Genomic DNA, 60,948 nt, shown 5'->3' with positions numbered 1-60,948 from the left:
CCTAAAAAAAGGAAGTCTATCAACCCAAGAAAGGGAATGAACTGAACAGAAGACCAGGTGGTTGTAGCCCCAAGAATGGTAAAATGTACCGCTAGCCAGGTACAATCTTTGCAGTGCTGAACCTGGACACAAGGAGGTGCTCTGGAGAGGAGAGACTTGACGACAAGTGTACTAACAGGAGCATCCTATGTAAGACGTGGTCGTTAATTGTTGCGCTCTACTTTGGCGCAGGTGTGACCTCAGATCATAGAATCATAGAATATCAGGGTTGGAAGGGACCCCAGAAGGTCATCTAGTCCAACCCCCTGCTCAAAGCAGGACCAATTCCCAGTTAAATCATCCCAGCCAGGGCTTTGTCAAGCCTGACCTTAAAAACTTCTAAGGAAGGAGATTCCACCACCTCCCTAGGTAACGCATTCCAGTGTTTCACCACCCTCCTAGTGAAAAAGTTTTTCCTAATATCCAACCTAAATCTCCCCCACTGCCACTTGAGACCATTACTCCTTGTTCTGTCATCTGCTACCACTGAGAACAGTCTAGATCCATCCTCTTTGGAACCCCCTTTCAGGTAGTTGAAAGCAGCTACCAAATCCCTCCTCATTCTTCTCTTCCACAGACTAAACAATCCCAGTTCCCTCAGCCTCTCCTCATAAGTCATGTGTTCCAGTCCCCTAATCATTTTTGTTTCCCTCTGCTGGACTCTTTCCAATTTTTCCACATCCTTCTTGTAGTGTGGGGCCCAAAACTGGAGACAGTACTCCAGATGAGGCCTCACCAATGTCGAATAGAGGGGAATGATCACATCCCTCAATCTGCTGGCAATGCCCCTACCTATACATCCCAAAATGCCATTAGCCTTCTTGGCAACAAGGGCACACTGTTGACTCATATCCAGCTTCTCGTCCACTGTAACCCCTAGGTCCTTTTCTGCAGAACTGCTGCCGAGCCATTCGGTCCCTAGTCTGTAGCGGTGCATGGGATTCTTCCATCCTAAATGCAGGACTCTGCACTTGTCCTTGTTGAACCTCATCAGATTTCTTTTGGCCCAATCCTCTAATTTCTCTAAGTCCCTCTGTATCCTATCCCTACCCTCCAGTGTATCTACCTCTCCTCCCAGTTCAGTGTCATCTGCAAACTTGCTGAGGGTGCAATCCACACCATCCTCAAGATCATTTATGAAGATATTGAACAAAACTGGCCCAAGGACCAACCCTTGGGGCACTCCACTTGATACCGGCTGCCAACTGGACATGAAGCCATTGATCACTACCCATTGAGCCCGACAATCTAGCCAACTTTCTATCCACCTTATCGTCTATTCATCCAGCCCATACTTCTTTAACTTGCTGACAAGAATACTGTGGGAGACCGTGTCAAAAGCTTTGCTAAAGTCAAGGAACAACATGTCCACTGCTTTCCCCTTATCCACGGAGCCAGTTATCTCGTCATAGAAGGCAATTAGATTAGTCAGGCATGACTTGCCCTTGGTGAATCCATGCTGACTGTTCCTGATCACTTTCCTCTCCTCTAAGTGATTCAGAATTGATTTCTTGAGGACCTGCTCCATGATTTTTCCAGGGACTAAGGTGAGGTGAGGGTGGAGTATTGCATCCAATTCTGCGCACGGCATGTTAAAAAAAAGAAGAAGTGGAAATTGGAGAGAGTCCAGAAGAGAGCAACAAAGACAATGGAAGGGTTAAAAAAACCTGACTGATGAGGACGGGTTAAAAAAATGGGGCATTTAGTCTGGAGAAAAGAAGACTGGCGGGTGGGAGAAAAATGGTAAGTCTTCAAATCTAGTAAGGGCTGCTATAAGGATATGGATCACTGGTTCTCATTGGCCACAGAGGACATGCCAAGAAGTAATGGGCTTCATCTGCTGCACGGCACATTGAGGTTAGATGTTCGGAAAAGCACTTTCATTCTAAGGGTGGGTAAGCTCTGGAATAGGCTCCCAGTGGAGGTCATGGATGCCCCATCCTTGTAGGTTTTTCAGAACAGCTTAGACAAACACCAGTGGGTAATGATCTAGGTTTCTTTTGTCCTGAGTCGGTGCATGGGGCTAGATAAGTGACCTCTTGAAGTCCCTTCCAGCACTACCTTTCTAGGATTCTGCCATTCTAAAACCTCCACATGTTGGGGGATTTTCCTTGTCTTTTCCATTATCCCCAGAGACGACCCTGCCTGCTGATTGGGGTTAGAGACGGAGCTGGCCTGGAGGCAGAGAGGGAAAGAGGACAGAACTATGCTGGGGACAGGAGGCACAGGCAGAAGCAGAGCCTCAGCTGGGGCTGGAGCTGCAGCTTGGGGGTGGGGGCACGCTGAAGGCAGGGCCAGAGTGGAGCTGGGGGCAGAGTGGCACCCCCCAAAAAACCTAGGGGGGCACACCCCAGTTTGGGGACCACTGCTCTATCTTCTCAGCTCATTGTGCTTGGAAGAGGGGTGATGCCCTGCCCTGCTGATTATTAATTTCCTGATTATTAATGAAGCTAGCTAATGGACATGACCTTGACAACAGATTTTTTTTAAAAAATGGTTCAAAGCTGCTAACATTGTCTGGATGAATGGGTGGTCTTTTATTTTTGGTTAGCTCCATTTGTTTTGAACCCAACCGTTGCTAGGAATAGCTGTATCTGGGCTGGGCTCTAGTCTTCTTTGAGTTTTACTCAGTGCTTGGATGGACAATTGTTAATCCAGTTGATCACATCTTTTAATTGTGATGCATCATCATAATCAGTCAAATCAGGGAAATCTACTCCATCCCACTTTGGAGGCTTATGCAGAATTTTAGAACGCACCCCATGTCTTTTATGTTTCCATCTGAATTTTAATAGCACATACTTCCATGTTTTCAAGGTCATGGCAGGGATACCAACAAGGGTGCACTGAAACAAAAACAACAACTTTGGAAAGACAATTCCTCTGTACCGAGGCTACCTTACCTAGCCAAGAAAATTCCTGTTTGTTCCATTGTCCTGGGTCTTCTTATTTTATTCCACATTGGAGGGTAATTTGCCTTAGAATGATTTGTATGTTTCTCCACCATATTTATTCATAAACAGTTTAAATATTTCTTTACCCATTTAAATTTATGCAGCTGATGACAGTTTGGTTTTTACATTTGGGGAATATTAATTCCTAACATTTTGGATTCATCATAGTTCATTTTGAAGCCTGATAGCTATCTAAATCCCAAAATCCATTGTTCTATATATATATGAGGCTTCTGGCTCCTCTCACTATAAACAAGACATCATCAGTGTTCAATGCTATTTTGACTTCTAGCCCAGAAGGCATTTTGATGCCCTTTACCAACTGGCTCATTCTCATCTTTTACTGCAGATGGTTCCATTTCCAAAGCAAAGGGGGTGGGGGAAAAGGGGAAAACTGTAAAAAACAGGGCACAAACCGCAAACTGGTTGTGAGTCCTAAACTTATTGCACCAAGTGCAAAGTCCTCAGGCCTATGAACTGCCTCACAGAAAGTCCCCTTGGGTATTCCAGTCTGTCTTGCCACCCTGGTGAGCATCTCTCTGCGATAAACAGCCCCAGAAATGACCCGCGCCTGCTAATAGTGGGGGTCAGAATTAGGGCAGCTGGCTTCAGCAGTGCTACTGAGCATGCTCAGTCTGTGTGAGCATCCTCAGTACAAGCCAAGCAGCAAATCTGGGGGGCGGGCACATGACCCCACATGTTCACCTCGCCCCCCTGCATTTCCTCTGGGTGGCCTCTTACACCAAGAATCACAGCAATATTCAGATTAGCCCTGATCCTAAAGGACCAGTCTCTTATCCCAGGTCAATTACACTTTAGGTCTTATACCAAAGTCAACTCTTGTAGCCATTCCTATAGTAAACTATATGAAGGTTTATTAACTAGGAAAAAGAAGTCAGAGAGTTACCTACAAGGTTGAAGCAAGCAAACACAGATGCACAAATGAGTTACACAGTCTTCGGTTTCTGCCATATTTCTCCTTTAGGACTAACCCAGACTAAGCAACTGGGGATCTCTTACTTATGTCTAGAAACACCTTTCCTCCCTGCCCCCCCAAGAATCCAAGCATCATTGAGATCCATAGTTCCTTTTGTTTGGGGTATTTATCTCCCTCCTGCCATGTGTTCTGAGCTTTAAAGTCAGTTGATGGGATGAGTCCATGCGCAGAACTCATCTTCATGGGGATGAGAATGGAACAAGTCTTTCGTCCTTTCGTTGATGTAGAGTTTCCAGTTGTAAGATCCAACCATAGCCCGTCTGGCAATAGGGGGGCTGGGGAAGGGGGAACAATTTCTGTAGAAGAGCAGCCATTCGCACTAATTAATATCCCCTCCTATATGGCGATACGTACAGTCACAGAGGCTCACACGACACACATTCAACATATTACAACATGGAATTATATTACAACATGGAACATAGATAGAACAACTAAGATTAATGCATGGCATTCAACAGAGTCTAAACATTAAACACTTTCTTAGCAGTCTAATACCTATTTTATCAAAAGTATCCCACAAGACAGATTCTAGTATCTGTTAGTGTCCAGTTCAGACATGGGGGACTTGCCACAAGCTGGCCCCTGGCCTGCCATGCTCACACCTGCCTCATTCCCTATACAAATTCCAAGGAGGGAATTGATGACTATTAACAAAAGCCGACACTCAAGGAGGAATATATAGGGTGGATGAACAACAAATAAAACCGAGAACTCTTAGTACTAATGCTAAATTATATATTACTATAAAAATACTAAACTGTATTAAACAATACAGTGAAGATCAAATCACAAAAATCAAAGCACTAATGCCACTGCATTGGACTCAAGTCATCAATGGAGCCAAATCATCAGATTAATACAGCAGATAATCAACTCTTATAAATGCTAAAACTCGAATCCAAGGAGCTAGCTGAAAATCAGGGGTGAAATATGCTGTGGCTACAGACAACATGGCCTGACCCAGTTGGAATGAGACAGACTTTGGGTTAATGTCAGCTAGGAAAAGTCTCCCTTAACCAAGCAGTTTTCTTATAATATCTATTGTTACAAACCAAATTTTGTGGGAATGTGTGAACCCCAAAGGTATCAAATGTGAAAGGAAAACAAGTTTTGAGGACGTTTCCATAGTCAGGTCTCAGGGTTAATATTCTAAGAGCTGGCCTCAAAAGGAAAAGGGGGTTCAGCACCTGTAAAAATAACTAGTTGCAAAGGTTTTAGCAGAAAAAGTACCCACTGCATCACTACTCTTACAAATAAATGTGGACATCTCATGACAGATGTCACATCCTTTGCAAATAAAAGAAGAGGGGTACTCAGTGACTTTTGCAGTCTAACTGGATAAAAGGTTACATAAGAGAAAAAAATACTTAAAGACAAGTTAACAGAAATTCACTTTGATGTGTATCAAAATAAATTCCATTCAAAATAGAAACAATTGACATCTATACTGGGTCTGTAGTCTCATATAAAGTATTTCTCTTACATATCCACCATCCCAATACTTGGAGTGAGTTTTTACTTCAGAACTCTTTAGTCTGAAGGGGGTAAATTACATTGCATAAACTTTTCAGGATTATCCATCATTTCCTTTATTACTAACAAAACAAATATATATATACAACTCTCAGTTTTCCAATGATCACATAATTAGTCTCTTACTCTTTAACCACCATCTTTGTGGTTAATTTCATTTTCGCTGGTTATAACAACATATTCAAAGCTTACAAAATCTTATCATACATCAGTTTTCTTTTAATTCCCATTTCCACCAAGTGAACTTTTATGTCAAGTTGATGTTTACCCCAACATAGGTTCTTCCACATCTACAGGTTCATTTAACTTTGGGTCTTCTGTCATAAGTTTTGGAGAGAAGAGCCTCACACTATGTAGCGAGATTTGCATCACAAGCAAACACCTGTATGCTATTTCCACACTTTCTAATCTTTCGAAGTAGCAGGAGGTGGAAGAGAAGTGATACAAATGCTTGAGACACAAGAGCAAAACTATGAGACAAAAGAATAGCATCAGGACTCAACATTTATGTATGTTGAAGTCTCAACTTGGAATCTGACAAATTCATTCCCTCACTGTAGCCATCACTTGCACAAAAGGGAAGTCGTTGTTGTCCAACCAGGCAGCCAGATTGTGATCCTTGAGGAAAGAATGTTCTCTGAAGACATCAGCTGTTTCTCTTGTTACCTCATGAAACGTTGGATCCAAATGGAAAAGGACAATTGTCCACGGATCTAAGCATGGCATCCTTTGGCCATCAGTGACACTGAACTAGGAAATGGTGTTCTAAAACAATTTGACTTGTGCACCGTTCACCAGAGCTTTTTGACTTTGTGATGTAAGCTAACAACTGGCTGCATGCCATTTCTACCTGAACTCTTGCCAAATCTTTGGTCTTGGTCAAGGTTAATTTACACCCCAAATCTCAAGAGTGTTAGTGAGGAATGGTCTCTCCCAAGCATGCTCAATTTCTTTCTTTAATCTGGTGGCACAGGTCTAAATTAGGGACTGGACACAAACCTGGATCCCGAATTTCTTTAAGCTAGTAGAGGTAGGATTTCTATTTGAAAACAGTTTTTTTTCCTGCAGCTACATAACATTCAACACTTACTTCATTTTATACACATTTACAGCACGTACAAGGGGTGAGTTCAACAAAAACACCACGTCTATTTCTCTACATCTGCATAGTTAGGGACAGTATTTCCCAAATCACAGGAGTAACCTCCTGTCGGGCCTGGGTCACACGTGCTTGGGGGGGGAAAAATACATGGGGATTTTTGCCCAGTTGAAAGCCACATACTATGACACTGTCTCCCTGGATCATCTGAGATAATATTGACCTAAAGAACTGAATGGCATTGTGATCGCAGGCAATTACTTCAGTTAGTTGCACAGTCTGGGGTCTGCTATTGCTCACCAATTCAGACTGGAGACTTAAAAACACTACTATTGCTTTGCTAGCATGCCAAATAGCTTGGAGTATTCAATCCTGTTGACTGAACTGCACTTGAATTTCCTGTGTGTCATAATGGAGAGGTGGGAGGAAAGCAAAAATATACTAAGAAATGACTATTTTAGCAAATGGTCATTTGTCTCAAAGTCCCCAGTAAATCTGAGCTACGTCCTGTCAAACTAAATTAATATCTGGTTGTGTGACCAAAGGGCCTCCAGGCATGAGAGAAAAACCCACTTCACAGAGAGGTCATGAGACACATTTAGGGTCATGTAACGTGAAATTCCACAGCAGGTTACATCCGATAACTCAGAAGCAGGACCACTGATTCTCCCATCATCTTCTCTGAGTCGTTCAAACCTCCTTCACTCACCACTGTCTCATTAGTGAGTTGTGTTATTTACAAAAGCTTTAGCATCATCAGAATGGGAGGGGGGGGGGGAAGGAGTGCAAAACCAGCCAACTTTCCCATCTGCGAACAATCCCAACTCAGTAGGAAAGAGACCAAAGTGGCTTTGCCAATAGATGAAAACTGGGATTTAAACTCAGTATGATCACACTGTGTTTGGGATCCATTGGAATTCCCCTTCCAGGTCTGTGACACTCATCTCCAGCCCGAATGAGTCTGATTTACGATCAAAGAAATCAAAGCACCATTCCGAAGCACAGAAACCTGAGGCTGCCGCATCACATGACTCTCTAGGATGTGGATGGGTAGAATGTGAAGACAAGACCTTCTATTTTAGCAGTGCAGAGATTAACGCTGCTGGGCTGATGGGGAAGGAGGGGATCCCTCTGACTCTCCCCACCTTCTTCGGGTGTCACAGTGGTGGAAAAGACACTTTTTTCCCACCCATGCTCCTTCTTTTTATTATATTTAAATACATTTTAAATGAGAAAAATGGTAAAAAAAAAGTATATAACTGCTCATCAGCACACCCTAGGGCAATGTGAGAACAGCAGAGAATGAGACAATTTATCCTCAAAGCAGAACTTGATGACTCTCACAACCGCTTTGCAATGGGAGGAACAATTCAAATGTGCTGCTCTGGGCTTTTTTAGACTATGAAAAGCCATAAAAGGTGAGGTCAGCTCATGAGAAAATAGCCTAGCTAACCACACCCATTCCTGCAAGAGTAGCTGTCTTCTTCATTGGGATAGTGAACATGAGCTAGCTAACTGCATGGGAAAAACCTAGCGGAGGTGAGGCCCACATAGACTGTGCTTCAATGTAGCTAATGAAGGTCATCCTTATCTCCCTCGCCTTGGCTGATGGACATTCCCGGCAAGAGAGACTAGCTCTCCCATGACTCATAGGAGTTGATAGAGAGGACCACGGTATTCATCCCAAGGAAGGGCGAGCAGCAAAACACAAAAGTGGACAACTCACGTGGGGAGGTGAGAGACCACAGTAAAAATAATTCTGCCAATATCCTTAAAGATCATTAGGTGGGAATTAACAAAAGCATTAATGCAAAACAAACAAACAAAAAAACCCAACAACTTTTGTCAGGCTTTGAAAAGGTTATTAAAAGGTGGTTCTCTCATGTGTAGTAAGGTGTGAGCTCAGTGTGAAGGTTTTCCCATACAAAGCATTCATAGGGTCTTGCATCTTTGTGGGTTCTCTGATGTGCATTAAGGTTTGATCTCCGCGTGAAGGTCTTCCTGCACTCACAGCACTCGTAGGGTCTCTCTCCGGTGTGGATCCTCTGATGTTTAATAAGGTTTGAGCTCTGGCTGAAGTTTTTCCCGCACTCACAGCACTCATAGGGTCTCTCCCCCGTGTGGATTCTCTGATGCGTGATAAGGTCTGAGCGGTACCGAAAGGTTTTCCCACACTCACAGCATTCGTAGGGTCTCTCTCCGGTGTGCATTCTCTGATGTCTAGTTAGGTGTGAGCTGTGAGTGAAGGTTTTCCCGCACTCTCCGCATTCATAGGGGCGCTCTCCTGTATGGATCCTCTGATGTTTAATAAGGTTTGAACTCAAACTGAAGGTCTTCCCACACTCAGCGCATTTATAGGGTCTCTCTCCCGTTGGGATTCTCTGCTGGGCTGTGCTTTCCTTGAAGTTGTTGTGAGTCTCCTGACAATTAGGGGATTTACCCACTTTCTCCCCTGGTTGACTTTCCAGCTGTCTCTCTGGCCTGTGCTGACTCTCACAGGCTTTTCCCTGCACATGATGCCTGGACACATTCCCTTGATATCCTTGCAATAATCCCCCATGTGCTTCCACTTGCTCAGCATGTTCCTGGTGAGGATTCTGCTCCACATTCTCACTCAGCATCCCACCGCCTGCTGGGATAGAGAAAGAAACCTCAGGACGAGTCTACGCTACAAAATTAAGTCAGCCTAAGTTCAGTCGACGTACACCCTCCACAGTAATTAAATTGCTTTTGCACGTCCATGCTAGGCTCTTTATGTCAGCAGTGCACGTCCTCACCAGGAGCGCTTGCACCAACTTAACAGGCAGCGTGGGGCATTGTGGGACAGCTTCTGAAAGGCAGTAACAGTCCATGCAAGCAACACAGTGTCTACACTGGCACTGCGTCAACATAATTACATCGACTTAAGCACCACACCTCTCACGAAGGGGGAATTATTAGAATGTAAGAATGGCCATACTGGGTCAGACCAATGGTCCATCTAGCCCAGTATCCTGCCTTCCGACAGTGGCCAATGCCAGGTGCCCCAGAGGGAATGAACAGAATAGGGAATCATCAAGTGATTCATCCCCTGTTGCCCATTCCCAGCTTCTGGCAAATAGAGGCAAGGGACCCCAACCCTGCCCATCCTGGCTAATAGCCATTGATGGACCTATCCTCCCTGAGTTTATCTAGTTCTTTTTTGAACCCTGTTATAGCCTTGGCCTCCACAACATGCTCTGGCAAGGAGTTTCCCAGGTTGACTCTGCGTTGTGTGAAGAAATACTTCCTTTGGTTTGTTTTAAACCTGCTGCCAATTAATTTCATTGGGTGACCCCTAGTACGTGTGTTATGAGAAGGGGCAAATAACACTTCCTTCTTTACTTTCTCCACACCCTTCATAATTTTACAGACCTCTCTCATATCCCCCCTTAGTTGTCTCTTTTCCAAGCTGAAAAGTCCCAGTCTTTTTAATCTCTCATCATACGAAAGCCGGTCCATACCCCTCATAATTTTTGTTGCCCTTTTCTGCTCCTTTCCCAATTCCAATATATCTTTTTTGTGATGGGACGACCACATCTGCTCACAGTATTCAAGATGCAGGTGTACCATGGATTTATATAGAGGCAACATGATATTTTCTGTCTTATTATCTATCCCTTTCTTAATGATTCCCAGCATTCTGTTCGCTTTTTTGACGCCACTGCACATTGAGTGGATGTTTTCAGAGAACTATCCACAGTGACTCCAAGATCTCTTTCTTGAGTGGTCACAGCTGATTTAGACTCCATCATTTTATACGTATAGTTGGGATTATTTAAGTCATTTAAGTCAGCGCAGTGGGGTGAGGGCTGCATTTTAGCATAGACACGTTCAGAGTTAGTCAACAAGAGGCAGCTTACATCGACCTAACTCAGGGATGGAAAAGGGGCGAGTTAACCAAAATAACTGGAAAGACAGAAAAAAAAATCAGGAACTGAATTTCCCCAAACTCTTCCCTGTAGGAGAAAGAGAAGGAGGTGAAGTCTGCCTCCATCCTATCCAAACATTCAGGGGAGGGGAGACCAGTGAGGGAGTTCCTGCCAGGTGTGAGTCAGGATGGGTAGGAAGCCATGAGCGATAGCTGCCCTGAGGATCTGACACCCGCTGGGGACAATCCTGAACTCACAAGGCTTTTGTAGGGAATCCTAGCTCTTTCCTTCAGGCACTAACATCTTTTGAGTGGATTTAATTATTCCTCACCAGAACAGGTGGCCATCAGAATCTCTCTTTCCTCCAAGCCCTGGAGAACCGGGGGCCCTGGCTCTTCCATTTGTTTCACCTGGGAGATCACATCGGATTTGAACACAGGAAACCCTGCTCAGGGGAAGAAAAAGAAGCAAGATCAGGTGAATTAATTTAATTTGTTCAGAAAAAAAAAGTTCTATTATTTTAACAGCCCATTGTAATGCAGCTCCCCAAACGCTCAAAGGCGCGGGACACTGTGCTTAGGAGGGGTTTACTATTGCCATCTCTGATGGGAACACACAGCCAGACACTCGTCATGAAAGGATCCCAAAAACACAGAAAAGGTAACTCCATGTCCCAGAAACGGAGGACTCAGAGGGGAGCTCACTGACAGAGATCCAGAGACATAGAGAGAGTCATAGGGAAGACGGGATGGGTGAGCAAGCTGTGACACGGAGGCCCAGTTGTGGCTCACTCCTCCGTGTCCGGAACACCTATAAGGTCTGACAAACTCACTCTGGTTTAATAGAATTTATTCAAAAAGTTTCTTGTAAGGCATCAGATGAAAGCCGGTGAAGAGCAACAAAAATGATTAAAGGTCTAGAAAACATGACTGATGAGGGAAGATTGAAAAAATTGGGTTTGTTTAGTCTGGAAAAGAAGAGTGAGAGGGGACATGATCACAGTTTCCAGGTACATAAAAGGTTGTTACAAGGAGGAGGGAGAAAAACTGTTCTTAACCGCTGAGGATAGGACAAGAAGCAATGGGCTTAAATTGCAGCAAGGGAGGTTTAGGTTGGACATTAGGAAAAACTTCCTACCTGTTAAGCACTGGAATAAACTGCCTAGGGAGGTTGTGGAATCTCCATCATTGGAGATTTTTAAGAGCTGGTGAGACAAACACCTGTCAGGGATGGGTTAGATAATACTTGGTTCTGCCATGAGTGCAGGGGACTGGACTAGGTGACCTCTCGAGGTCCCTTCCAGTCCTATGATTCAGAGAATTGTGAAATGTGTGCACTGATGCTATATGAGGAATAATGTATACCTAGTGATATTATGCTTTAAAACAGTGGTCCCCAAACTTTGAGGGTCACCCCTCCCCCTTTCCCCTGTCCGCCCCTGCACCCTGGGCCAGGAGCAGGTGGGTGGGGACGTGGACAGGGGGCCAAGGCTGGGGGTGGGTCTGAGGCCAAGGCTGGAGCTGCGGCCAGGGACCGAGGCTGAGGATGGGAGCAGAGCCGTGGTGGGGGCTGGCAGCTGGGCTCATGGCCGGGTGCGACTCTGCTCCTCTCCCACTCCCAGCCTTGGCCTTGGGCCAGGAATGGAGCCACAGACAGGGGCCCAGGTGCAGGGCCAGGGGCGGGGCTGGGTGGCACTCCCTCCCTGCCCCCCATGGGGACTGGCTTGGGCCACCGCCCCCCACCCCCGAACGTTCCTCTGAGCCCCACAGTTTGGGGACCTCTGCCTTAATGTCTAACCAAACAAAGGGAGAAACAGGTTTCTTCCAGACAGGAGGGAAGGTCTCTCTTTCCTACATAAGGTCATGTCTACACTAGCACTTATGTCGGCAAAACTTTGGTCGCTCGGGGGTGTGAAAAAAACCACACACCCCGAGCGACGTAAGTTTTGTCGGCATAAGCGCTCGTGTGCACAGCAGGAGACGCCTCCCACCGACACAGCCACTGCTGCTCATTGAGCTGGTTTTATTACGTCGATGGGAACGCGCTCTCCGGTCGGCATAACGGAGCTACACAAGCGTTCTCACCGGGGCACAGCACACCGGAGAAGAAGCAATGGGGGAGAGGTGTCTTAGCTGATAGTCCTCCTCAAAAGGATACATTTCAGAGGTTTACTGGACTATAAAAGGCAGGAAAAAGAATCCCCTTTGTTATCCATTTCACCAAAGAACACCCTTAGCGGAAGTGGATCGTTTGTTAACGTTCTGGATCCTGGTTTGACCGGAAACCAGCAAGCTCTGCAGAAAGGCTTTGAAGACAAGATAAAGCAGTGGACGAGGACTGTATCTTGATAAGTTTAAGTCTTGGTCTCTAGAAAGCACAGTACAGTAGAACCTCCGAGTTTCGAACCCCTCTGGAATGGAGATTGTTCGTAACTCTGAAACATTCGTAAATCTGAACAAAACAGTCTGGTTGTCCTTTCAAAAGTTTACAATGCAACATTGACTGAATACAGCTTTGAAACTTTACTATGCAGAAGAAAAATGCTGTCTTAACTGAAATGAAACAAGCACAGAAACAGTTTCCTGACCTTGTCAGATCTTTTTTTAAACTTTCCTTTTATTTTTTCAGTAATTTTACGTTTAACACAGCACAGTACTGTATTTGCATTTTGTTTTGTTTTTGTCTCTGCTGCTGCCTGATTGCGTACATCCAGTTCCAAATGAGGTGTGTGCTTGACCGGTTAGTTCTTAATTCTGGTGTTCGTAACTCTGAGGTTTTACTGCATGTTAGGATATAGATATTCAGGCCTGTCTGTAAAGGCCTATACTCTAAGAATTTAGGTGTATTCTTATCACTTGGCTAGTTCTAGAGGTATAAAAGAAAGAATCAAAATCACTGTCTGCTGGTGTAAGGGCCTTCTCTTACTGTGACAGTCTGAGGCCCTGTTCTTAGGCTAAGACCTTTGGCTAAGCGACAGAGGCAGCCATAAGCTGGGAAGCGAACGGTCACATCCTCACATTCCAAACTAGTCACATTGAAATAAGGTGCTATTGGGCTGTTAGGCACTATCAGGACAGGATTGTATTCCTATCACCTCCAGAGAAAGGGAAGTGCCTAGAAAATGTAAAAGGAAACTTAGTTTGATAGCATCCTGTCTGGCAAGAACTCACTTATCAATAGCTGGGATGTGAAATCCTCACTTCTGTATTGTTTTGTCATTATAGTTCCCACTTTGCTGTTGTTTGTCTGTATAATCTCTGTCTGGTTCTGTGATTGTTCCTGTCTGCTGTATAATTAATTTTGCTGGGTGTAAACTAATTGAGGTGGTGGGATATAATTGGTTACATAATCATGTTACAATATGTTAGGATTGGTTAGTTAAATTTCAGGAAAATGATTGGTTAAGGTATAGCTAAGCGGAACTCAAGTTTTACTATATAATCTGTAGTCAATGAGGAAGTGACGGGGTGTGGGTGGGGGTGGGCATGGGCATGTGGGTGTGTGAGATGGGAACAGGGAATGGGGGTAAGAAAATGGGAATCATGTTTTGCTAAAGGGGGAAATGGGAACAGGGAATGGGAGTAAGGAAGTTGGAATCATGTTTGGCTAAGGGCAGGAATGGGAACAGGGACACAGGTGTAAGGCTTTGTGGTGTCAGAGCTGGGAAGGAGGATACTAAGGAAGGAAACTGGAATCATGCTTGCTGGAAGTTCACCCCAATAAACATCGAATTGTTTGCACCTTTGGACTTCGGGTATTGTTGCTCTCTGTTCATGCGAGAAGGACCAGGGAAGTAAGTGGGTGAAGGAATAAGCCTCCTAACACTGCATACTTTTGTTTTATTTGTAACTAATTCAGTTCTTATTACCCTTGCTCACTGCCCATTTGAATCTCTGAGTCTCTGTTTTTTGTCAATAAACTTATATCTGTTTTCCCCATGAAGGGATTACAGTGCTGCGTTGTTATAAAGGACCCGCTCCAGAGTTGTAACCTTCCAAGACGCTGGTACGCTGCCCCTTTGGGGGCACCAGACCTGGTAATTTCTGTGAGTGTCCAGTGACAGGGGCTGGACACTACAGGGGGTGCTTCAGGGGAGTTGGTGGAAAGGTGTACACCAAGGGTTAACCTGCAAGGCAAAGTGAGAGCTGGCAGAACCTTGAGGAGTTTCTTTGTGGGGCGCTAAAGACTGGGAGTGGACACAAAGATTAACTCCAGCACCTCTCTCCCTGAGGCAGGAGGAGAAGACAATGACCTACAGTTCTGGACGCCCCAAGAAGGTGTCACACATGGGCTGGTGGGGTTCAGAGTAGTAAGGAGTAGGAGGGACCAGGGATGTCACTGAATGCAGGATCTCAGGGTTATTAGATGTTAGGAAAGCGCATAGAAACATAGAACTGGAAGGGCCCTTGAGAGGTCATCTAATCCAGTCCCCTGCACTCATAGAATCATAGAATATCAGGGTTGGAAGGGACCCCAGAAGGTCATCTAGTCCAACCCCCTGCTCGAAGCAGGACCAATTCCCAGTTAAATCATCCCAGCCAGGGCTTTGTCAAGCGTGACCTTAAAAACCTCTAAGGAAGGAGATTCTACCACCTCCCTAGGTAACGCATTCCAGTGTTTCACCACCCTCTTAGTGAAAAAGTTTTTCCTAATATCCAATCTAAACCTCCCCCACTGCAACTTGAGACCATTACTCCTCGTTCTGTCATCTGCTACCATTGAGAACAGTCTAGAGCCATCCTCTTCGGAACCCCCTTTCAGGTAGTTGAAAGCAGCTATCAAATCCCCCCTCATTCTTCTCTTCTGCAGGCTACACAATCCCAGCTCCCTCAACCTCTCCTCATAACTCATGTGTTCCAGTCCCCTAATAATTTTTGTTGCCCTTCGCTGGACTCTCTCCAATTTATCCACATCCTTCTTGAAGTGTGGGGCCCAAAACTGGACACAGTACTCCAGATGAGGCCTCACCAATGTCGAATAGAGGGGAACGATCACGTCCCTCGATCTGCTCGCAATGCCCCTACTTATACTCATGGCAGAACTAAGTATTATCTAGACCAGGGGTTCTCAAACTGGGGGTTGGGACCCCTCAGGGGTTTGCACAGTTATTACATGGGGGGTTGCGAGCTGTCAGCCTCTGCCCCAAGCCCCTCTTTGCCTCCAGCATTTATAATGGTGTTAAATATATAAACCAATGTTTTTAATTTATAGGGGGTGGGGTCCACACTCAGAGGCTTGCTGTCACAGAGTCCCCGGGCGATGCTTTGGAACTGCTCCCTACGAAGCCAGGCAGGACTCTGGGGAAGACCCCTTTCTCTGAGCAGACTGTCTGCAGGACACACAGCTCACATGGTTTCCACCTTCCTGGGTCTGACCTCGGAGCATTCAGCATCCTCTGCCTCTCTGTGCACTTCCCACAATGAGTCCGCCCAGGCGGGGTCTTGGGGAAGCCAGAGGGTCCTGCCCCCCCAACTCCGTAGTCAGACGTGACTCTCAGCCAGCTAGTAACACAGAAGGTTTATTAGATGACAGGAACATGGTCTAAACCAGCTTGTAGGTACAGAGAACAGGACCCCTCAGCCGGGTCCATTTTGGGGGGCAGTGAGCCAGAGAACCACGTCTGCACTTCACTCCATGTCCCCAGCCAGCTCCAAACTGACTCCCCTCCAGCCCCTCCTCCTCTCGGCTTTGACCCTTTCCTGGGCCAGGTCGTCACCTGATTCCTTTGTTCTCCAACCCTTTAGCTCTCACCTTGCAGGGGGGAAGGGCCCAGGCCATCAGGTGCCAGGAAACAGGGTGTCGGCCATTCTCTGTGTCCAGACCCCTGCACACACCTGTCCTCTAGGGCTCTGCAATGATCATATACCCTTATCCCACCATCTAGAACTGCATAGGGGAAACTGAGGCACCCCCACAATATTCAGAGGAAACATTAAGAACAGTCCCGCTTTGTCACACTTGCTGTGTGAAAGGGATCACCAGTACAAAAGTTTGAGAACCACTGATCTAGACCATCCCTGACAGGTGTGTGTCTAACCTGTTCTTAAAAATCTCCAGTGATGGAGATTCCAGAATCTCCCAAGGCAATTTATTCCAGTGCTTAACCACCCTGACAGTTATGAAATGAAGTAGGGAACGAATTAATAAATTTGCACTGCTTGTCTTGAGCAGTGCAGGACGGTATATTCCTGAGGTACAGGGCTGGGAGCTGGGAGGATTTGGTGCCTTTCTCTGTGTGATTCATGAGTGGCTCTGGGAGCATTCATGAAATCTAGCTGCATGTGGGGCTCCACATGCCGTTGTGCTGAGTGTTCACAGGGCCTGGAGGGGTTTGCTGCTTGTCACTAGCAAAGCATTGCGAGAGAGAGCCCAGGTTGGAGAGTTAAGGGGCAACAGCGGTCCCATGGTCCCAGGCTGCACCCTGGGGATCCCATCACAGGCAGGATAGCCAGTTCAGGTAATTGTTTGCAGGAAAGAGACAAAGAAATGACCCTGATGGGATGTCTGAAGAAGTTAGACCTGCTGAGGTGTCCATCAGGGGATGGTCAGCCAGGCAGGCATGAAGACCATTTTCAAATCTTTTTTTCCTACTGCAGAATAAACACTCCTTTGGTCTGAAGGAGACTCTTTTGTCACTGATCTCAGACTCCCGAAGGGAAGTAGTAAAGGTGTCCGCACTCAGCCTGACCTGCTGGGTAAGCACAGAGGGTAGCACCGCCCAGGGCCTGGTTTAGGAGAAGAAGAATTGCTGAATTCCACTCCAGGAGACAGAAAGGCGTGAGACCTGACCCCAGGGTAAGGAACTCTGAGAGAGGAGGAAGGGGACAGAAATGCAGCTAGCCCATCACTCACCGTGGCACTGTGACAATCCCAGGGGGAAAACAGTGGGGTCTGAACCCCAGAACAAGGGAAGCATCTGATTGTATGCAATATTACTGTGCTATAAAAATGCTCAATAGAGCAAGGTCTTGTCTGAAAGCCTGCAATATGCTGGTCATTACTATCTGAACACCACATGAGGAATTATGGATCCTCGCCTCTACTATGCTTTCGAGTTTGTGACCCGACAAATGGAGAAAAAAGTTGTCTAGCTTCCGGTCTGCAACAGCATCCACGTCACACTCCCTACCAGTACCTGGCCTGAGCCGGGAAAGCTAATGACCCGACCAGCAGAACAAACTCCGTGATGACTGCTAGGAGTGTTAGTGATGATAATGTAGTATTCAGGCCTGTATATCTGCCTGAGATAGAAGTTTGGGTCTTGTTTGGCTCATTTGACTTCTGATATTTTTATATTCTTATTAATGTGTGTGAACAAAGAACAAAGGCACCGTATGTTACATCTGCCCACAAGCAGATGGGGTGAAAAGAGAAAGTGTCGCTGGGCAGAGTGGGAGAGGACACTTGAAGGACAGCCCTGCCTCAACTTCTCTCCCAAGATAAGGTCAAGCAACAGGTTGGGAAGGGCAAGGGGAGATTTTTTTTGGGGGGGGGGAGGGAGGGTGGGTGGAAGGTATAAAAAACACTGAAAGCCAAAGAAATGCCTGTCCCTGACCAAAGCACAACCTCACTCCTTACCCTTCCCATGGGATACAAAAGAGGTGACACTGAGCCCCCAGACTCACGACCCTCCAAAACAGAACATGACCATAAATTGTAAGGAGTGGGATCATGGGTGTGCACTGCAGGTATAACTATGCCTTCTAGGGAAGCGGAAAGTGGGACACTGGGGAAAAGTCTCTGCTGGCGTGTAGAGCTATGGATATGCTTGATTAATGCCAATAACCATGGCATTGCCTGCACTTTGCCTGCTCATCTTCTGCTTTCTGTCTGCGTGACAAGAAGCAAGGGAGGGCGAAGAGAAAGCCGGCCCCTAACAATGATGTAAATTAACCAGGGGGGAATCAAAACAATAGAAAAGCCATTTACATGCAAACGAGTAGGGGATGGGAAGCGCACAGAAAGGGAAGAACAGGAGGAAGCAATACTGGCTGTTGAAACAGAGACATTTCATGGGGAGATAAGGTGGGTAAAGAAACAATTGAGCAGGAGACACAGGAACCAAGTGCTCTGGGTTTTGCTGGGTTGTATCCTGGCTAAGGAAGGAGGAGCGTGGGGAGCAAACGACTTGGAACAAAAAACCTAGTTAGTTAAGTTTCAGAGTAGCAGCCGTGTTAGTCTGTATTCGCAAAAAGAAAAGGAGGACTTGTGGCACCTTAGAGACTAACCCATTTATTTGAGCATGAGCTTTCGTGAGCTACAGCTCACTTCATCGGATGCATGCCGTGGAAAGTTTAGACGATCTTATTATATACACAGAAAGCATGAAAAAAATACCTCCTCCCACCCCAGTCTCCTGCTGGTAATAGCTTATCTAAAGTGATCACTCTCCTTACAATGTGTGAGCTGTAGCTCACGAAAGCTCATGCTCAAATAAATGGGTTAGTCTCTAAGGTGCCACAAGTACTCCTTTTCTAGTTAGTTAAGTTAGGTTTTAGTCTCAGAAGCATATTTTAACTTGGGTTTGTTTGTAACTATTTCTATCCCAATTCCCTCTCCTTGGTGTGAACAAAGAATGATTATTTAGGTAACAAACTTACTCGTTTTACTGCACAAGCATCCCAGTGCAGAGCTGCACCCTGAGGAGTGAAATCAGCCAAACTAAGGCCAGGTCTACACGAGAGAGCTTACAGTGAGGCAGCTGCATGTAGCCGCTCTGCATAACTAAACCACCCCCAACGAGGAGCAGCGGTAGCTATGTGGGCGGGAGAAGCCCTGCCACTTTCACAGCACGATGCACACTGGCGCTTATGCCGGTAAAGGGGTGATCTCACTTTGCTAGTCTGAGCTGGCTCGTGTGGAGTAGGCTGAGTGTTGGAGTGGAGGCCAGTGGCAGGCAGCTTCTCTTCACTCTGCTGGAATTAAACCCCAGTTTTGCCTTCGCAAAGAGAAGTTGTTAGACTTTGTGCAATACCGCGTCTGCTCCTGTTCCCAGAGCGTTCTGTAGCAGGGGAGGGCAGAGGGCGTCACTGTGTGTGTCACTGGCATGTTGGGGTGATGCTGAAACAGGGCAGAGGAGAGGTGGCATTGTGGGGTGTCGTGAACCTTAACTCTTCATTTCGTCTTCTAAGAACCAAGGGGAAAGGAATCCTTACCCAGCGAAGTCACATTCTCATAGTTCTCCTGCATGACGTCTCCGCAGAGGGCTCTCTGAGCGGGGTCCAGCAGAGCCCACTCTTCCCTGGTGAAATACACAGCCACCTCCTCGAAGGTCACCGGCCCCTGAAAGAGCAAGAGTCCCACACTCAGGACCTGCTGCCCCACTCACAGCCCCACCATTCACGGGGGAGAGGGACCTACCAGATGGAAGCTCTGGGAGGCTCACAATCAGCAAGTTCCTCCTCCACCCTGCTCAGAGCAGCCAGAAGGCCTCAGAGTGAGGTGAGAAAGAGAACTTCTCGTGCTTCCCAGCAGATAGAGGGGGCAGGGTCTTCACATTCATCACACACCTACTAGCCAGAGCCTGATACAGGAGATGGGGCCCCTAGCAGGCTCCAGGCCCCCTGGTAGGAATCCCAACCCCCTCCCCATTGCCATTAGCTGGATGTCAGGAGATGGGGCATCTCCCCTAACACCCTCTGGTGGGTGTCCCCTTCATGTTGCTCAGAAACCTTAGGTTGGTAGGTTGAGACTCCAGCACTAGTAATCTGGTAAGTTTTCCCAGCCCAGGCCAAGGGGTTTGTTTCCTGTTCCACTAATATGTGGATCTGAACCCCCAACCCCCATAGGTCTGTTCCTAGAATCCGGGCCCTAGGTTGAACAAGTCCCAGCAGGTTCGCCACACCCTGTCCCCCTCCCTTTCTCCACCCTGTGGATTTCCTGCGCCCCCCCCACCTCTTGATCAAACTCTTAAGCAATCTTGACCTCCTCTGTATTTTCTGCCCCCCTCTCTGCAGCATGAACCCACCAGCAACTCCATCAGAAACCTTACCTGGACTGGCTCCACCGCAGCCATTGTCCTTTCTCGTCCCCGGGGAGGATGGGAGCATCGGGAGCCAAAGGCAGGTGTTACTCTACAGCCTGTCAGGGCAAGAAGGGGGACTGGGGAGATTTCAGAAGTGGCTTTAATGCATTTCACATCACGATTGCCCCTGGCTCTTTCCCTACCGACAGATTTTTCTTAAGAGCAGGTTAGACAAACACCTGTCAGGGATGGTCTAGATAATACTTAGTCCTGCCTTGAGTGCAGGGGACTGGACTAGATGACCTCTTGAGGGCTCTTCCAGTCCTATGATTCTGTGGAATTGAATCAGCCCCACTGGTTGACCTGATGCCCAGAATTCTTTCGGGCTGCATTCACCTCTCCAGTTTTATTCTGGTCTGCAGTGATTCTGGTCTATGTCTCATGTTCCTAAAGCTCAGGCTTCCAGCCAGCCAATGGCAGGGGTCAGGAAGGGATCTCTCCCCACCTTCCCCCTTCCAAATGTATTCTGGGAGATTTTTTGTTTTTATCTCCTTCCTCTGAAGTATCAGGCATGGTGACGGCTGGAGATGGGAGACTGGGCGGGGGTAATCATTTCCCTGTCAGGGGCCTCAAGCATCTCACTCCCCATCTCCCATTCTCTGCCTCTGGCGTAAAACAATCTAGTCTGCTGTGGGCCGTGATACTTGGATCTCACTCCAGCTGTTGGGTTTAGTAGGCGGGTGGTGGCTGGGGTTGGTGGCCTGTGACACAGGAGGTCAGATCAGATGATGTAGTGGACCCGTCTGGCCTGAAACTCTCTGCCTCTATAACTGGACCAGTTTGGGACCCTGTCACCGCTCTCCCCACTTACTTCTCCTTCAGTTTCTCTATCTCCTTCCCCGTCTCCCCTCCCTCCAGCTGGGAGACTTGGCCCACACCTACGTCTGGGTTCCCTCCCACTCCTACAATCGCTAATGGCAGCGAATACCATTTGGGATCCAAACTTGCTGCCCCACCCCCATCTCTGCTAATCACCAGAGGGGGTTACTGTGATAGAGACCCAGCAGTGAAAGGGTTACTGTGCACAGCTCCAAGGTCCCTATTTCCACAGCTGGGATTGTGAAGGAAAGGAAGAGATTTTGAAATGTGGGTTTTATCAGAATGACGAGTCCCCAGGGTTGGTCCATGTATGCTATAGCACCAGCAGCTCATTCATCTTTATATCCCCTGGGAGAATAACACGAGGGGGAAAGGAGTCCAGGAGAGCTGGCTATATTTTAAAGAATCCTCATTGTGGTTACAGGGACAAACCATCCCGATGTGTAGAAAGAATAGTAAATATGGCAGGTGACCAGCTTGGCTTAACAGTGAAATCCTTGCTGATCTTAAATACTAAAAAGAAGCTTACAAGAAGTGGAAGATTGGACAAAAATGGCCAGGGAAGAATATAAAAATATTGCTCGACCATGCAGGAGTGAAATCAGGAGGGCCAAATCACACCTGGAGTTGCAGCTAGCAAGAGATGTTACGAGTACCAAGATGGGTTTCTTCAGGGATGTTAGCAACAAGAAGAAAGTCAAGGAAAGTGTGGGCCCCTTACTGAATGAGGGAGGCAACCTAGTGACAGAGGATGTGCAAAAAGCTAATGTACTCAATGCTTTTTTTGCCTCTGTCTTCACGAACAAGGTCAGCTCCCAGACTACTGCACTGGGCAGCACAGCATGGGGAGGAGGTGACCAGCCCTCTGTGGAGAAAGAAGTGGTTCGGGACTATTTAGAAAAGCTGGACGAGCACAAGTCCATGGGGCCGGATGTGCTGCATCCGAGAGTGCTAAAGGAGTTGGCTCTGTGATTGCAGAGCTACTGGCCATTATCTTTGAAAACTCATGGCAATCGGGGGAGGTCCCAGATGACTGGAAAAAGGCTAATGTAGTGCCCATCTTTTAAAAAGGGAAGGAGGAGGATTAGGGGAACTACAGGCCAGTCAGCCTCACCTCAGTCCCTGGAAATATCATGGAGCAGGTCCTCAAGGAATCAATTCTGAAGCACTTAGAGGAGAAGAAAGTGATCAGGAACAGTCAGCATGGATTCACCAAGGGCAAGTCATGCCTGACTAATCTAATTGCCTTCTATGATGAGATAACTGGCTCTGTGGATGAGGGGAAAGCAGTGGACATGTTATTCCTTGACTTTAGCAAAGCTTTTGACATGGTCTCCCACAGTATTGTTGCCAGCAAGTTAAAGAAGTATGGGCTGGATGAATGAACTATAAGGTGGATAGAAAGCTGGCTAGATCATCGGGCTCAACAGGTAGTGATCAATGGCTCCATGTCTAGTTGGCAACTGATATGAAGCGGAGTGCCCCAAGGGTTGGTCCTGGGGCCGGTTTTTTTCAATATCTTCATTAATTATCTGGAGGATGGTGTGGATTGCACCCTCAGCAAGTTTGCAGATGACACTAAACTGGGAGGAGAGGTTGATACGCTGGAGGGTAGGGATAGGATACAGAGGGCCCTAGACGAATTAGAGGATTTGGCCAAAAGAAATCTGATGAGGTTCAACAAGGACAAGTGCAGAGTCATAGAATCATAGAATATCAGGGTTGGAAGGGACCTCAGGAGGTATCTAGTCCAACCCCCTGCACTTAGGACGGAAGAATCCCATGCACCGCTACAGACTAGGGACCGAATGGCTAGGCAGCAGTTCTGTAGAAAAGGACCTAGGGGTTACAGTGGACGAGAAGCTGGATATGAGTCAACAGTGTGCCCTTGTTGCCAAGGCAGCACTGGAATGCGTTACCTAGGGAGGTGGTGGAATCTCCTTCCTTAGAGGTTTTTAAGGTCAGGCTTGACAAAGCCCTGGCTGGGATGATTTAGTTGGGGATTGGTCCTGCTTTGAGCAGGGGGTTGGACTAGATGATCTCCTGAGGTCCCTTCCAACCCTGATATTCTATGATTCTATGATATCATGTTCTCTTCCCATTCATAATTAATGGTGACACAAAATAATGATCTAGTCTGGTGTTTCAACTGCCTGTAGGCTCAGGAAAGGCAATGCAGTGTTGAGGAGTAGGGGCTGTAAGATTTTGAAAGTTTTATTACGCTCTAAAGCAAAGAAAATCTCATTCCCCCACATCCAGTGCCCCCTTATCCGTTACGATCAAGTATTCTCCGTCAATTGCTTGAAACACACACATAAAATTTATATACAGGCTTGGCATGGATACGTGTTTTATTCTTACTTTTACAGTTAGTATAAGAGGGGATGTCAAAAAAAACCGAGTTCAAATAAGCATTCTGTTGTAATAACTGGGCCTAACATTTGTAATCTTCACTGTAAAAAGTATATGAAAGTTCTTAAGAGGTTACAATAACCTATAATAAAAGTAGGTCAAGTGCATGGTAAACAAGAAAATATGGGAATGAGGCTACCTAAGCCAAGTCTGTCCTGGTGGAAATAGATTTAGTTAGGAAACAAAATAAATTATGCCTCTCCCTTTTACTACTTTTGGAGGTTCTTAAAAAGAGACTTGGGGGAAAAAGTCATCTCCCACGCACCCTGACTTGCCATCATTGCATCTCATCTTTAATCATCTCACTTTCCTCAACCCCAAGTCGGAAGAAACAAAGCAAACTGAAAGACTGTCGTCCTGAGAGGCCTTGTTTTGATTATGTTTTAACCTATATTCCCTCTTTCCCTTCTTCTCCTGTGATGAGTGATTATAATTTGCATTTTTTATTTTTGGCTGTAGACATATCCTGTTTGTTTTTCTTAAAGTCTCTAAGTGGTTGTAAGTTATGTTATTTTCTAAAAAGACCCCATAAAAAGCAAGGCTAGTAATGAAATTTATCCTGTTACCCCAGAACCACGCACTCTGTGCCTTTACCCTCCAGTGCAACTCCTTTAAATAATTCTAGCAGTTTTAGCTCTGCTGAAACGGTTTCCCATAAATTAACGATCATAATAGATGAACAGGAACGTACTGGAAAAAACTTTAAGATTCTATCTTAAATGTATAAAATCATTCCAAGAAATATAAATGCTTTTCAGGTATAATTTAAGCATAAAAAATAAGTTTAGAGTAAAAAATGTAATTAAAAAAAACTATTTTTAAAAGAACAATGTAAAAACAGAAACACATCTGAATTTGTGTTTTAACAAAATTAGCTACTAATAATGGTTTTATCAATTTAACGGGTAAAAATCAGCTAGTCTGTGTAGCAAGAGTTAAATAGTGTGCTAAGACCAGTCCATTTGAAATGTACATACATTACAAACAAATTTTAAAAATTCACAAATAAATAACTTCTCCATTTAAAAAAAAAATGGAAAACCCCTCTAAATACATTAACTTAAACTCTCAAATAAGTGTTAAAAAAGCTCAGCCTTTATTCTTTTTAAAAAATTAATATCAGCCATTCACAAATGTTACCAGCTGTTACAAAATTTCGCAGCCTTAAAAAAAGAAGCACCAAAATTAGACTATATAAACTTAATAAAAAGAAAAACAATGATTGGCGTTACTACAATTAAAAGTGCAAAATAGTTACTGAAATTAGTTCAATGTAATCATGAAAATAAAATGTAATAATTTCAAAAAGAAAAAAAAAAATTGGCACTATAAAATTACATATCATTTAAATCTTCAAGTGACATTGAGAGAAGAGCTAAAAAACTTAAGAGAAAAGTTCATTTAAAAAATTCAGTGGTGCAAGGACAATGTAACATTGTAAAAAGTCAGCAAAAAAGCAAACTTCTGTCACCTTTGCGTCCTCTGAAAACTGTTAAAAAGCTTTAAAATAATTAGCAAAAAATGAAAAGAAAAAAAATAAAGCAAGCACGTGGTAATAACAATACAAACAGTAAACAAAAGCAACTCCAAAGTAGTTAGTAAAAATATTCCATATTTAAACCAAACAATAAAAAATATTAATCCATATAATCCAAAATGCTAATATTTACATGTGCTTAACTGTTGTGAAAGAAAGAAAGAAAGAAAGAAAGAAAGAAAGAAAGAAAGAAAGAAAGAAAGAAAGAAAGAAAGAAAGACCCACAAAACACACATCTGGCAAAAAAAACAGTTAGTTTTCACAGACTTAAATAAAATAGTTATTAAAACAAATGTCTACTAAAAAGGTTACAAAATAAATCTTTATCAACAAAGCGTCAGCAGAGCTTTACATGAATGTGGCTTGGTTTAAGGAGAGAATATGGCATATTTAAGAACTCCCTCACAGCCTGGCAAATAGCTTATAATATTAAAACAAAAAAGACAAGTATTTCTAAGTCTTATAAAAAGTTAAGGCAAACCTACTTTGGGGATCAAAAACATCCCCAATGTAAAGACCATAGTTTTAAGGAACTTTTAATCAGGAAATTAAATTCTCAAATACAAAGCTACCTACCATGCCCAGCTTACCTAGGAACAAATTCACTGGTATAAATGGTGACAGTTTTAGATTTTGAATACAAAGTTTTACCTATTGAAAGGACAACCCTAAAACCCACCAAAGGCCTGTTAAAATCTGGTGAAACAATTCCAGAAGTAGCACATGTAGTTGCAGAAAAATTTCCCTGTAAACACACTAATTCAGAAAGGACAAGCATGGAGTTATCCTATAGCTAATTACATTCCACTCCATGTTTCCAGGAAACTAGCCTAATATTAGCACAGCCCCCCACCCCGCCCACCTCATCTCTTAAATTTTAAGGAGGGTAATGCCTTTATTTTAGTGAATAATCCATTGTCTAAAATGATTAAAATTCCTCTCCACCATTTAATTTAGGTATTGTGTCATCTTCCACACAGAAAGGCAGAAAGTTCGTCCCATCAGTCACCATGATTGGTAAAGTTAAAAACTAACCCCCCAAAATGTTATGTATGTGTTATGCTGTATCTTCCTTTCAATTTAGGATTTATTTTAAAAAATTTTCCCTACACCTAGCTAATTAATGGGCAAAAATGAATTACATTTAAAAAATAAAAATCAATCAATGAAGTCCTGTTTAATGTTTAACAATCTAACATACTAGGTAAAGTTTTAAAAAAGCAGCACATAATTTCCAGAGCAAGTGAATAAATTAACAAAACTGGCAATAGTTTAACCTAAAAAGAAAATAAAGAATTAAAAAAATAATTCCAAAATGTCTGCCTGAATCGTTAAAAAAAAAAACAAAAACACAAACATCTCCACAAAGTAAAATTTAAAACCTCTTCAAAATCAAATCTAGTGTATATAAAACAATATTGTATTCTTAGCTTCTGAAAAATCCATGCAAATTATTTTATTCTTAATACATACACCCTTGTGGCCAGTTTTTTTTTTTTTATCTAATCAGATTTTAACAATTCATTATAAACAACAAATGCTCCTAAACTGGTAGCAACGGCCGTTTATAAATCAAAACTTAGCCAAGCTAAGTAAAAAAAAAAAAAAAGTATTTTACCACATCTTAAATGTAGTGAACACTTTTTAAACCCTAAAAGTAGTTCCAAAACACCAACATCAGCTACTTTTTGCTTTAAAAAAAGTCAATGTATCTGGGGAAAAAAATGTCCCGGGGATAAAAATGTCCCCAAATTTAATTGTTTCATTCACAAAGGTTTACCTAAAGTAAATAAACTAAAATAATAATAAATAATAATAATGTTTTAATTTTTAGTACAACTAAAAATAATGTAAAAACCCAACGAATATATGCTAAAACAACTTAAAAATGCTTGTCAAAACTGTCTTTAGTAAAAAGTCAATAAAAAAAGAGTAAATTATTTGGGCTTTAAAATTTCCTCAAATGGTCTACAACCCCCAAGTTCATAAAGTGCAATTTCTAATTAATTAAAAAATATATCAAAAGTACATAGTTTTTTGTAACCCTGCAATTACTGCAATTCATCCCAGAATATGCTAGAGTACACTTTAGTAAATTTACAAATACATAAGGATTGGGACTGGGAACCTGCACAAAATCAGACTAAAAAAAAATAATTATAAACAAAATTAATTCAAGACCCTAGCTTAATTTACCCTCAAAGAAGCAAAAAGTATTACTTAAAGATTGCATGTATAGAAGTCAGTATAAGTGCCAAGCTATTAATTATGCAATCAAAAAATTGCTGTAAAAATACTCAAACTATAAAAAATAATAAAAAAGTCACTATTCACATTAACCACCAGTCTTTAAAATAACTAAAATCCAATAACATTTTTAAAGTAAAGTGTCAAGTGCCAAACTAATCTCCTAAATTCAGGGGGGAAGGAGGGGAAGAGAGTAAAAATGAAGTATTTTAAAAATAGTTTGCAAAAGCACAAAATTAACCCAACTACATCAACATCAGGACAAAAAGAACACAGACAATTTATTTGGGCATAAGCTTTCGTGAACTGTAGCTCACTTCATCGGATGCATGCAGTGGAAAATACAGTAGGAATATTTTTTTTTTACCGTCACCTACTACAGGACAGGCCCAACAAAGGAAGTTACAGAACACCACTAGCCGTCACCTTCAGCCCCCAACTAAAACCTCTCCAACGCATCATCAAGGATCTACAACCTATCCTGAAGGACGACCCATCACTCTCACAGATCTTGGGAGACAGGCCAGTCCTCGCTTACAGACAACAAATACTCACCAGCAACCTCACACCACACAACAAAAACACTAACCCAGGAACCTATCCTTGCAACAAAGCCCGTTGCCAACTCTGTCCACATATCTATTTAAGGGACACCATCAAGGGCTCATTCACCTGCACAACTACCAATGTAATATATACCATCATGTGCCAGCAATGCCCCTCTGCCATGTACATTGGCCAAACCGGACAGTCTCTATGCAAAAGAATAAATGGACACAAATCAGACATCAAGAATTATAACATTCAAAAACCAGTTGGAGAACACTTCAACCTCCCTGGACACTCAGTTACAGACCTAAAAGTCACAATTCTTCAACAAAATAACTTCAAAAACAGACTCCAAAGAGAAACTGCAGAACTGGAATTAATTTTCAAACTGGACACCATTAAATTAGGCTTGAATAAAGACTGGGAGTGGATAAGTCATTACACAAACTAAGAACTATTTCCCCATGCTAATTTTTCCCCTACTGTTACTTACACCTTCTTGTCAACTATTTGCAATGGGCCATCCTGATGATCACTACAAAAGTTTTTTTTCTCCTGCTGATAATAGCCCACCTTAATTGATTAGTCTTGTTACAGTTGGTAAGGCAACATCCATTTTTTCATGTTCTTTGTATGTGTATATATATATATATCTTTGTACTGTATTTTCCACTGCATGCATCTGATGAAGTGGGTTTTAGCCCACAAAAGCTTAAGCCCAAATAAATTTGTTAGTCTCTAAGGTGCCATAAGTACTCATTCTTTTTGCGTTTACAGACTAACACTCTGAAACCTGTCAACATCAGGACAGTAATCTTAAGACAATACTTAAAGAAAAAGTAACTTATTTGTCCACAAAGTTTACAGTATCCATCTTATAAAGAAAATAATTTGTGCCAATTTACCCATTGCACACATATGTAGTTATTCATTTAATCAAAAGAGGGTCCAGCATGCTAGCACAAAAATACATGATCAAAACCCCCAAAAAATCTTACAACACTTTAAACTAATTCCTGTCACAAGTCATTATGCTGACTTTGCTGCTGTATTAGCCTTAAAGTCAGCTCTAAAAACTAATGTATAGACTTTCATTTTAGGTACAAATGAAAACTACGTGACGAGTAGCCTCCTGTTATGTCTTTGTACCTGGCGTACCTACACATTCCAAAATGCTAAAAGAAAACAAAGCAAATGCTGTAAACTACTTGCACTAACAAATCAATTAATTCAAACCCATAAATTAACCATTCATTAAAACACAGTGGAAAATGATTCACATGCAAATAAACAAAATCATCTAAACAAGTGGTTCTAGGCAGGGGTACATGTACCCTGGGGGTACGCAGAGATCATCCGGGGGCTACATCAACTCATCTAGAGATTTTCCTAGTTTTACAACAGGCTACATAGAAAGCAAGTTAAGGAAGTATGGGCTGGATGAATGCACTATAAGGTGGTAGAAAGCTGGCTAAATTGTCGGGCTCAACGGGTAGTGATCAATGGCTCCATGTCTAGTTGGCAGCCGGTATCAAGTGGAGTGCCCCAAGGGTCGGTCCTGGGGCCGGTTTTATTCAATATCTTCATAAATGATCTGGAGGATGGTGTGGATTGCACTCTCAGCAAATTTGTGGATGATACTAAACTGGGAGGAGTGGTAGATACGCTGGAGGGGAGGGATAGGATACAGAAGGACCTAGACCAATTGGAAGATTGGGCCAAAAGGAATCTGATGAGGTTCAATAAGGATAAGTGCAGGGTCCTGCACTTAGGACGGAAGAACCCAATGCACAGCTACAGACTAGGGACCGAATGGCTAGGCAGCAGTTCTGCAGAAAAGGACCTAGGGGTGACAGTGGACGAGAAGCTGGATATGAGGCAGCAGTGTGCCCTTGTTGCCAAGAAGGCCAATGGCATTTTGGGATGTATAAGTAGGGGCATAGCGAGCAGATCGAGGGACGTGATCGTTCCCCTCTATTCGACATTGGTGAGGCCTCATCTGGAGTACTGTGTCCAGTTTTGGGCCCCACACTTCAAGAAGGATGTGGATAAATTGGAGAGAGTCCAGCGAAGGGCAACAAAAATGATTAGGGGACTGGAACACATGAGTTATGAGGAGAGGCTGAGGGAGCTGGGATTGTTTAGCCTGCAGAAGAGAAGAATGAGGGGGGATTTGATAGCTGCTTTCAACTACCTGAAAGGGGGTTCCGAAGAGGATGGCTCTAGACTGTTCTCAATGGTAGCAGATGACAGAACGAGGAGTAATGGTCTCAAGTTGCAGTGGGGGAGGTTTAGATTGGATATTAGGAAAAACTTTTTCACTAAGAGGGTGGTGAAACACTGGAATGCGTTACCTAGGGAGGTGGTAGAATCTCCTTCCTTAGAGGTTTTTAAGGTCAGGCTTGACAAAGCCCTGGCTGGGATGATTTAACTGGGAATTGGTCCTGCTTTGAGCAGGGGGTTGGACTAGATGACCTTCTGGGGTCCCTTCCAACCCTGATATTCTATGATTCTATGATTCTATGATTCACGAGCGAAGTCAGTACAAACTAAAATTTCATACAGACAATGACTTGTTTAGACTGCTGTATAGACTATACACTGAAAGGGAAGCCCAATATTTCTATTCCAATTGATGTGTATTATAATTGTATGATAAAAATGAAAAGGTAAGCAATTTTTCAGTAATAGTGCATTGTCACACTTTTGTATTTTTGTGTCCGATTTCGTACTTTTTAAGAGATGTGAAATTTGGGGGTACGCAAGACAAATCAGACTCCTGAAAGGGGTACAGTAGTCTGGAAAGGCTGAGAGCCACTAAACAATAATAAAACTATCACACTTGCCAAAAAAAAGTGCACTAAATGGAACGCCATGGGAATTTACATCACCTGACAAAACCCCAGGTGAAAACACTAACTCTGGCTTAATCAATAAGCTGTTGACTTAACTGCTTTTAAGTGTTTATCAAAAAAAAAAAAGGGGGGGGGTGGAAGCCAATGTGAAAAGAGTGAGAGACACAGATTATACACACAGATACTTTGCAACTCCCTCCTACATTCAAAATCAGCCTATATTCAATGTAGCACTCTCCTCCCATTCATAGTCACTGTACACAATATAGCAGCTTGATTTCCCATTCAGGGTCAGTCAATACAGGATACAGCTGGGCTCCAGCCCCTGCTCCTGAATCTTCGCTGCCCCCACCCCTCCAATACCATTTTTGGTCACTCCATACAGCTGTCAGACTGTTTTATTCTTGTCTCATCCTATTTCACACCATTCAGGGTGTTGTTCCTGTTCCCAAAGGGAAACACACCCCTGAGATCTGGATTCACTCTGAACCCATATCAGATGTCACAACAACAGTGAATTAGTCCAGGTGCTCATCCTGCTTTGCATTGCTCCACAGCTTCCAGGTGCACATCAGGGGCTGAAAGCCATGATGCCCTGTCGCTACTTTGGTTATTGGTCTGAAATCTCCCCATGGCCCTTCAGAGACAGAAACTGTCATAAAAATAAAGGGAAGGGTAACCACCTTTCTGTATACAGTGCTATAAAATCCATCCTGGCCAGAGGCAAAACCCCTTCACCTGTAAAGAGTTAAGGAGCTAAGATAACCTTGCTGGCACCTGACCAAAATGACCAGTTAGGAGACAAGATACTTTCAAAGCTGGAGGGGGGGGACAAAGGGTCTGTCTGTCTGTCTGATGCTTTTGCCAGGAACAGATCAGGAATGCAGCTCAGAACTCCTGTAAAAAGTTGGTAAGTAATCTAGCTAGAAATGCATTAGATTTCCTTTTGTTTAATGGCTGGTCAAATAAGGCTGTGCTGAATGGACTGTATATTCCTGTTTTTGTGTCTTTTTGTAACTTAAGGTTTTGCCTAGAAACATTCTCTATGTTTTGAATCGGATTACTCTGTAAGGTATTTACCATCCTGATTTTACAGAGGTGATTCTTTTACCTTTTCTTTGATTAAAATTCTTCTTTTAAGAACTGATTGATTTTTCATTGTTCTTAAGATCGAAGCATTTGGATCTGTGTTCACCTGTACCAATTGGTGAGGATTCTTATCAAGCCTTACCCAGGAAAGGGGGTGTAGGGCTTGGGGGGATATTTTGGGGGAATATCCAGGTGGATATTTCAAGTGGGCTCTTTCCCTGTTCTTTGTTTAACACGCTTGGTGGTGGCAGCATACTGTTCAAGAACAAGGCAAAGTTTGTATCTTGGGGAAGTTTTTAACCAAAGCTGGTAAGAATAAACTTGGGGGAGGTCTTTCATGCAGGTCCCCACATCTGTACCCCAGAGTTCAGAGTGGGGAAGGATCCTTGACAGAAACATACCTGTGTCACTCCCCAGCTCCAGTCGCAGCATCTCTAGGGGAAGAAGAGGATGGGAGAGGTCAGAATTGAAGCCCTCACATTCAGTGGGAGGTTCCCAATAGTTATTAACAGGGCCCTAACAAATTCGTGGCTGTGAAAAATGTGTCATGGACCATTAAATCTGGTCTCCCCTGTGAAATCTGGTCTTTTGTGTACTTTTACTCTTTACTATAAAAGTATACAAAAGTACACGGCGTCTCTCAAACTGGGAGTCACAAGGCTATGGGGGGGGGGTGGAAATCGCACTATTGCCACCCTTACTTCTATGCTGCTGGCGGCAGGGCTGCCTTGAGAGCTGGGCACCCGACCAGCAGCCGCTGCTTTCCAGCCACCCAGGTCTGAAGACAGCACAGAAGTAAGGGTGACAATAGCTTGAATCCTCCGCAATAGCCATGAGTCAGTTTGAGAAACACTGAGTCTTCCAAGAGATCATAGAATCATAGGGTTGGAAGGGACCTCAGGAGGTCATCTAGTCCAACCCCCTGCTCAAAGCAGGACCAAACCCCAATTTTTGCCCCAGATCCCTAAATGGCCCCCTCAAGGATTGAACTCTCAACCCTGGGTTTAGTAGGCCAATGCTCAAACCACTGAGCTATCCCTCCCCCTTTTTTTTTTTTTTTTTTTATGGGAGCAGGCTGTTCACAGCAAGCCTTACCGAAGGAGCTCCCTTGTCCAGTTCACTTGCAACTTCACAGGCTTCCCATTATGGCTGAAGAAATGCCTGGCTTGCCCTCTAAGGCAACTGGATTTATTTCCGAACACTCAAGCTTCCTCACAGCAAGTCCAGCCCTCTCTGCCTTCATAGAATCATAGAATATCAAGGTTGGAAGGGACCTCAGGAGGTCATCTAGTCCAACCCCCTGCTCAAAGCAGGACCAATCCCCAATTTTTGCCCCAGATCCCTAAATGGCCCCCTCAAGGATTGAACTTGCAACCCTGTGTTTAGCAGGCAAATGCTCAAACCACTGAGCTATCCGAGTCTTAAGGCCTTTATATGTTTTGCCATTTTTAAATACATACTCATGTTTTATTACAACACCATGAGATTTAAATATCTGAAACTGTGATATTCAAGATTTTTTAAACGTTAAAATTGTGAAATTTACAAAAATGGACCATGAATTTGGTAGGGCCCTAGTTATTAATGTAACTGCTGTTAACTATGAGATGGTGACACAGACTGAGGCCGATAACGCAGCCGCTGCAGACAGAGCCAGCCCCACAGGGCTACTCCCATAGGGAAGGGCGACCCGCTGAACTGGGGCTGTGAGATGGAGCCCAGGGTCAGTGACATCACTAGAGACCCCGACTCCTCCCCAGGACCAGGGTCGCTCTAACCAGAGGAGACGCCACCCCGAGACTCCAACTCACCTTTGAATCCCAGCAGCACCTCCTGCAGGTGGGCGCTTTTCAGAGAGAAATCACTGAGTCTTTTCTCCAGCTCTGCAAACCCCAGCTCCAGCTTCCGAAACGTCCCGTCCTCCCTGCTGAGGAAAGGAGAAGGGGTAAGAACTGGGACCGATCCCCACGCCAACCATTTGTTACTGTTCTTTATTAAGTCCTTTATTTTCACGATCAGTATCACTCAGTAGGGAAACAGCCCCCTCTCACACACATTCAGGGCCCCTGCTATTTCTACTGTTTGTTTCCTTTCCTTTCCCACCCTCCTGTCTCCATTTCTCTCTCTCCTCACTGTCTTTGTGTCTCTCCTCTGTTCTTCCCTCTCTACATCAGCTCCCTATTCCCACCCCTCAAAGGCTTCTCTCCCACCACTCCCCTTCCACCTGCTCAATTGATTGGCCATGGAATACTGAATGTCGATGTTAAAGTGTCGTCATTTCAGTTGACACTGCAATGAGATTAAGAGAGGACAAGGGCATTCACGCCTCTCTGAATTGGTGTTTCAGGCTGTCTGCAGACTCAGGAAGGCAACATTGTCTCCGTGTCCATTTGGGAGAGTTTCTTTGTAACCAGGAGAGCTAGAAACTTACTTTTAAAAAAATGGAAAGCTGAGATTCTGCACACTCTGAATACATGATGTTGCCACATAAATAGGTCAGACAAGCCAGGTCTGGCCTCTATGTCTGACAGCCCTGGTGGGACCTCATTAGCTGTAAGAGTAACAGGCTCTGGCCCTTGCTGAGGAAGCCGCTAGGGGAGACAGAATCCCAGGCTCTAAGCCAGCATGTCACACTCCAAGGGCAGGGAGAAGCTCTGTATCCAGTGCAGTTTCCAAGCGTAATGGAACATGAGGGGGAGTGAAATGGAACCAGGGACTCACCTGCTCCCAGCACCCTGCAGAAGGAGAGAAGAAAGAAGCCATCAGAGGACTTGTCGCAGCCTGGGGAGCTCTCCTGCTCTGCAGGGGAATTACCATTGGAGTCTAATTTCAGACACTCGGGTTCATGTTTCCAGAGCAGCTGCCATCCCCTCAAGCAGAGACTTCTGCTCTCAGCAGCCCCACAAATCCTTGCTGAGAAATTGCCACAGGGGGAAGTTTCTCCCCAGGCATTTTACAGGAAGAAAATATTTGCTGCATTGAAAGTGAAATTCACTCTGACACCACTAAACCCATTAATCTGGTAGCAGTGGGGTCTTAGGCCTGGCTCAGGACCACGGCATGGGGGGAGGGGGATTTCAGTCTCCAAGTGCAAATGCAGACAGACATTTACAGGGCAGGAGAGAAGGTCTTGGGGTTGCAGCATCCAGGACTCCCGGGATCCATCCCTGGCGCCGCTGCCAGACTTGCTGTGTGACCTTGGGCAGAGCTCTGCCCCTCCCCCGCCTCACTTCCCCCATCTCTCCCATAGGGATAATGCCCCTGACCCCACTTTGTAAAGTGCTTTGGGGTCTAAGGCTGAGACACTCCTATAGGAACGCTGCGTATGACCACTGCAATGACAGTCTGACCTGCAGGGGTTGGCTCAGCGGCTGCTGCCCCTTCTCTCCTCCCCGCTCACTGTGCAGGGAAATCTCCCACGATAGTCTGCAAATGCCCTCATCCCTTCTCTGGACAATGGCTCTCTCTAGCTCTTCCAGCTGGTACAGCAGCCGCTGCTCCTGCTCCTCCAGAAACCCTCGCAGCTCCTGCCACTCCCAGACGATCTTCTGCCTCTCAGCTTCTGTCTGTATCTGCAATCACAGAGAGAGGGCGGCTTGGTAACAGGGGAACACAGAACATAAGAATGGCCACACTGGGTCTGACCAAAGGTCCATCTAGCCCAGTGTCCTGTCTTCCGACAGTGGCCAATGCCAGGTGCCCCAGAGGGAATTAACAGAACCGTGATCATCAAGTGATCCATCCCCTGTCGCCTATTCCCAGCTTCTGGCAAACAGAGGCTAGGGACACCATCCTTGCCCATCCTGGCTAATAGCCACTGATGGACCTGTCCTCCATGAACTTCTCCAGTTCTTTTTTGAACCCTGTTATAGTCTTGGCCTTCACAACATCCTCTGGCAAAGAGTTCCATAGGTTGACTGCGCGTTGTGTGAAGAAATACTTCCCTTTGTCTGTTTTAAACCTGCTGCCTATTGATTTCATTGGGTGACCCCTAGGTCTTGTGTTAGGAGAAGGAGTAAATAACACTTCCTTATTTACTTTCTCCACACTAGTCATTTTATAGACCTCAATCATATCCCCCCTTAGTCATCTCTTTTCCAAGCTGAAAAGTCCCAGTCTTATTAATCTCTCCTCATACGGAAGCTGTTCCATACCCCTAATAATTTTTGTTGCCCTTTTCTGCATCTTTTCCAATTCCAATAGATCTTTTTTGAGATGGGGCGACCACATCTGCATGCAGTATTCAAGATGTGGACGTACCATGGACTTGTACAGAGGCAACATGATATTTTCTGTCTTATTCTCTATCCCTTTCCTAATGATTGCCAACATTCTGTTTGCTTTTTTGACGGCTGCTGCACATTGAGTGGATGTTTTCAGAGAACTATCCACAGTGACTCCAAGATCTCATTGAGACCCCATCATTTTATACGTATAGTTGGGATTATGTTTTCCAAAGTGCATTACATTGCATTTATCAATACTGAATTTCATCTGCCATTTCATTGCCCTGTCACCCAGTTTTGTGAGATTCCTTTGTAGCTCTTCGCAGTCTGCTTTGGGCTTAACTTTCTGGAGTAGTTTTGTACCATCTGCAAATTTTGCCACCTCACTGTTTATCCCTTTTCCCAGATCATTTATGAATATGTTGAATAGGACTGGTCCCAGTACAGACCTCTGGGGGACACCACTATTTACCTCTCTCCATTCTGAAAACTGACCATTTATTCCTACCCTTTGTTGCCTTTTAATCAGTTACTGATCTATGAGAGGACCTTCCCTCTTATCCCATGACTGCTTATTTTGCTTAAGAGCCTTTGATTAACCATAAATGTGCCTCCAGTTTTATTGACCAGAACATAGGATCTCTTGCAGTGGGTGATGCAATTAGGCCAGGAAGGGTGGAGGGATCGGGGTGGGGTGAGCTGTACATCACCAACAAGAAGGACTGTTTTTCCCAGAATCTCATCAACTTGAACTGAGCCAAACTCTCCATCCCACATTTCATCTCTTTGCCCCCCTTCTCCCCTAAAGGTGCTAAAAAGGATCCCCGGTCACTGAGACATGCAGACAGCCCATGGGCAAGGGCTCTGGGCTAACATAGACTGACCCTCTCCTGCCCAGCAGCCTCCTGCACCCTAAGGGCATCATGTTACCCACGTATCTGAGCATGCCTCTCCCTGGGCTCCAGTGGGGACGATTTCAGGGCTAAGGCTGGAAGGACAGGCCCTGCATTCACCACATCACCCAGGGCAGTGGTTCTCAGCCAGCGGTACCCGTATTCCTGGATGTACCCAGAGGCCTTCAAGGGGGCCCATCAACTCATCTCGAGATTTGCCTAGTTTTACAACAGGCTACATAAAAAGCACGAGCGAAGTCAGTACAAACAAATTTCATACAATGACTTGTTTAGACTGCTGAATAGACTAAACACTTGAAATGGAAGTACAAGGTTTATATTCAAATGGATTTATTTTATAATTACACGGTAAAAATGAGAACGTCGGCCATTTTTTCAGTACTAGCGGCTGTGACTCTTTTGCATTTGTGTGTCCGATTTTGTAAGCAGGTTGTTTCTAAGAGAGGTGAAACTTGGGGCTACACAAGACAAATCAGCCGGCTGAAAGGGGGACAGTCGTCTGGAACGGTTGAGAGCCGCTGATTCAGGGCACCGGGATCCCAGGCAAATCTGCAGGGCAGGGGCTCCCGGGGAACCTACCAGCAGCTCCTCGCTTTGCTGCTGCTCCTCGGCTTTGGCTGCTTCTCGCTCTTTTCCCAGAGGGGCCCGATGCTCTCGTGGGGGCTCCTGGAAGAAGTGGGGGAGGGGCTTAGAAACTGCCGCAAATGGCCTCCCAGCTGCCAGATTTCAGGGCCCGTCCTGCCCTGCCCTGCCGAGGGTCGTGCAGAGTCTCTGAGACTCAGACTTTTATCCCAGGTCTTGTTTGGCCTCAGCGAGGCAGCTCTGAGAGGGGCTGGTGAAAGGGGCACCAGGTTTTCCAGAGAAAACTCAGGACCCCTTGGAGAAGTGACAGGGGTGCAGCCCCCCCAACCCGAACATCCCCAGGCCCTGCCCACATCTCAAGCAGCCAACGTCAGATATTGCCCCCAACTTCCCCAGCTCCAACCCCCAATGCTCCCGCAGGGCCAGATCTGAACATGGACCCCCCCCCGCAACCAAATATCCCCCAAACCCCCGTTCCGCCCTCCCGCCCCAAACTCCAGCAGCCCCACGATCCCCAACACCAGCCACTGCCCCCCTCCCCAGATGCCCCTGCTCTGACCCCCACCAGATGCCACCATCCCCTCGCTCTCGGGGCTCAGCCTGGGCTCCGAGCTCTGCAGCCGAACCGGGCTCCGGGCCCTCCCGGCAGGAGCGTGTCCGCCCCACGCGTGTCTCGGGCCCACGCTTCCCCTCCGCCCACCCGGGCCCTGCCCGCTCCGCGCGGCCCCCAGTCCTACCGCGCTGCCCCGCGGGCTGCAGGGGTGGAGCAGCCTCCGCGCTGCGCTCCCGGCCCCGGCCATGGCTCCGCTGCAAACACAAAGGGCTCCTGGGTTGGGGGGAGGCAGGAAGGGGCGGCTCCTACCCGGGCCGGGCCCTGCCCCTGCCCCGGGCGGTCCCCTCGCAGGGCCGAGAAAAACCTGAACCCGGGCAGCCGGCGGGGGGGCCATGCACCCATGGGAGGGAGGGGAAACGTTGTTGACATTGAAAGAGCAGTGAAAGCCAATGGGGCATGGTTAAACCTACCAGCATTAATCTACTTCTTTGAGAGAAATCCAGGAGAGGGTACCACATACCATCTAAAATATGAGCCCTGCCCCAAAGAGAAAAAATATTTGCAAATCATTCATTAAATGCCTGAACTAAACAGTATTCATGAATAAGTCGAGATTTCTGTTTACTATTTTGGTCATCAAGCAAGCAGCCTCTGCTTAAATGACATTGATTTTTGTGGAGAATGCGGAAGACAACTTCCATATGAGGAGAGATTAATAAGACTGGGACTTTTCAGCTTGGAAACCAGATGACTAAGGGGGATATTTACTCCTTCTCATAACACAAGAACTAGGGGTCGGCCAATAAAATTAATAGGCAGCAGGTTTAAAACAAACAAATGCAAGTATTTCTTCATACAATGCATAGTCAACCTGTGGAACTCCTTGCCAGAGGATGTTGTGAAGGTCAAGATTATAACAGGATTCAAATAAAAACTAGAGAAGTTCATGGAGGGTAGATCCATCAACGGCTATTAGCCAGGCTGGGCAGGGATGGTGTCCCTAGCCTGTTTGCCAGAAGCTGGGAATGAGCGACAGAGGATGGATCATGTGATGATTGCCTGTTCTGTTCATTCCCTCTGGGGCACCTGGCGTTGGCCACTGTCGGCAGACAGGACACTGGGCTAGATGGACCTTTGGTCTGACCCAGTGTGGCCGTTCTTATGTTCTGTGTTGCCTCTACTGCAACCTTGTCAGCTATGGAAAGGAAAACAAGGATCGCAGGATGGGAAAAAACACAAAAGCATGTCCAAAACACACATCATATCTTTGAGCAGACGAGTAAAGTGAATCTGGTTGTTCGTCTTACAAGAACAAAAGTTATCCTCTAGCAAAGAATTCCACCTGCAAGTTTTGTTTTTATTCCTTGTCACAATGGTGAAATTATCCAAATTAGAAATATGCCTCTTTTTCTTTGTGTCCAGAGTTAAAACAGAGACATCATCATGGTAGCAAATGGTGATGGGAGAGGGCCCAATAGGTCCGAATGCATGGAGATCATCCTCAAGAGAACCCTTCCATTTGTGGGGTGGGGGGAGAAGCCATCCGTTTTACAAAGGAGTACCTAGATCAGTGGTTCTCAACCCGTGGCCTACATGCCGCCCAATTAGCACACAGCTGTGGCCCAGCTGTGTGCTAAAAATCATTCAAAATTTGCTGCTCTGGTCTGGCAGGGGGTGGGGCTGGCTGAGGGGGAGACAGCATCTTGCAGTCTGCACCAGTGTTCCTGCCAGCAGGGGGCTGGTGAGTGGGTCTGTGGGTAGGTTGAAGGGAACTAGGGGTTTGTCCCAGGTTTTAGGTGGGGTTCTTTCCTGGCCCCCCTTCTCGGGTCCTGGATGCTGGCCTTGCTGGGCACTCTGGTCCTGGATGGTGTCCAGGTCCAGGGCCTGGGTCCCAGCAGAGCCAGCTCTAGGTTTTTTGCTGCCCCAAGCTCCAAAAGCACAACTGCCCAACCCCCCCCCAAAAAAAAAAGGTGGCCAGAAAGCCACCCCTGGGATTGTGCCACCCCAAGCATGTGCTTGCTTTGCTGGTACCTAGAGCCGGTCTGGGTCCCAGCTCTTGCCTGGCCTCGCGTGGTGGGGTCTGGGTCTGAGTCCTGGCTCCTGTCCGGGCTTGTGCAGCACGACCTCCACAGCAGGGTTTGGGTCCCAGATCCTGGCTGTGCCCACGTGGCAGGGTCTGGGTCTGGGGTCCGGCTCCTGTGTGCAGCAGAGTCTGGGTCCAGATCTGGGGTTGGGGTCCTGGTCTAGGTCTAGGTCCCAGCTCCTGCCTGGCCCCGTGTGGTGGGGTCCTGATCTGGGGTCCGGCTCATCCCTGGCCCCGTGCGGCGAGGTCTAGGTCTAGGGTCTGGCTCCTGCATGCAAAGGGGTCTGGGTCTGGGGTCCATCTGCCTGGCCTGTGCCCAGGACTCCACTACTGGCCCCGCTCTGGGCAGGGGCACTGGGCATAGGGGACTGTGGGCAGTTTTAGGGCAGGGGAGTGCTGTGGTTCTCAACTTAACACAGCCTCTCCCCCACAGCTGGCTGGGGCTGGCAGGCTGGTGCTTGGGCTGCACTTAACACATTGGTAGGTAAAACAGGTTGAGAACCACTGACCTAGATATAAAGTTGAACCAGGGGCTAGATCCTCAAACACATACATCACAAGTTATTGTCATCCAATACTTCCGCATACGTCAATGAAGGGGCCATTCTGAAGGCAGTTCTTGCTGGGTTTGTTGAAACACTGGAGATGAAACTAGAAGCTCAGATTGGGGGGTGCATGAGCCCCCAGTTTGGGAAGGTTAGCTCCCAGTCCCACTCCTTCCGCCATAGGCCGGGGGACAGGGGACGACGACATGGGGAAAGAGCAGGACACGGAGAGGGGTCTCACAGTGGAGCATGGAAGGGGCCACGCCTGGCTATCTGAGGAGGCTTAGCCTCCCCCTGGCCTATGATCTCATCTTCATGGGCGGTAGGTAAGATTCTGAAAAGAAACCCCTCTGGGTAATTCAGAACTGCCCCCACTGTCTTGCTCCTGAGCATCATTTACCCTCTCTGATTTTTCCCCTCAAATTTCTTTAGGGCACTGTAGTCCTACGCATTTGGGGGGTGGGGGCTGGGGGTTTCTGTGCCATAGGGGGCACCAGGGCCAGGGGCTTCAGTCTCGTGGGGTGCACCAGGGCTCCTGCAGGTTTGAAAATATTTACTGGAGCAACACTTCAGATGGCTCCAGCTGAAGTTAAGCCCTGCTCTCATGATTTCAAAGCCAGTCTCAGGGGTTTTGGTCACCTGGGGTTGGCAGGGCTGCCCCTTGGTACAGCCAGGAGCAGATAGTAACCCCAAGGAAAGGCAGGGTCAGGCCAGTGCCTTCAGCAGATGTTGCTAAACATCTTTATCATAGAATGATAGAAGATTAGGATTGGAAGAGACCTCAGGAAGTATCTAGTCCAACCCCCTGCTCAAAGCAGGACCAATCCCCAACTAAATCATCCCAGCCAGGGTTTTATCAAGCAGGGTGTTAAAAACCTCTAAGGATGGTTACCACCTCCCTAGGGAACCCATTCCAGGGCGTCACCACCCTCCTAGTGAAATAGTGTTTCCTAATATCCAAACTAGACCTCCCGCACTGCAACGTGAGACCATTGCTCCTTGTTCTGTCATCTGCCACCACTGAGAACAGCCGAGCTCCCTCCTCTTTGGAACCCGCTTCAGAGCTGAGCGAATTCTAACCGGGGCAGCAGCTTTTAGCCTTGCAGTGTGTGTGTGAGAGAGAGCCAGTCCATCCCCTCTGAGGCGTGCTGGGGGCGGGGGGTTCCCAGCAGAGGAAACCCTTGTCCCAGTGAGCAGCTGCAGCCGGGTTGCTATCCAGAGACACAGGAAGGGGCTGGAGCAGGAGAGATCAGGAGGCAGGAAGAAAACAAAGTACACAGATAATACCGAGGCGCTCACTGCAAAATGCAAGACGCTGCCTCCTCCATTGTGACCTGGGAGCTGAGTGGCTGCTGCTTCCCCATGGGGATCTGTGCTGGGGAGAGACCTTCCTTCATGCTCCTTATGTACCCGGCCAAGTGCGGGGGACTTTCTCCAGCTGGATCTAGCCCCCTAGGGCAGCCCTGGGCTCTACCAACATCAACTCCTGAGCTGGAGACTTCAGGTGACTGAGAGTCCCAGGGGAAAGTGCTGGGGACCGGCAGGAAAGTGACTCTCTGGCTGCCCAAGGGATCCTCAGATGTTGCAACCCTAGGCAATGAAGCCTCTGTCCTCTCTCTGCCTCTAGCTCAGGTCAGAAGCTGCCCCAGAGGGCAAAACTGGCGGGGGGAGGGAATTGGGGCCCCAGTGGGGATTAGAATCATAGAATATCAGGGTTGGAAGGGGCCTCAGGAGGTAACCAGTCCAACCCCCTGCTCAAAGCAAAAGTTGGGGAAGGGGAGGTGTCAGGAAGCAAAAGGGATGAAAAATAAGCCAGAGTTGCAGGGAGGGGAAGACAGACTGTGAACTCTGTACAGGCAAGAGATTGCAGGGGAGAAGAAAAGCAGCTGATCTGGGAAGGGCGGGGACATCTCTGATTTTGCCACTTCTCTCAACTCTTGACAAAATTCTCTCCCCGTCTCTCCCTAATTGTCACATAGGGATTGTCATAAATATAAATATAAATATATAAATATAAAGGGAAGGGTAATCACCTTTAAAATCCCTCCTGGCTAGAGGAAAAATCCTTTCACCTGTGAAGGGTTAAGAAGCTAAAGGTAACCTCGCTGACACCTGACCAAAATGACCAATGAGGAGACAAGATACTTTCAAAAGCTGGGAGGAGGGAGAGAAACAAAGGGTCTGTGTCTGTCTCTGGGATGCTTTTGCTGGGGATGGAACAGGAATGGAGTCTTAGAATTTAGTAAGTAATCTAGCTAGGTATGTGTTAGATTATAATTTCTCTAAATGGCTGAGAAAATAGCTGTGCTGAATAGAATGAATATTCCTGTCCGTGTGTCTTTTTTGTAACTAAAGGTTTTGCCTAGAGGGATTCTCTATGTTTTGAATCTAATTATCCTGTAAGGTATTTACCATCCTGATTTTACAGAGGTGATTCTTCCTTTTTTTTTTTTTTTCTTCTATTAAAAGTCTTCTTGTAAGGAAACTGAATATTTTTTCATTGTTCTAAGATCCAAGGGTTTGGGTCTGTGGTCACCTATGCAAATTGGTGAGGATTTTTTATCAAACGTTCCCCAGGAAGTGGGGTGCAAGGGTTGGGAGGATTTTGGGGGGAAAGATGTTTCCAAACGATGCTTTCCTAATAAAAATAAACCCAGATAAATGTTTGGTGGTGGCAGTGGAAGGCAAAGGGTAAAATAGTTTGTACCTTGGGGAAGTTTTAACCTAAACTGGTAAAAGTAAGCTTAGGAGGTTTTTATGCAGGTCCCCACATCTGTACCCTAGAGTTCAGAGTGGGGAAGGAACCTTGACCGGGATATAAAATCTGCATTGATTCTCCCCCCCCCCCCCTTTTATCTCAGATTATCGACTCTTTATCTAGCCTCAGATTTTGCTCCCATTTTTCTCTCTCCAATGTAAAATCTCCTCAGATTTGGGGGGGGGTGGGTTTCCTCCCATTTGACCCTCTGAAAGCTGCTTCCCAAAGGGCTGCCCACTTCCCACGTGAACGGTGGCAGAGGAGGAGAAGGATTGCTGTCTGCTGAACATTCATAAATAATCCTTTCAAACTTTTCCCACTTAATATAATATCGACATAAAATCCCTTCAGATTTTGACAATTTTCTCTCCTAGTATCAAATATTTCCATTTTCTCCCCAATTTTTCAAAGATTGACATCAAATATCCTAAAATTTTGTCCTACTTTCTCTCTAGTTTTCTGTTACTAAGGCTATGTCTTTTGTCGGTAAAACTTTTGTCATGAAAAAAACACACACCCCTTGACTGACGCAAATTACACTGACAGAAGCGCCAGGGTGCACAGCGCTACGTCAGTGGGAGACACTTTCCTGTCCACATAGCTACCGCCGCTCGTTAGGGGTGGTTTAAGTATGCCGGCGGGAGAGCTCTCTGGCCAGCATAGAGTGGCTACACTAAAGATCTTACAGCGGCGCAGCTGCAGTGGAAGATTACTAGTGTCCACCACCATCTTTATTCTGCTGCTCACTTTCCTTCCTTTCCTTACATTGTGAAATCTATCATATATTGGTGACATTTATGCAAATGGCCTTCCACAGTCACATTCATAATCAATTCCTCCGTCGTAGTCAGAATCAATTCTAAAACAGCTGCCCCCCTCTTTACTTCTGCCATCTTCTGAAACAAAACCCCAAAAGAGTCCAGGAACTTGCTGGATGTTTTGTGTTTGGCTGTATTACTTTTCCAACAGATGTCTGAGCAGTTCAACTCTGCCCCATTATCAGGGCCGGATTAAGGCAGGGGCTTTAGGGGCTGCAGCCCAGGGCCCCAGCTCAAGGGGGACCACGCAAAAATAAATCACAGGCACATAGGCACCGACTTGTGCTGGTGGGTGCTTGACCCCTCATTTACCCCAGGCCCCACCCCCATTCAGCCCCTTCCCCAAAGTCCCTGCCCCTATTCGACTCCTCCCCCCTACCCCCGGAGCTTGTTACACCACAAAACAGCTGTTTTGCAGCAGCAAGCACTGGGAGGTAGGTGGAGGAGCAGGGACGCAGCACGCTCAGAGGAGGAGGAGTCGGCAGAGGTGAGGTGAGGTGGGGCGGGGGGGCAGGGAGAGGAGCTTGGCTGCCAGTGGGTGCAGTGCACCCACTAATTTTTCCCCATGGGAGCTCCAGCCCTGGAACACCCACGGAGTCGGTGCCTATGCACAGGCAGCGATCTCCAAAGCCGGGCCGCTAAAAGTCCTGTGGCCTCTAAAAGTCCCCCGTCCCTGGGGGTGGCACTTGTGGGCATGGGCAGCACATGGAGACATGCTGTCCCACTCCCCCTCCCCCTCCCCCTGGGGTCACAGAGACGTGCTAGCAGCCAGCTGCTTCTGGGAGCAGCGTGGGGTCACGGCATGCAGGCAGCCTGCCTGAGCCCTACTGCGCTGCCGGCCGGGAGCCGCCTGTGGTAAAGTGCCTCCTGGCCAGAGCCTGCACCCCACACTCCACCCCCCTGCCCCATGTCAGAACCCTCTCCTGTACCCAAACTCCCTCCCAGGAAAAAGACTTGTATACAGGGGCCCCACAAAATCTAATAGCCCCTGGCCCACAGGAGAGTTAATCTGTCCCTGCCCATTATTACTTGTGTATTGGCTCTTTCTGTTTGCATGGTAGCATCTGGAATGTCCTGCAGCGAAAGAGCATGGGAGAAATTGTAATGTGAAATTTCTAAATCCTGTTCTGAAAAAACAAGCCTCGATTGCCTTTCTTTCCCTCGCAGGCTGCAGAATGACGTCCATGTTTCACTCCAGCTCATCCCATCCTCCCATGGGACAGGGAAGAGAAATGGCCGCATTAGAGCCAGTTCAGGTAGGGACTATCGGGGAATTGCTGGAGGGGTCCTGCTGGAGGGAGAGTGGAAGTAAATACTGAGGAGGTGGGAACTTTGAGGGTGGGTGGTCTGGAGAGGGAAGGAGGCAGGAAATATACAGGGTGGACTTACACAAACCTGCGGGGACTTGTTTAACCTGGGGCCTGGATTCTAGGAACAGAATAGGAGCTGGGGCTGGAAATTCCCTAATTTATGGAAAAGGAAAGAGCTCCTCTGGACTAGGCTAGGAAAACTTCCCAGAATCCAAGCACTGGAGCCTGAGCGCTATGAGCCAGCGGCTGCTGTGAGATATAACGGGGGCACCCGCCAGTCAGGCTTAAGGGAGCTGTCCCTCTGCTCATAACCAGCTCCTCACAATGCGGAGGGTGTTGGGCTTCCTACCAGGCAGCTCTCCCTGGACCCTGCTAGGGGCTTCATCTCCTGTATCAGTGTCTAGCTAGCAGGAGTGTGATGGATCTGCTGGGAGAGACAACGGGCTCTCTCCATCGTCTCACCCTGGTGTTTCCTTTATGCTCTGAGCAGTGTGCGGGTAGGACTCTGTTGACTGTGATCCTCCCAGAGCTCCCATTTGATTGGCTCCTCTCCCCCGTGAATAGTGGGGCTGTGAGTGGGGCAGCAGGCACTGAGTGTGGGACTCTTGCTCTTTCAGGGGCTGGTGACCTTCAAGGAGGTGGCTGTGTATTCCCCCAGGAAAGAGGGGGGCTCTGCTGGGCCCAGCTCAGAGAGCCCTCTACGGAGATCTCATGCAGGAGAACTATGAGAATGTGACCTCGCTGGGTAAGGATTCCTGTCCCCTCGGTTATTATGCTTTTTTTTTGCCTCTGTCTTCACGAACAAGGTCAGCTCCCAGACTACTGCACTGCGCAGCACAGCATGAGGAGGAGGTGACCAGCTCTCTGTGGAGAAAGAAGTGGTTAGGGACTATTTAGAAAAGCTGGACATGCACAAGTCCATGGGGCCGGAAGCACTGCATCCGAGAGTGCTAAAGGAGTTGGTGGATGTGATTGCAGAGCCATTGGCCGTTATCTTTGAAAACTCATGGCGATCGGGGGAAGTCCCGGACGACTAGAAAAAGGCTAATGTAGTGCCCATCTTTAAAAAGGGGAAGAAGGAGGATCCTGGGAACTACAGGCTCCATGTCTAGTTGGAAACTGTATCAAGTGGAGTGCCCCAAAGGTCAGTCCTGGGGCCGGTTTTGTTCAATATCTTCATAAATGATCTGGAGGATGGTGTGGATTGCACCCTCAGCAAGTTTGCAGAGGACACTAAACTGGGAGGAGAGGTAGATACGCTGGAGGGTAGGGATAGGATACAGAGGGCCCTAGACAAATTAGAGGATTGGGCTAAAAGAAATCTGATGAGGTTCAACAAGGACAAGTGCAGAGTCCTGCACTTAAGACGGAAGAATCCCATGCACTGCTGCAGACTAGGGACCGAATGGCTAGGCAGCAGTTCTGCAGGGGGGGATTTGGTAGCTGCTTTCAACTACCTGAAAGGGGGTTCCAAAGAGGATGGATCTAGACTGTTCTCAGTGGTGACAGATGGCAGAACAAGGAGTAATGGTCTCAAGTTGCAGTGGGAGAGGTTTAGGTTGGATATTCGGAAAAACGTTTTCACTAGGAGGGTGGTGAAACACTGGAATGGGTTACCTAAGGAGGTGGTGGAATCTCCTTCCTTTGAGGTTTTTAAGGTCAGGCTTGACAAAGCCCTGGCTGGGATGATTTAGTTGGGGATTGGTCCTGTTTTGAGCAGGGGGTTGGACTAAATGACCTCCTGAGGTCCCTTCCAACCCTGATATTCTATGATTAGAAGGGGAAATGAAGAGTTAAGGTTCATGCCACCCCTACAAAACACCCTCCTCTCTTTTGCAGCATCACCCCAACATGCCAGTGACACACACACAGCCAGGGACCCTCCCCTGCTACAGAGCACTTTGGGGACAGAGCAGAGGGGCAGTTCACCACAAGGTCTAACGTCTTCTCTTTGCTAAGGCAAAACTTGGGGTTAGGTCCAGCATAACGAACAGAAGTTTCCGACCCCTGGCTGGCACTCAAACACTGAGCCTACTCCACGCACACCAGCTCAGACTAGCAAAATGATACGACTCCCTTACCCTCACCTTGAGGATTCCTTCCCAGTCATTGCCTTTACTTGGCTGTCACTGAGCCCTGGAGATTACTAGCATGTATCCCACTGGACTGCTGACAACCCTGGTGTCAAGAACATACCTTTGTGCACCTTTACTGAAACAAACTAACAATACTCAGCAGCACTGAAATGGGGCAGACTAGGTCCCTCAACTTTCACATGTACCTCTCTTTATACCACAGTCACAGCTCTCCAAAGCTGCTCCAACTAATTCTTTCAGTTACAGCTACGCCTGATACAGTGCACACAGGTGGAGGGTATGCAGATAAATGCTGGCATTCCAATCTGTAGACTATAACACAAATAATGGCAAGTTCTGTTCTGGATTCATAGATTTTTATGCCCAAAAAGGACTACTAGGTCATCTAGTCCGACCTCCTATATAGCACAGGCCAGAGAATTTCACCTAGTTACTGCTGAATTGAGCTGAAGAGCTTGTGTTTCACTAAATTGTCTTCCTGAAAGGTATGCAGTCTTGACTTAAAGACTTCCTGAGATGGAGAAACCTCCACGTCCCTTGTTAGTTTGTTAATCTTTGTACCAGCCTTACTGAACCACTCTCAGTGACTAGTGCCAGGTCCAGGGTTAAGGGGTGGAGGGCAGAGTTAAGGTGACTTTTCAGGGGTGGCATATATTTTAAATCTTCCTTCACAGAATATAAACTTAAATCTCTGAAAACTAGGAAATGGACGCTGGAACACTGAATTCTGAATTAAGGTAGTTTATGGACATTTTTTGTCATTAGAACTGTATCTACTCTACAGATTTTGCTGGCATAGCTGTGTCGGTTAGGGATGTGATTTTTCACACCCCTAACCAGACATAGCCACGTTGGCAGATCTTTTAAGCAGATACCAAACTAGAGTCTGCCTTTGGACTTGAGAGCACTTTAAAATGTTGCTCTTAACCCAGAAATTTTGGGGCAAATTATTGGGGCAAAACTGCCCAAGGAAACTCCTGCAGAAAGCAGAAGAAATATACAACATGCGTTGGTTGAAAGCTACCCATGGTAGAGCTCAAACTCAAATGCACGGGCGTAGTTCAGGTTCAATGACCACAGCATGTCCCCTGGAGCCAACCAGTGCTTCATTTATAATGAAAGATGATATTAAACTAGGAGGAGTGGTAGATACGCTGGAGGGCAGGGATAGGATACAGAGGGACCTAGACAAATTGGAGGATTGGGCCAAAAGAAATCTGATGAGGTTCAATAAGGATAAGTGCAGGGTCCTACACTTAGGACGGGAGAACCCAATGCACCGCTACAGACTAGGGACCGAATGGCTAGGCAGCAGTTCTGCGGAAAAGGACCTAGGGGTGACAGTGGATGAGAAGCTGGATATGAGGCAGCAGTGTGCCCTTGTTGCCAAGAAGGCCAATGGCATTTTGGGATGTATAAGTAGGGGCATAGCGAGCAGATCGAGGGACGTGATCTTTCCCCTCTATTCGACATTGGTGAGGCCTCATCTGGAGGACAGTGTCCAGTTTTGGGCCCCACACTACAAGAAGGATGTGGATAAATTGGAGAGAGTCCAGCGAAGGGCAACAAAAATGATTAGGGGTCTGGAACACAAGACTTATGAGGAGAGGCTGAGGGAGCTGGGATTGTTTAGCCTGCAGAAGAGAAGAATGAGGGGAGATTTGATAGCTGCTTTCAACTATCTGAGAGGTGGTTCCAGAGAGGATGGTTCTAGACAATTCTCAGTGGTAGAAGAGGACAGGACAAGGAGTAATGGTCTCAAGTTGCAGTGGGGAAGGTTTAGGTTGGATATTAGGAAAAACTTTTTCACTAGGAGGGTGGTGAAACACTGGAATGCGTTACCTAGGGAGGTGGTAGAATCTCCTTCCTTAGAAGTTTTTAAGGTCAGGCTTGACAAAGCCCTGGCTGGGATGATTTAATTGGGGATTGGTCCTGCTTTGAGCAGGGGGTTGGACTAGACGACCTCCTGAGGTCCCTTCCAACCCTGATATTCTATGAAAGAGGTGCCAGGGCTCAAGTAATTAGGTGCCGGGGCTCAGTCCTGGCATGAATTAAGCCTTGGAGCCAACCAATCTCTGTGACAGCTGAGTCCCGGAAATCTACTGGCTCCTAACAGGGTCTCGGTTTGTTAGCACATGTGCATGTTGATGTCTTTGACTCGTCTGTTCAGCTTGTGCTGAATTGGAATTCCAGACTCTACAGTTATTAACTTTTTTTCAATATTGCTTCCACAAAGGGGCCGTGGGTGCCATGTAGATGAGAAATAAGTGACTGAGATCAGTCAGAGGACAATTAAAACCATAGTTTGAGCCCAAGGTGATTCTTGTATAAAGCTGCTTTTTAGGGGGGCAGGTCTGTATCTCATGACCAAATCACCCCAAATTGGGTCCTCTGATCCTGCCCTGCACCCCCATAAAGAAAAGCAAACTCCAATACAATTTGAGTAAACCTGTGGATTTTAGAGCAGTTACAATAGTCAATCTTTAAAGAGAAATTAATGCCAAACCTTAACTGTACCAGAGCTGGCGTTCCACTCTAGAATAACTTCCCAAAGGCCGGGAGGGTGTGACAGTCAGATGGGTCCATGTGTTGATAGAAGACCGTTTGAGGTTCCTCCTATTCATAAGTCCACAGGAGAAGGGAGAGCGGGGAGCAGTGGGAGGGGAGCAGATGAGCTGGTGATTCTGGGGTGCCACAAGGCAAGGGGGGCTGAGACGAGGGGAGAGGTCTGTGAAGGATTAGGATTAGAGGGAATCAGAGAGGGCTGGCTACAGTGGAAGGGAAAGGTGTGAGAGAGGTCAGGGACAGGAGCTTCTGAGAACTGGTAGCGTATTGGGGTGGGCTGGGGGAATGGGGAAAAGGGGGTGCTGTGGTGGGGGAGGATTGGGTGGGAGATTTAGGTAACATGGGAGTGGGGAACACTGGGAAGAGGGGGAGGGAAGGGGTCGCTCTAAGAAGCGGGGCAGGTCTAGAGGGAGAGGGAAGGGAAGGTTTCAGAGAGGCAGAGATTTGGGGCAAAAACAGTCTCAGTGGAGTGCCAAGGTCTCTGATGCCCTCTCCCTAGGCAAAGTTCACCAACACTGCTCCACCTAGGGATGTAAACAGCAGGTAAAAAAAGTAACCATTTAACCGATTGAAATTCAATCGGTTAAATGGTTAACGGGGAACTAGAGGTGTGGGGACACTGCAGCCCCCCCTCCCCGCCACGTGCTCAGGGTCCCCGCTGTTCCCTGGCCCCATGCCTGGGGTTCTGCTGCTGCCAGCATCTGGGGGTGGCAGCCAGGACCCCGGGCGCACGCGGGGGGGGAGCAGCCAGGACCCTGGGCGCGTGGGGGGAGAAGCCAGGATGCCGGGTGCAGGGGAGCAGTGGAGTTTAATCGTTAACTGGAACCAATAAGCATCAAGCTTCTCAGTTAACCGGTTAAACGTTTACATCCATGCTCCTCCTCCTCCTTGACCTGGTCAGCTGCCTTTGACACCGCTGACCCTGCTCTTCTTCTTGAAACCTTGTCTTCCCTTGTCTTCTTCCTGGCTCCCTTCCTACCTCTGTAATCACTCCTTCAGCATGTCCTCTGTGAGATCCTCCTTACGCCCACCCCAGCTTTCCATGGGGTTCCACAGGGCTGTGTCCTTGGTCCCCCTTTTCCTCTTCACCTTACCTCTGGTAACCTCATCCGCACACACCGTATTCAGCCACCTTCTCTGTGCTGCTCCAGACCCACTGCCTTCTGCCCCAACTAAAACCTCATCTCCTGCTGAATGGCTAGTCACTAGCTCAAGCGCAACAGCTGAAAAGGTAAACGCAGAGCTCTCAATGTGTTCCCCAAGCCACCCCACTCCGCCTTTTTTCTCTCTCATTGCGGACAGCACCCCCATCCTGCCTGTCACCAGGGCCGGATTAAGACCTTTAGAGGCCCTAAGCACTGAAAAGATTATTGTGCGCCCCCCATATGTAGTTCAAAATAAAAACAATACTATACCGTAAAATACAGGGGTTTTTTTTGAAATGATACAAAATTTACCTGTATGCTGAAATTAAAATAGCTTCTTTCTAGATTTTCTGATTGCAAAATTCTGGATAAGTTCATCGAAGCTGACTCGACGAAGCATGTCCGCTTCCATACACAATAGGGAAAGTGAATCAAGTCTGTCCTGACACATTGTTGTTCTCTGAGGGTTGTTATTCTTTTCAGCTGAGAAAGAGCGTTCTGCGGAGCAGTTAGTAATCATCAATGTTAGAAAAATACGTCGTGTGATCTCTACATTTGGAAATACATATTGTATTCCATCTTTCAATACTGTGTCATGAAGATCAATGTGACTGGATTTCATTTTTCCTGTTTCATTAAACTTTGCGTGCATATAACAATGGAACTGCCATACTTCTCCACAGAGATTCATGTTCAAGTCAACAGGGTATGAGTCAACTAGCTTTTGGGAACCTTGTGAATATTGTTCGTCAGATAAGTCCATATCGTTTAGAAAAGAAAATCTACTTGATACTTCTTTGTACACTTCACCTCTCCTCTTCATATGAGCTTCAAGTGTATCAATTATAGTGTAATAAGTAGATATGCAAAATTTGTCTCTAGGATTCAATGCTGTTTCTGCCTTGCACTGCTATCATTTGCTTGTTTTTTTCCTGATTTGCTTGTGGGACTGGGCTTCTCTGTAGTTAGTATCAGGCAAGATATCTTTTGATTTGTCTTCAAATTTTTTGAAATCATTCCTCAAAGTGTGTAAGTGGTCTGCTAATGATTGACAGAGGTGGTCTGCACATGTTTTCAAATCCCATTGCTTTTCTTGGAGAGCTTGACTTGTGTGGTGAAAGTGTTGTAAAATTTCATTCCACATGATCAACATGCATACAAACTCTAGTTCTTGCATCTTGTTTGCAATGTTTTCTGCCTCTCGTAGAGTTTCTCCCTTTTGTGATTGGTCTTCAGCTATACTTTCTAATGGAGTAGGACTCCAGAATGGCACTTGTTGCCACTGCATGTGCCTCCCAGCGAGTATTAGAAAGAGATTTCAGCACACGATCATTGCCCAAATATGTTTTAAGAACTGCCCATCGGTGTGTTGAGGCAGAGAAAAATGTATAAAGTAACTGGACTGTTGAGAAAAAACTTACTGCCACCGGACAACAATCAACAAGACTGAGAGAGTGCAGCACATGGTGTGAGGATGGCATATTTGTTCTGTTCTAAAAGCTTCTTCTGCATTCCTTGATAACGCCCTGACATGTTGGCAGCGTTGTCATAAGCTTGACCTCTGCACTTTGAGAAATCTATTTTGCAAACTTGGCACAGATACTGCAGTACTTGATTTGCCATGTCTTCACCAGGGTGGCTTTTCGAATTGAGGAATGTTATAAATCGTTCAACTGGTTTTCCATCTGTGGGAGACACATATCTTAGTACAATACTCAATTGATCAATCTGTGAAAGATCAGGTGTAGAGTCAACAGATAACCTGAAGTACCCAGCAGTACTTACTTCATCCACAATAGCGGAACAAACTTTGTCACTCATTAGACCAAAGAGTTCATCACATGTTGTCTTGGATAAGTATGATGGATTACCTTTGCAAACATTCCCATATTTTGAGATATGGCTTGCTAAAAATGGGTCAAACTGAGCCACAAGCTCCAACAATCCCAAGTTTCAGAGTAGCAGCCGTGTTAGTCTGTATCCGCAAAAAGAAAAGGAGGACTTGTGGCACCTTAGAGACTAACCAATTTATTAGAGCGTAAGCTTTCGTGAGCTACAGCTCACTTCATTGGATGCATACTGTGAGCTGTAGCTCATGAAAGCTTATGCTCTAATAAATTGGTTAGTCTCTAAGGTGCCACAAGTACTCCTTTTCTTTCAACAATCCCAAGAAATTTCCATTCTGCAATGATCCAAATCTGTCATTTGATCCCCAGAAGGCAGACCACGTTCAGCTGATGTTTGAATAACAGCTATAACATGCTGCAAGACATGTTGCCAGTATTCACGCTCCCCTTTAATTTGTTACAGTCTCTGACACATCCACATGTTCTGGAATGGTGTTTGTTTCACCAATAGAAGAAGGGTCAGTCTCTGAAACACCTACAGGTTTTGGAACGATGTCTGTCCTACTGAGAGGAAGATGTTTCTGATGGATTCGCTTTGAAAAATGATGTCAGCTTTGGAAGATTTTGGAAAATTTCACTAGTTTTTTGTTTCTTTTCTTCTGCCACTTTACGTTTCTGTGCACTTGCTTAGTCTGCCTATTGGGTAATCCAGCACTGCCTGTCACACATCTTCGACCCAGACCTCCTGCTAGCACCCAGGCCACAGGGCGACATCTTGCATTTTCGTTCTGCGCAACGTCCCGAAGATATGGCCTGAGCTAGCGTCTTTTCTGCCCATCCACACTGCTAAAACGCGTGTCCAGGCTCTCCTCCACGCAACACCCCTTCCCTGCCGCAGGGAACTAGACTAGCTCAGTGGTTCTCAATAGGGGCTCACATACCCCTGGGAGTACGCCAAGCTCTGCCAGGGGCTCCATCAACTCATCGACACATTTGCCTAGTTTTACAACAGGCTACATAAAAAGCACCAGTGAAGAATCATGGAAAAATCATGGAGCAGGTCCTCAAAGAATCAATCCTGAAGCACTTGCATGAGAGGAAAGTGATCAGGAACAGCCAGCATGGATTCACCAAGGGAAGGTCATGCCTGACTAATCTAATTGCCTTTTATGATGAGATTACTGGTTCTGTGGATGAAGGGAAAGCAGTGGATGTATTGTTTCTTGACTTTAGCAAAGCTTTTGACACGGTCTCCCACAGTATTCTTGTCAGCAAGTTAAGGAAGTATGGGCTGGATGAATGCACTACAAGGTGGGTAGAAAGCTGGCTAGATTGTCGGGCTCAACAGGTAGTGATCAATGGCTCCATATCTAGTTGGCAGCTGGTATCAAGTGGAGTACCCCAAGGGTCGGTCCTGGGGCCGGTTTTGTTCAATATCTTCATAAATGATCTGGAGGATGGTGTGGATTGCACTCTCAGCAAATTTGCGGATGATACTAAACTGGGAGGAGTGGTAGATATGCTGGAGGGGAGGGATAGGATACAGAGGGACCTAGACAAATTGGAGGATTGGGCCAAAAGAAATCTGATGAGGTTCAATAAGGATAAGTGCAGGGTCCTGCACTTAGGACGGAAGAACCCAATGCACAGCTACAGACTAGGGACCGAATGGCTAGGCAGCAGTTCTGCGGAAAAGGACCTAGGGGTGACAGTGGACGAGAAGCTGGATATGAGTCAGCAGTGTGCCCTTGTTGCCAAGAAGGCCAATGGCATTTTGGGATGTATAAGTAGGGGCATAGCGAGCAGATCGAGGGATGTGATCGTTCCCCTCTATTCGACATTGGTGAGGCCTCATCTGGAGTACTGTGTCCAGTTTTGGGCCCCACACTTCAAGAAGGATGTGGATAAATTGGAGAGAGTCCAGCGAAGGGCAACAAAAATGATTAGGGGACTGGAACACATGAGTTATGAGGAGAGGCTGAGGGAGCTGGGATTGTTTAGCCTGCAGAAGAGAAGAATGAGGGGGGATTTGATAGCTGCTTTCAACTACCTGAAAGGGGGTTCCAAAGAGGATGGCTCTAGACTGTTCTCAATGGTAGCAGATGACAGAACGAGGAGTAGTGGTCTCAAGTTGCAGTGGGGAAGGTTTAGATTGGATATTAGGAAAAACTTTTTCACTAAGAGGGTGGTGAAACACTGGAATGCGTTACCTAGGGAGGTGGTAGAATCTCCTTCCTTAGAGGTTTTTAAGGTCAGGCTTGACAAAGCCCTGGCTGGGATGATTTAACTGGGAATTGGTCCTGCTTTGAGCAGGGGGTTGGACTAGATGACCTTCTGGGGTCCCTTCCAACCCTGATATTCTATGAAGACAGTGCAAACTTAAATCGCATCCAGACAATGATTTGTTTCTACTGCTCTGTAGACTATACACCGAAATGTCAGTACAAGATTTGTATTCCAATTGATCTGTTTTGTAATTGTATGGTAAAAATGAGAGAGCCAGCCATTTTTTCAGTACTAATGGCTGTGACACTTCTGTACTTTTATGTCTGATTGTGTAAGCAAGTCGTTTTGAAGTGACGTACAACTTGGGGCTACGCAAGACAAACCAGACTCCTGCAAAGGGGACAGTAGTCTGGAAAGATTGAGAGCCACTGCCCCACACAATTACCCGATTAGCCATCCCTCTGTTGTGAGGGGGTCTCTTTTTAAACTGCTCCAGACCTTTGATCTTCTGGGTCCCAGGTCTTGCTCATCTCACCCAGTTCTGTAAATTGGTTGGAGCAAGGAGGGAGAATATTCAAAGTGAATAGTTCGGGCATTCTCTCTCAACAGCCCTTAAGTGTTTACCAAGGAGTGGCTCATCTTCAACCCTTCTCCTTGCCTTCCTGCTTCTTTTCCTTACAGGCCCCCAATTAAACTGAACCAACACAGGAGATATCCCAATGACCGGGTCAATGTACAGTTTCCATCAATATGAGAGAGCAGCTCCAATCCCATCAGAAAGGGGGCTGAAAAACAGGACCAAGGGACAGTTGGGAAGAGGTAGTGAGGGGAGGTTGGAGGGATCTGGAGCTGTGGGGGATCTCAGTGCATTAACCTGGCCCTATTGATTTAGACCCTGCGTTTCCTTTGTATTAGTCCAGTTTCCCTTTATTTTATGTACTTTTTACAAATATTATTTTCACTCATAAGAATGGCCATACTGGGTCAGACCAAAGGTCCACCTAGCCCGGTATCCTGTCTTCCACAGTGGCCAATGCCAGGTGCCTCAGAGTGAATGAATAGAACAGGTGATCACCAAGTTATCCATCCCCTGCTGCCCACTCCCAGCCTCTGGCAAACAGAGGCTAGGGACACCTTCCCTGCCCATCCTGGCTAATAGATCCATCAGTGGCTATCCTCCATTTACTTATTTAATTCTTTTTTGAACCCTGTTCTAGTCTTGGCCTTCACAACATCCTCTGCCAAAGAGTTCCGCAGGCTGACTGTGTGTTGTGTGAAGAAATAATTTCTTTTGTTTGTTTTAAACCTGCTGCATTTTGGGATGTATAAGTAGGGGCATTGCCAGCAGATCGAGGGACGTGATCGTTCCCCTCTATTCGACATTGGTGAGGCCTCATCTGGAGTACTGTGTCCAATTTTGGGGCCCACACTACAAGAAGGATGTCGAAAAATTGGAAAACGTCCAGCGGAGGGCAACAAAAATTATTAGGGGACTGGAACACATGACTTATGAGGAGAGGCTGAGGGAACTGGGGATGTTTAGTCTACGGAAGAAAAGAATGAGGGGGGATTTGATAGCTGCTTTCAACTACCTGAAAGGGCGTTCCAAAGAGGATGGATCTAGACTGTTCTCAGTGGTAGCAGATGACAGAACAAGGAATAATGGTCTCAAGTTTCAGTGGGGGAGATTTAGGTTGGATATTAGGAAAAACGTTTTCACTAGGAGGGTGGTGAAACACTGGAATGCGTTACCTAGGGAGGTGGTGGAATCTCCTTCCTTAAAGTTTTTAAGGTCAGGCTTGACAAAGCCCTGGCTGGGATGATTTAATTGGGGATTGGTCCTGCTTTGAGCAGGGGGTTGGACTAGATGACCTCCTGAGGTCCCTTCCAACCCTGATATTCTATGCCCATGATTTCATAGAATCATAGAATATAGAGTCATTTGGTGACTTCTGATTCTTGTGTTATGAGGAGTAAATAACATTTCCTTGTCTACTTTCTCTACACCAGTCATGATTTTATAGACCTCTAGCATATCCCCCCTTAGTCATCTCTTTTCCAAGCTGAAAAGTCCCAGTCTTATTAATCTCTCCTTATACGGAAGCCGTTCTATACCCTTCATCATTTTTGTTGCCCTTTTCTGTACCTTTTCCAATTCCAATAGATCTTTTTTGAGGTGGGGCGACCACACCTGCTCGTAGTATTCAAGATGTGGACGTACCGTGGATTTATATATAGGCAACAGGATATTTTCGGTCTTATTATCTATCCCTCTCTTAATGAGGCCGAACATTCTGTTCGCTTTTTGACGCTGCTGCACATTGAGTGGATGTTTTTAGAGAACTCTCCACAATGACTCCATGATCCCTCTCTTCAGTGGTAACAGCTAATTTAGACCCCTCCTCTCTTCTCCACTGCATAGTGCCTAACCTTGCCCCCCCATCTCTTCCTTCCCCACTGTGACCCCAGCCACTCCCCCTGAATCCATTCATACATTCCTCCCAGCCACAGTGTGACCCCTTCCCTGCCACAAACGGGAGCTTTCTTGAGGATGACATAGAATCATAGAATATCAGGGTTGGAAGGGACCCCAGAAGGTCATCTAGTCCAACCCCCTGCTCGAAGCAGGACCAATTCCCAGTTAAATCATCCCAGCCAGGGCTTTGTCAAGCCTGACCTTAAAAACCTCTAAGGAAGGAGATTCTACCACCTCCCTAGGTAACGCATTCCAGTGTTTCACCACCCTCTTAGTAAAAAAGTTTTTCCTAATATCCAATCTAAACCTCCCCTGTCATCAGTTGGCAGTGAAACTTCTGGGGCTTGGAGGCTTCACTTCCCTCTCCGCTGCCTGAAGCAGCCACAGTCTCACTTCCACGCAGGCTTCTCAGGTCTTGGAGTCTGTCCCTGCTGAGCTCACGTGGCCTGACCCTGCTTTTTTCACGTTCTCCTTTTCCAGAGAAATGTAGAGTCTGTTACTCCTGGAATAGAGCATCTAATTCCCCAGCTGTCTCCACGCCCTGGGGGATTTTCATACCCCCTCCTGTCACACCTGGCTTGCTACATTCCCCAGATCCTCAAAATGTGCTTCCCTGACATCTAAGACCGCTGAGATTCTGCATTCAGTGCCATCCCTCACGCTCACTAGCCTCACCTTCCCTATGGGGGTGCCGGAACAGGGAGGGGCCATAGCCCCATCACTTTAACAAACTTTGTACTGGCCACAAGGGGGGGAAGGGAGAGGGCAGAGGGGAGGGAGTGAGGTTTTGGGGGGAAGATGAGACGAAAGGCCAGGGCGGGGGTCAGCGAGAAGGGGTGGTGCAAGGACGTGGCCTCGGGGAGAAGGGGCAGGGCCACAGTTCAGGAGTCTCTGGCCCCCTCACTTTTAGGGACCTTCCGCCGCTCCTGCTTCCCTATCACTCTCATGATCTTTGTTTCTCTCTGGCATTAGAAGCAGGTCCAGGGTCACTTGCCCTCTGGCTGGAGTCTTTACTTTCTGGGACATGGAGTTTATGTGTCTGTGTTTTACGAGCCCCTTTGCTGAGAAGTGTCTGGCTGTGTGTGTTCCCAGCAGAGATGGGGATAGTTAAATGCCTCATATGCAGAGTGTCCTACACTTTTGAGTACCTGGGGAGCTCGCTGTGGGATTGTACTGCTGTAAAATGGGCTGGGGTTAAAGTAATAGAATGTTATTTTTATAACAAATGGCCTATGAATTCACCTGGTCTTCCTTGTTTTCTTTCCCCTCAGCAGGGTTTTCAGTTTCCAAACCTGATGTGATCTCCCAGCTGGAACAAGGGAAGGAGCCGTGGGTCCTGGATCTCCAGGGTTTAGAGGAAAGAAAGATCCTAAGAGTGTCTGTGCAGGTGAGGGATCATTAAACCAAGATGGTCAGTGCCTGAAGGAAACAGCTGGGATTCCCTACAAAGACATTGTGCGTTCTCTGAGTTCAGGATTGTCCCCAGCAGGTGTCTTATCTTCAGGGCAGCTACCACTCATGGCTTCCTGCCCACCCTGACTGACACCTGGCAATAGAGCTCTCCCTGATCTCCCTTCCCCTGAGTGTTTGGATGGGATGTGAAGGGAGAATTGATCCCTCCTACTCTCCCCTATGGGGAAGAGTTTGGGGGAATTCAGTCCCTGATTTATTTTCCCCATCTTTCTGGTGTTTAGTTTGGTTTGCTCACCCTTTTTCCAGACCTCTTTCTGAGGTTTCTCCCTCTATCCGGCTGGTGAGTGAGAACAAGGAGCAGAATCCTCAGCAGGAAGATGCTGAGCAAGTGGAAGCGCATGGGGCATTATTGCAAAGACCCTGAGGGAATTTGTCTGGGAGCCATGAGCAGGGAAAAGCCGGTGAGAGTCAGAGCAGGCCAGAGAGGCTGGAGGGAAACCAGCCAGGGGAAAAAGTGGATAAATCCATTAATTGTCAGGGAATTCACAAGGACCTCAAGGAAACCACAGCCCAGCAGAGACTCCCCACAGGAGAGAGAAACAACACATGCACTGAGTGTGGGAAACACGTCACTTGCCACTCTGGCCTTCTTACGCATCGGAGAACCCACACAGGCGAGAGACCCTACGAATGCTATCAGTGCGGGAAAACCTTTGCTCGGCGGTTGAACCTGAATAGACATCAGAGGATCTATACAAGCGAGGGTCCCTATATATGCGCCGAGTGTGGGAAAACCTTCCATCAGAGCTCGGCCCTTGTTTATCATCAGAGAATCTGCAAAGGAGATAAACATTGTGAAAATGCCGTCTAGGGCTGGCAACAGAGTTTATTTTTTGTTTGTTTGTTTTTTGTCCTCTAAGACTTTTGTTAATTCCCAAATATTGACCTTTAAGCTATTTGGCCCCTTTGCTTCACCGTGTTCTCTCAGCTCCCCTCGGCAAGTTGCCTGCTTTTCCCTTTTGCAGTTTGCCCTTTTCTGGGGTAAATCCTGTGGTCCTGTCTATCAATTCCATTGTCCTTTGAGTCTTGGAAGTGTGTGTCCATCAGCCCCAGATGGGGGAGAGAGGGGTGACCTCAACTAGCTAAATCTACCTGGGCCTCATATCCCCTAGGCCAGTGGTTCTCAAGCTTTTTTTTTTTTTTTTTTTCACGGACCACTTGAAAATTGCTGAGGGTCTCGGCGGGCCACTTAATGATCTTTCCAAATGTTGTTTTTACCATTAGCTAACGATTGGAACGCACTATGGATAAAAGTGCTATATAATAAAACCAATAATAATTAAC

At 46.4% G+C, this 60,948-nt stretch overlaps 1 protein-coding gene and 1 long non-coding RNA gene across 5 annotated transcripts; one reads left to right on the top strand and one right to left on the bottom strand.

Annotated features, from left to right (window-relative positions):
• Positions 1-3,866: 3,866 nt before the first annotated feature.
• LOC140904231 (uncharacterized) lies at positions 3,867-38,692 on the bottom strand. Of its 4 annotated transcripts, none has more exons than XM_073326671.2 (10): positions 38,507-38,692; positions 37,767-37,853; positions 35,398-35,619; positions 34,769-34,782; positions 33,859-33,974; positions 32,449-32,481; positions 20,507-20,616; positions 19,671-19,797; positions 10,847-10,960; positions 3,867-9,257 (listed from the first exon to the last, which is right to left on the bottom strand). In XM_073326671.2, exons 1-10 carry the CDS (start codon positions 38,567-38,569, stop codon positions 8,506-8,508), a joined length of 1,638 nt encoding a protein of 545 aa, XP_073182772.1. In that variant the 5' UTR covers positions 38,570-38,692; the 3' UTR covers positions 3,867-8,505. The 4 variants fall into 4 exon arrangements, with proteins under 4 accessions (XP_073182772.1, XP_073182773.1, XP_073182775.1 ...); XM_073326672.2 differs by having other exon boundaries at positions 3,867-9,254; XM_073326674.2 differs by having other exon boundaries at positions 20,507-20,595.
• A 3,538-nt stretch (positions 38,693-42,230) lies between these two features.
• LOC140904278 (uncharacterized) lies at positions 42,231-46,575 on the top strand. Its single transcript, XR_012156487.2, has 3 exons — positions 42,231-42,582; positions 45,694-45,782; positions 46,454-46,575. It is a non-coding gene; the product is annotated as an uncharacterized LOC140904278 (long non-coding RNA).
• The last annotated feature ends 14,373 nt before the right edge of the window (positions 46,576-60,948 follow it).

The sequence above is a fragment of the Lepidochelys kempii genome, chromosome 28 (genome assembly GCF_965140285.1).
Source record: "Lepidochelys kempii isolate rLepKem1 chromosome 28, rLepKem1.hap1, whole genome shotgun sequence".
NCBI lineage: Eukaryota > Metazoa > Chordata > Testudines > Cheloniidae > Lepidochelys > Lepidochelys kempii.
The sequence above is the reverse complement of the archived record's forward strand: the minus strand, read 5'-3'. Positions and strand labels throughout refer to the sequence as shown.

Bases quoted from the DNA above. Each gene is read 5' to 3' on its own strand.
- LOC140904231 (XM_073326671.2), bottom strand. From the start codon at position 38,569: ATGGCCGGGGCCGGGAGCGCAGCGCGGAGGCTGCTCCACCCCTGCAGC. The intron at 37,854-38,506 runs GTAGGACTGGGG...CACTTCTTCCAG, and splicing joins GCAGCCCGCGGGGCAGCGCG to GAGCCCCCACGAGAGCATCG. The intron at 32,482-33,858 runs GTGAGTTGGAGT...TTCTTCCCCTAG, and splicing joins GGTGCTGCTGGGATTCAAAG to AGATGCTGCGACTGGAGCTG.